The sequence below is a fragment of the Plectropomus leopardus genome, chromosome 2 (genome assembly GCF_008729295.1).
Source record: "Plectropomus leopardus isolate mb chromosome 2, YSFRI_Pleo_2.0, whole genome shotgun sequence".
In the NCBI taxonomy this organism is placed as follows: domain Eukaryota; kingdom Metazoa; phylum Chordata; class Actinopteri; order Perciformes; family Serranidae; genus Plectropomus; species Plectropomus leopardus.
In genome coordinates this window covers 16,494,222-16,555,169 of record NC_056464.1, presented here as the reverse complement: position 1 = coordinate 16,555,169, position 60,948 = coordinate 16,494,222, and the positions used below count along the sequence as shown (strand labels likewise).

Sequence of the window (60,948 nt, the reverse complement as noted above, 5' to 3'; positions counted from 1 at the left end):
CACTTCTCGGGGAAAATATGTGTACAGACTTACAGTATGTATCATCATGTCTGGTCACTACGGTTAATTATGTCCATCATTTTCTTGTGACCTCACCCTTATTTTTTCACCATTCTTGTCATCATTTTTAGCCTGTCAAAGCCAGCCCACGCTTCCTCTGCCTCTGTCACTGATGTCTGACAAGGCCATGGCAAAATTAGCTTAGCAAAAGACAAATATTTTTTTCAAATTGGTTGTATATCAGGTGAATGATAACTTTCTGCTTTCACCAACCATTCCTACATGTGTTGGGTTGAAATAGGCTTTCAAACTAATCAAACTGGAAATACATGGTTTGGTGATCTGGCACCAGTTTCAGTTTACTCCTAAAGCATCCACTTTCTGAATAAATTCTGACCGGAAACGGGCTATGTAATTGCAGAACCATTTTTCACTTTACATCTGCGGACGTTTCAATAGATGTGAATGAAGTGTAAGAGTTTCAAAGTGCGGTGGGATGCGTCTCTCTTTAAACACTTCCAACAGTTTGTTGAATGGTCATGGAGATAATTGACGAGGCTACATCAACTCTACAGCGGATGTTTTCTAGACTCAAATCTTGTAAACTGAACTCACAAGTTGTGTTTTGGCTTTGTGAAGCTACAACATTCATGTACTGATAACATTTTCTTTGGTAGCTCAGCTACTTAAATATGCAAAGACGTTTGTAGACACAGCTTTACAAGTGAGTGCACTTGGCACCATAAAATGCACCAAATGTATCTGAAACTCATCTACTTGTGTCGTGCACTGTTGCAAAGCTGTAGCTTAAAAAAATAACTTTGTCATATTTGCTGAAACTGTTTATAGTCACAAAATACTAAATGAAACAGATTATCTGTGGACAAAAAAAAATCATATTTCTCTGCCTGCTCTTTTGCCCTGTAGTCCTTCTATGCCAATCGTACATGTGAACTGTTGTCAAACTGCCAAATTAGGCAGCGCTGATCAAATATGCAAGAATCTGTTACTTCATTGCCTAATTCGTGCCTCAAATGTTTTCTGAATAATGTATCAGTGTACTGTAAAAAGTTGCTTGGGAAATAGTACCTAGTACCTAAGACCACCCACAATCTGGACCAACTGTCTCATTTTACAGTTAAACAGTACGCTAAAATGTGTTTCTGACAACATTTGTGGTGAGAAGTGGACAATGCAGAAACAGAACCTTGATGCATATTTGATCTGCACTGGCTAATTTGACAGTTTGACATTAGTTTACAGCAATGATTAAATGGATTGATTGCTGGGTTAGAGACTTCTTGCCTCTGATTGGCTGCATTTGAGCACCAAAGCAGATTTTAACAATTACATTGGAAGAAGAAGAAGGAAGACAAGTAGTGGGTATTTTTCACAGATTATCAGATTATCCTGTACTTCTTTTAGAATATGGTGACAGTTTCAGCAATGATGACACAATGTCATTTTCATAAAAGTTACTTTTCCTTTAATCAGGTGAAGTTATGGGATTTTTAAATGAGAATCAGTCAGTGGTTGGGTTAAATTACAATGAAGTCATCCCGTTTCTGTATTTCTTACATGTACATGTATATGTATATATATAATATATATATATATATATGTGTACATATGTTTAGCTACAGTAAATCTATTTTAGATTCTAGACTATTAATTGAGGATTTATGTTTCTCTCTTTTAGCAATATATATAATGAATATGTTTTATGGCTTGACCTAAGTGCCTGTTTTTTTTACAGTAGTGACATGGCACTAGTCTTTGTCTTTGTACTCAAAATATATTTAAGTTAAATGCCAGATTTTTCCAACAGTGGCCTGTTACATGACTGTCTTTTTCATTTTGTATATTTTGTAGTGATTTTCTGAATAAGTTGTATCTTTACAATTCGGTAAGCACACTTAGCTGCACTCTCTCGATTACAGAAAGCTTTTATTCAACCTTGATGAATGTCGTTTCTATAAATACCCATGAATATGCAATTACGACGCATTGTAGGCATGTCTCAGCACATACATGACATCCGTTATATGAAATGGATAAAGAGCTGGTGTTGCCGTGCATATCGCTCTCTGCTTATGACATCTTAATTAGCTGCATCTGCACTGGATCACCGCAGTAAGTGTGTGTGACAAACTCCCCAAGTCAGTGGAGTCTGCAGGGACTTGTTTCTAATGGCTGTTGACTATTTCTCATTCTGTGGCTGGTCTCACTGCAGTCCTTGGAGGTTTGGTTCCCCCACGTGCTCACTCTCAGGTCAGGCCGTGACCTTGTCAAGCCTACACACCTGGGAGATTAAACAGAGGGAGGGCCGGTAACAATGGGAATGCTCTGGCTCCTGGGAGAGAGTGTTATCATGTGTTTGGTCTTCATAAGTGTGCCTGTGTGTATATATGCATATGTGTGCAAATGGATAATTGGTTTTATTGCAGCTGCATTCATGTCTGTGTGTACCTGTATCCTGTGGCATGTGTATGACAGATCCACCTTAGCCCCCATTATACTTTGCATGAATTATGGACGCAACTCAGAGGGCTTTTACAACATAAGACACCCTCTTTACCCGCACAGACGTGTAATAGATGTTGTGTGTAAAGGAAGGACCAACATAAAAAGAATCATTAAAAAAGCAATCAAAATGTATCAGTAATATCACCTGTAAAATACAAAACTCTAGACATTCATGTATGTGAAAAAAGTATGGCAAATCAGTAAAACGTTCTCAGCCTTGATGTCTTAACACATAATTCAGAGTATGCTGCTGAGTTTATTTTATAACAGGCAATTTTCTAATGTAGGCTGAGAATGCAGTCAGACAGTGAAAGACAGGAATATGATGTACTGACGTTAAGTGACAACAGACCTGTCATTCTAGGTGCCATTCTTTTTCACAAATTCTGATTTAATACCTCTCTGTTATCAAAACTTTTTTTGTTTATTATTCATTCCAAATATGTGAAAACGAATGCATTAGAGCAGGGTGTGCACAAAAATACAGAACAAATTGTGTCCAGCATTGACTCAGTACAGCACAGTGCATTTTATTTTTAAATGTTGGACCATCTGGTACATCCTAGGTGATGAGAACTGTACCGCTGGTTTTAGGGACAATTTGTTTTCATTCTGGTTGCACGTAAAACAGAGTTTCTCAAAGATATTTTAGAAAATGCGAGAGGCAAGACTCAAACTTGTGATTTCTTTGAGTATAAAGTCTGGAGCTGCTTCATGGACAGTGAATGAGAGCCTTATTTTGTGTACCCACAGACTGTTTTTTTAAATACCCAAATAAGCTCTATTATATTGTAGAAAAGGAGCCATACACTCTCAGTGTCATCAAGAACATCTTTCACAGGTCATTTTCTATGGAGCAGCTCCACACTTTATATCCTATGACATTACAAATGTGAGTTTTAGCACCCCAGTGTTTTGATTTGGAGTTGTTGACGATTATTTTTTTATTATTTTTTTGTCTTAGACTAAAGGAATAACATCTATGTTGTTTGAAAATGGGCATGATTCTCCTTTAAATATCTGCTAAAAAAAAGCAGTATATGCTAAATTTAAGGCAAATTACTTTTGAAGAGTACTGACACTGTCTGCTAGCTACCAAAATGAGTTCCTTAGACTAAACATAGACTCAGCCAGTGGGACTAAGTCGTTTACTGCTACCTTAGCTGTTTCACCCATAATCATTTCTACAGTATCATCCTCAAGAATATGGTGGATGCATTTAATCATGTATTACATGTTTCTGTAGCTGCTTGTGTATACCTTCTGTGCACATGTGGGCACAATAACATCTGTACACACATGCTGCAAATGGGTTTAACTCCCCAGCAGCTATCTGTGATGTTTGTGATGGACATCTCTCTGGCAGAGGCGTTGAAGCTCAAAATCATCATATGCTTCTTGAAGATAGAATTTAATATGAAGCAGGGGGATTGCATCATATATATACCGATGTTTCTGTTATTATGTCTACCCTCTGGAGGGATGAGCACAATAACTAACAATATATACACCTCCCGTCCAACTTACCTGCCCAAATATAGGGCAAATCAATTTGAATTCACTGGAGGAATAAAATACTGTTTGCTTGCTGCTACTCAGTTTTTCATTCAGCATCACCTGGAGAGAGCAGGAGGTGAACTGTGTCACATTACAATGACAGCATAGACAGGGCATACCCTTATTTTATAAACCTTAATCTCCATGCTTGTGGATGTCCTATGAAATTTGACCTTTTGAGCCACAGGGAAGGCTCTTTATGTCCCCGAAAGGGGGATTGCACCACCCATTGTTCAATCCGGTGGCGCTTTGATTAAATCCCTGTCCTCATCTTTTACTCTTTTACTGCTCTGATACATCACACAATGTTCTCAGCTTCTTATAGGTTCACATTGTGTCCGAAATGTAGATTGGTTTAACCTTCACCTCTGTAAGAGAATATCCTTGTAAACACGTGTCTATTTATAATGGTGTTCAGTTATTCAGTGATAACAATAATGTAACGTTGATATTGATTAACTTCACATTAACGTCTGTGACTATGTCACAAGGCCATCTATCCAAAGTCTTCTTTAATCTGATCGCTTGATGTGGATCGCAAGTGGATTTTTGTTCCTCCCTTAGCCCCCACTTTTCATGTTTTATTAATGTCATATGCTGTCGAACTGGGCTCTCCTAACTGACTTACCAAGTCATCCCTTTCCTTGTCACAAATCAAATTAGCCCAGGCTGTGATTAATCATCAGGCGGAGCACCCAGTGAAAGGGGGCTGGCACCTTATTAATTTCCTTAATTACATCTTGTATTAGGTTTCAGAATCGTCCCGTCTAATTATGCCGCCTTTGACTCCCAACTCTTTCAACCTGGCTACACAAATTATTTGTGCAACTAGGGGTATTTAAATGGATTTCATTTAATGTAGGTGAGTATGATTAATGTAATAAAGAGGGGGTCGGTTCAGGTGGAAGGTTTTCAGTCCTTTTATTTGCTGCACGTCAAGGACAGGCTCATTTATACTCCCTTCATGGAAAAAAATAAATGTGTCAGTTGTAAACCACACTTATGTGTTTCCTTTATGATAATATAGATGTGGCCACTAGAGTGCAGAGTCAAAAATTTATGACAACCACGTCGAGATAACGTACCTCTCAACAGACGCAGCGTTTTATCAGTTTTTTTTCTGTGAAGCCATTAGATATATCACAACATGTGGATGGAGATTTTTTTTTTCAATTTATCACCTTTTCATTGTTTTTTGCCATTTTCTTTTTAAATGTCTTTGGCACACCACCCTCACGATCTGCAGTGGCACTGCTTTCATTTGTCCATTCATTTGTTCATTTGTTATGTTAGTGTCTCCATATAGTGACAAAATGTCATGTTGCATACCACGGCATACTCAGAGGGTGTAATTTCATTGTCCCCCATATGTACCATGAGTAACAGCAATATATTGCTATTTAGCATGCAGTAAAACAAATATCTGACTGCTGCAGCACAGAACTGAGCTTCCGGGTAGCGAAAAATTATGAATCAGCCAAATGATCAACACTTTTCATATGAGCTTGTGGATAGGCTCGCAGAGCTTTGCTGCCACTGTCATTATTTGTGTTTAGAAGGCAATTCTGGAGGTGCTGAAATGAAAAAGAGAGATTATGTGGCTGAGTGCACACACCCTGCCTATGAATCATAGCAGAAGGACTGTGCTGTTTAATCGATGACACAGTCCAGGCATTCATTTACTAAGTTGTTCATTTGGGGAGCGGGTTTAAATAGTTTCGCTCTGAGCAGTTCTGGAAAATGCACTGCAAGTGTTATGTGAAATGAGAGCAGTGGCAGGGGACATCCCTGTTTCGGCCTGCAGTTTGCTGTATCTGGGGAGCACAGTTTCACTCTAGTTGAACCTTTCACATTAAAGCTTTGCCATACTGAAAATTAGGCACACAGAACTGCTTTTATGTGTTCTAGATGGATTCAGTGAAGCATAGTTGTTGCTGCTGGAAGTACATTTTATATGATCATGATGCCAACTTTAAAAGGCAACTCCTAGCTTTAATGTCAGGGTTCATTTGAGGGAGCAGCCAGAGTTGAAAGGTGCTCCCTACTGACCATCACTCGCTCATAATAACATGGGACACAATATGGCAAAATATGAAAGTGTAGCATAGTGTTTTTGACTCATACTTAGTGAATGCAGCTTTGGTGACTAAACAAATAAAATGAACTTTACAACTTAGCAAAACAACATTATGTTGAACACAAGGCTGAACGCATAGAGCAAGCGCCTCTGCTTTTTATGTATCATTCTTCCTCGATATAGCATTCTGAAATAATGTATTGATATTGGCAGGTGAAAAATGAGACCGTTATATAATAAATATAATAATAGTATTATATATATAATATAATATAATGTAATTTCGCTAATATAATATATAATAATATAATACTATATATATATAATGTATCATAATAATAATATTATATTTATATTATTATTATGATACATTATATATATATAGTATTATATTATTATATATTATATTAGCGAAATTACATGTTGGTGACCTTTATTAGAATATAACTTTTTCGTGTTTACTGAAACTATCTCTATATTCACATGGCACTAAATTAGACAAATAATCTGTGAAAAAATCATACTCCTCTGTAGAGCTGGGCAATATATAAAAGTTTTCTTATCGGCACATATCGATAAAAATATACCCTGATACCGATATGCTCCAATATGTCTGTGGAAGGCTAATATCGGCTGATAATATTGTTTGACGGATACAGCAGTCGGGCTCTAATATAAATGTACAGTATAAATATATAGTATCGAAATAGGAGACTATATATATATATATATGTTATATTGTAGATGCAATAATTGTGTTTTTTTTTTCTGATTTTGAGAAATATGCAACGCACTAACAGACAACAGCTGCCTAGTTTGACAGTTGATTGCAGTTCACAAGCAGTGACTGACATGATTCACAGCTGTGTTACAGACTCCTCGACTCTATAATTGGTTGTTTTCAGTGCGCAGTTACCAACTGTAGCTTTAATATACAGTAAGTGGAGATGGTGTACGCTGACTGCCTCAGTGTTGTATAAAAAAAAAACAAAACTTGCCTTTACATTTCAGTGCCTCTGTTGAGTTTGTCAGTTTGCATTATCACAGCTTCGTGTCACTCACAGGTTTTATGTACACACAGTCCTATTTGTCTTCTAACAGCTGTCTGCTGGAGAAGGTAGGGTGGTTAACATTGTCACAGCCAACAGAAAAGCTAATAAAGAAAAAAATCTAATGCTTCATAAGTTACCTGATTGCCTCTGATGGCAGCTTTACAGAACTATAGTATATTTTGAAGAAGCTTCTCCAGCAATGTAAAGTGTCGTGGGTGAGTGAAACAGTTGTGACTGTGAAAGTCGTGCAAGTACACTTGGAATATGAAACTATTTGAGAAAATAATGAGAAGTGGACTGCATCTATCCAGAGGGCTGCCAACTATTTCTCCCTAATAGATCCATGAGGGACAAAGAGTAAACGGGGCACTCCATGTTTAGTATTCTGGATGTTTTGCATAGATTCTTATGCATCCATATGCTCAGAGATACAATTTGAATAGGCATCATTGCCATTCTAAATTGGTGATAACCATTTTTTTTTCTACAGCAGTCATGTGTTATGTTAAAACTATGACTATAATGGTTTGTCATGTTATGGTGCAATTTCAAACTGTACTTCTATTTGATATCAAACAGAACACAATGCTTATGCGCCGTCAACCTCTACTTTATTGTTCATGTAGACTAATTCAGATTTATTTTATCCCTGTAAACATATAGTTAGAAGGATCAGGTTATGTATAGAGCTGCTGCAATATAATGAAATGCAGCCCTGTCTCCTAGACATTACGTTTATATACAACTTATCTGTAACAGCAGATACATTTTACAGGAAATGTAATGCCTAGCAAATTACGATTTCTATTAACATAATGTGGGAATGTTGCTAATTAAGTTATCTGCTGGCAAGTTGCAAAAATGTTGAGACTGGTTGTATCAGCAAAATCTTCACTGAAAAGATATTTGAGTTGTTTTCCGCTTAAGTTGGCAATTTTACAAAGCATAAGTACAGTAACTTCAGCCGAAGTGCATTTGTTGCCTGAACCTAAGATAAAAGTCTTCAGAGACTGTTATTACATTTTCAATTAAAAAGTCACCAAAATCGCGATCTTTTTCTAATGTTATCAAAGTGCTTTCGTTGCCTAAAAGTAAGACAGGAAGTATGGATCTGAACCTGAAGTTCTAGTGCCAAGATCCTGCATCTTATATGTCTGCCATCCTCCCCAGCCACCTCCTTATGAAGTCTGTGCAGTACATGAATATAGTGTTTTGTTACCTGAAAGATAGAAGATAATTAAGGAAGTGATTTAGTAACATGCAAATATAATTTCTAGGAGACGGGGATGTTGAATGACATGGGTACTTCACAGTCCTTTGGACAGCATTGTGATACATAGCAGCCAGTTCTTATAAAGCCATAGAACAGGACTATTTGTATGGTCTGTCTGTGCAAGTTGCACTCATAAATGTGGCCTATGGAGTGAAATGCATTGTGCTGATGGCTTAGGCAGTAGTATCTCACTTCCAATGTGGATCAATGGTCATCGCCTTGAGACACAGACACCATTTTATTTGGGATGATAGCTCAGGGATAAACAAGGTGGGAAAGGTAATACAAAATAGAAATACCCTGGACAGTCATGCCCCTGCACTGTCATGGGAATGACATCTAAATTGATTTCTGCACCATTCTCATGTTAACATTATATTCTAGCAGCAAGGTTTGCTATACTGGCTACTTAGATAATGGAAGGTGTTCTGCCCTTTTGTCTGCTTCTGTGTCTGGATGCTTGTTGCTAGGTTATGGTGATTTGCTAAACAGCGTAGGCTGTCTGTGAGTTATACATGCATTTAGGGCCTGGATAGGACATTATGGTAATTCACATTAAATTGTGGTTTGATAGCCTCAACTAGACTTGCAAAACAACTACAGGTCACATACAAATCTCTCTATAGCTTATGCGAGGAAACGCCTGCTTGTGTTCTTGGCATCCTATGGAGTGCAAGCATGGCACTTAGATTTCACCTGCCTAAGTGAAATGATAGTGTTGAATCTAAATGAGGCATGCTTGTCCCTCCAGGGTAACTCTGTCTGCTCCTGGTCCAAAGACTGTGTCCTTCACTATCCCTGCTTGCCCTTGTGCCTCTCATTTGCATAGCAGGGAACGAAGCAGCTCATTGGCTGAGGGTTGAATTGGGAAAAGCGGGTCCATCCTGCACCCATTAAACAATCACCTTTACCATTAACTCAGACTAAATACACTACAGAGAGCTGTTTTTAAACAGTAAACCAATATGCCATTAATTAATTTCTACATAGATAAAGCAAAAATATACGCAGATAGTGAATTAAACAATGTGCAGTGTAGAGTTGGGTTGACCAGTTTGATATGCAAACTGGCTGAACCAGCTTTTGGTGTTATGACACATGCTGGGAAATTAAAAAGTAGCGTATATAAATTATACCTGATGCCATCACAACTAAATCCCGCTTATATTGTATTAGTAATAAGCAATATGAAAACGCAGATAATAAAGAATTATGGTTATCAAAGGACTCATGGAGACACAAGTGTCTGACAGGCTGTGTACAGTATACTGCTGAAACCCAGGCCAGTGTCAGCAACATGAAGGAAATCAAATGTCAGCAGAGGTGGGAGCGGGGACAGTGACACACGCCGTGGTTGTTTAGTTGAAAGTTTATGTGTTTTTTGAGGTGACGAGAGGAGACACAGCATTAAGTTTCCCAAGATAACTGCAACTGCGCCAGTTTGGCAACATGATGAAAGAGGTATCCTAACTGGCTGCAAGTGCTGTCTGGAGCTGAATTCATTGCAGGCAATGTTACTATTTATTCTTGTCGCTTGCTTGGAAATCACCTTAAAGGCATGGGGAACAGCTGATTAATAAAGTTGAAATTAGGAATTATCTGTATGATACCTACTCAATTCACCGCAAAATCTTAAAAAAGGTGGATGTTGGGTGGAGGGTGATTGCTGGGGAGATAAAAGTTTTTGGTAAGCTAAATCATCGTCACTAATACTTGCTGATGGCTATATTGTATGCCATTTCTAGGCAATGCGACATTTTCAGTTTTGAAAGTGAGTCTGCATTTCAAGGAAGATGGCAAGCAAGTTACTCACCCATCTCACGTTTTCACCAGATCTCAAGCGCACAGCTGATAGCTATGTGGGTTGTTTATATTATGAAAGAGAGGTGCATATTTAGTGGATTCAGTGTGGATAGAGAGCTCAGATGTCGCACCATACCACACAATGTAAATCGCTTGTTAGTAAAATTTGGTATACTGCTCTGGAAGAGTGTTTGGCTTATTATCAAACTGGTTTGAACGTTTTTACACTAGCCTAACACTAGTACATTGTAGGTCACTGCTGAAATCCATTTTCAGATTCAATGTACCGGCTGCATTATAGTAAATCTGGAAGCTTTTATTGCAAAGGAAATTGAGAGGGGAGCTCCAACACCACATACTGTATGTTTAGCAGCTAGTTATTGTGTCATTATAAATTATCCTTGTTGATGTCTCTCAGCCCTTTTAAGGGGTATCATTTAATTTTTTCAAATCAGTTTACCAAATTAACAATTTTAAACAATATTTTGATATTAAACAGTGTCAGTTTCTCTGTTCTGGATATTATGTACTGTATTCATTATTTTTCTGAGGAATGTGACATCTTCAATTATGTAAATCTGGGGTTTTCTATGAATTATTGTGGTATGGTTTAATGCTTGTTGCTTTGTGATATACTCAGTGACAAAGCATGGTGATTCAGTTTCAAAGGCAACAGAATGAAAAGGACTTTCAGTGAGAAGTCCTTGAGCGGTGAGGGGTAGACGAGACAGAGCTGGGTAATGAATGAACACAGACATTCATCTTAACAGTTTTTGTGTGGTAAAAGGCGGTGAGTTTAAATTCATTTAATGTTGGAGAATTATGTGAGCTGAATCATGTCTTTTTTTCTTTATTTTGTAAGTTGGTCAGAGAGTCTCAACAACGTAAACTGGCAATCATGTCGGGGTCATAGGAGTTACATGAAATAAAATGTAAACTGTTGCGACAAAATCTGTTTTATACGGTTAGGATATGACTTGAGTTTGTTACTAAACAACACTACTGGTTGAAAATGTACTCGCATGTCAGAATAAAATCTATCGAAGCGCAGGTATCTTAACAGAGCAAAAGAGTGAAAGAGATATTGCATGAACCCAGTGACATGGCAGAACTTTCAGTCAGTGTGTAGGCAAGACAAGCGCTCTAGTTTTCCTTTCCATCGTCCAAACTTTAGATAAGTTCACTGCGTGATACTGTGTGTGTGGGCAGGTTTGGACTGACGGTAGAGTGCTTTGTCTCTGGCAGGCAGCCTGAAGGCCAGGCTGCTGTTGTGAACTCACTATACAAACATGGACAGACAACATGAGATTTCATCTTGACCTCCCCTAAAAAAAGACAGTACAATCTGTCCCTGGTTATTCTTATACTTGAGCATGTCACAAAGGTACTAATACACTAATGGGAGAAAAAAAACATATTAATGTCCAAATTAAAATGATTTATGCAGCAAAACAATTGAAATATGTATACACAGTGACCAGAAAAGAATACCAAGGCTAACACTGTGATGTAATACAAGGCAATAAAAGGACACAGAAGTGTTTTTATTGTGTTGAATTACAGTGCACTGTGCCTCCTGGCTAGTCAGTACATGTAGAGAAAAAAACATATGCACTTCTGGATTTTCACTTATAAAATGGAACATTTTCTACAAGTAAATGCTTTTGAAGCATGCAGAGTATTCTGTGTGTCCTTGTCCTGTTGTGTGAGTCCCATTTTGAAGACAGCAGACTGCTCACACCTTTTGTGGTGACCAGAGAGACTTCCATATCCTCTGTGTGCCATGATGAAAAGTTATGAAACCAAATGAGTGAAAGTGAGTGTTTCTGTATATTTCTGTAATATATGAAATGTAAAGTTGGAGGGTGGAATAAGAATAGATTTATATGACTTGAAAAATACACAGCATCCCTGCATAGACCTACTACCATCTGTCTTAGTACAATGTACACAATGTACAATGTATTAATAGCTCCTTTTCTCTGTAGTATCCAGCTCTCATTCATTTAATCACAAGTGGCAAACAATGAGTTTGTTGATGTCAGTCCAGCTGTGTGGGGACACTGCTATAAAAATGCGCTCTGTTTAACAAAGATGTGTTAAGTTTGAAATCAGGGAATCAGGTCTGTGATGACATTGCTGTTCCTGGTGGCGGCCAGTTGTTGCACTTTGGGTTGAAACATTAGGGGGAGATAAGGTGAGGAAAATGGTAAAGGAGCAGAGATATAAATTGTCATTATGGCAGCTGCTGACAAATGTAGACTGGCAAGTCATTTCGCTGACAAGAGCATTGGTGGTTGGCGGTCATAGCGCAGTGTCATAGGGCTGTGACAGTGATGTATTGTGTACCCATCAGTGTGTGTTCATTAGTTACAAACAATGGCGTTGCAGCAGAGTAGTGGTGTGTTGTTTGCTGTGTAGTTGCAGTTATTAGAGGAAGGGTAACGATATTCTCCTCTGTATCAACTTAATGTTTACAATAGTCTCGTGTCCACCAAGCAGTCTGGTGCTACACATAAGAACGGTTAACGATGATAACAGCACAATGATATTGGCACGTTAACAATATATTGATTTCGATTTTGGTAGTGTTTATCAGCCAATTGTTATATATCGGCTTATCGGATATTGACAAAATCCAATAAAGTGTGTCCCTAGTAAAAAGTAGTTGATGGTACCAATAGAACTGCTCCATTTCGTCCCCTTTTTTCATCATCCCTCTGCTGAGGGTACCTGGCACACTGATCTGATACTAAAAGGTGGAGCTGGAAACACTGCAGTGCATTGATTTGTCAACAGAGATTTGAAACTCTTGCCAGTTCGGTGAACTATAATTGCTGCGGCTATGGTGGCAAGTTCACATACATTAGCAAGCTATAAATAAAAAATTAAAGGACATTTTGCTGCTTTTTCATCTTTACTAGTTAACAGCAACTAATGTCTGAGAAAAAAAAAAAAAATTACTTCAGCGGGCTCCTCAAAAACTACTGCCAGCAGCTACTGGCAACTTTTAAGGTGGAATGTTTTTTTGCATATTACTCATTGCATTTGTTGACGTGAATCAATTAAAACACTCTTTAAATGTCAGTATGAAAAGTGACAATTCCATTTTCTATCTTGGCTCTCCTGCATGACAGAGGCTTAAGTGATGATTGGATCGTCAAGCGCTTAAAAAATGTAAATTTATTTCAACCTGTTTATGTGAGCTGTGAAAATAATAATTCTGTTTTCTCATTTGGAAAAAAACAAAAAGGCAGAGATTTGTTGCTGCACTACAGCCCTGCTCTACTCCAGTCTTATGTTTTTGTTCTGAAAATGTTGCCCTGTTCTGTGGACGATCAGTGAGGTATTTGTTCAACCTATAGAGTATTCGCTGCAGCCCCTCACATGTGAATGACATATATATATATATATTTTTATATATATATATATATATATATAATTTGTATGGGTATACTCTTATTTTATTGTAGGGCTGTGCACAACGTTTTACTTCGCTTGTTGTTCATTGTCTGTGAAAATTTGTCAGGCGATGTTTAATGGCTCAGTGTTGGATGTTAGCCACTGCTGCTGTGTTAGCTTGTGTTAAGCAGGCAGACGTTGACCTGGCTGCTCAGATTGCGGCTCGGAGACAGTCCTTCAGTGCTGCGTCTAACCTGTGTAACATCAACAGCAGGAACAAAAAGTTTGGTGATTTTTTTTTCACATGTTAACTTTGAATTTATGTTTTAATAGGCTGATTAAAGCCGGTTGTTGGCCAATTTACATTAACATTATAAAGTGAGATCTTTTTGTGCATACTCAAGTCATTTAATGTGAGTACTCAAATATGGAAAATACTTAAAATGCTCATCCCTAGCGCAGACATTGTCGGTGAAGGGGACATGCAACAAGTTACTCTGCTACTATCATCTGGTAACAACTCTGCCTGCATGATAAAAGTACCGTCTGCTGAGGAAATGCAAAAGATATACAGCTGTGTACAATACATGTCAGGTTACAGGAGGGTTGGTGGAAACATGGCTTAATCATTTACTCGCTTGTTAGTTTTTTAGCTGTATCTGTGTATGATGACATGTAGTTTTCCCCTTTATTATGTCCAGTGATTAAAATGATTAATCAAGATTGTAGTCTGAAATAAGCCTGATATCATTACTTTTTATGGCAAATGGGCATCTGGTAATATAATGTCACCGAGACTGAGTTTTAACGTAATGATGATTTTGAGATGCTCTTACTTGTCCAGCTCCAGTGGATGTTAATTGTAAAGGCGACATTCGCAGTGAGTCATGCCCATAATGACTATAATTATAGACCGCAAAAGCCCCCACAGGTAAGGAGTCTGCCCTTTCCACAAATTATAGGTTGCTATGCAAAATAATTAAAGAATATGGATGTGATAAAGTGCACAGGAAGTGGTGTCAAAGAGGAGTAGAGGCTCCCACTAAAAGCTCCTAAAAGCATTTAACTTGTATGTGGGGCAAAAGTTTGTGTTTTACTTGAGATACCCTTGGAAGTTACTAATGCAAGTTTTATAAACAACACAGTCCGGCGTCTTCTGCACACGTCTTGGCTGTATGAAAAAGGTTGTCCTTGCTGTCAGGCGTTGATTAGCCGTCCAGCGTGATGTGGACATGGCTGTCTCTGTGTCTCGGTGGGAGGTCGGCAGGATTTGATGGATGTCTCTCTTCGGAGATTGCACAGCACCGTGGAGGGGGAGGAGGACCCAGCCCCTGTTATCTATTCATGCTGTGTTCCTTTATGCTCTGCCTAAAATGGAGCAGGACCTCCCTCCACAGCACGACTCCATCATTTCTGGATAGAGCTAAGGAGTGCATAAAAGAGAATAAGAAAAAGCACCTCTTCCATTTCTGATCCCCAAGCACCTTTTAAGCAAAAATCCACTTAGAACTTGCATAAGTAGAGAGGGAGAAATCCCTTGATTTTCTACACAAGCACTGAATTTGAGGATAATCTTCACAGTACGCTGTTGCGGGACGCCTGTCTCACTGAGTCTGGGTACTCTCTCTATAAATACACACCAAAGCATGGTAAAACAGACAAATGCACACACTCACATGCATCCATTTCCACCAGCAAAAAAAGCACCCAGAGACATTTTTGTACACAAACACAAACACACACACACGCGCGCACACAAACACATTCCCTGACTCATTTTCTTTTGCACAAGCTCAATAAGACTGCAGGACAGTGAATCCTATTAGGTATGAGGAAACAAAGACGGGAACGGCTCATTGAGGAGGAAAAAACACGCTCTCGCTCCCTCTCCCTTTGCATATTCCTTCATGATTCTGGCAAGACCGCTGGGAGATTGATGCATCTGTCTTTTTCATACCTTCTGTGACTGCTCAGCGAGGTGCCGGGGCTCCATGAAACTAGCCAAATTCCTAAATGATGAATGTACGCTAGTGCGTCCACTGGGAGAAGAAACGAATCTCATATCAGCCGAGAGAGAGGGTTGATATTGAAAATCATCTGGAATTTTGCCTGCCCTGATATTGGAAATCTTTATTCTAATTGCGGGAATGAATTGAATGCGCTGTTCTGATAAATCCTCTGTGCCACAAAGGGAATTGTATAAATGAAGCACCACAGATTCGTCTGTGTTTACTGCGTGTGTGTGTGTGTGTGTGTGTGTCATCTGCCCGTAAGTCATTTTCACACTCGCCTCGCGCTGTTGTTGATTGCTTGTTTACTCAAGCAAAAACTCTGTTCACAATGTTAACATATCATATAAATGAAACTCTGACAAGATCTTCCACCCACATATTACAACATATCAAATTGCCAAAAGAAGAATATTTCTCAAAGTATCAGTTACCATATGAAGGAATGGGAGACAGCATATCAGTATAGAAAACCATTTTTATTTCTCATAAGGCTGTCTTGTAATGTACTTATATCTACTGGGGGATAACTGTATGTTTCTCCATTGTGACTAATACTTTCTCACTGTCATTTTGAATAAATCATCCCTCTCTGGTGTGTGAGAGAGAGATCTACACGACAAACACAGTCAAGCAGTCGCCCATGACCACTTTCCACAGCAGAAATAGACACTAACTGTCCGATTATAGTCCGACTTTTTCCCACTGCTGCTTTATCTCCCTACTGCCCGAAGCTCAGGGGTTTTTGTTAGTGCTGCTTTCTTTTGTGAGGCAGTTCTATACAGTGTTTTCCTCAACTTTACAGAAACTACAAGCATTTTCTGGCTTTACCAAGGACATTGCTGAATGACGACAGTGACCAATACTTATTTTTATGACTCAGTTGTGGCTTTTTCCAAAGCAAGCATTTACTGCAAAGCAGTCCTATACACACACTGTATTGGGACACCAGCCTCTGGATGAACTGTACTTATATTCAGTGATCAATATCCCACAATGGTGCTCCAGCCCCTAATAGAGTCTTAAATATATTTTTCAGCTTCTTGGATCTGTCTTCTTATATGTGATGTATTTATATATGTATATATACACAAATTATCTAACATACAAAGAAAAGGAGTGCTCATGAATTTACATCGGGCATGCCCACGAATAAAAGTCAAAATGTCCGTCATGAAGGATGAAGGTGAGGCCCTGAGGACTCCCAACCCTCACAAAGATCCTTCATTAAGTCATTGGAGGGTGCTCGTGGTCCCCGTCACTGAAAATCCAGTGTTTAAGAACCTCCGTGATGTCACAGCCGGGCCGTCCTACTGGGAGTAGCGAGTCAAATACAAATTCCGTCCACACAGAAATAAAAGGTTATCAAGTTAATTTCCCTCCTTTTGCCCTCAGCTCTGTGGATCCCGTGTTCAGGTCCATGTAAGCTCCTAAATTGGTTTACCGTCAGGCAGGGCGAATGTCTTCAAATAATGTTTTAACAACCTCTAAATAACCCCTAAGCTCTTTTTTCAGTTTTTCAGGGTGAGACAGAGTGAGGGAAACAGAGACAGAGTAGGTCGGAAACTGGCCACAGTTGTGTGGAAGAGGAGAGTCACCAACATGGGGCTCATTGATCAAACAGGGGATTAGTCTGGTTTCAAATCCTTGGCACCACGCGAGCAAAGCTGTTTTATCTGGGTGGATATCCTTTCTGTGGTCCCAGGTAATCCAGTCAGTAGCCGTGGATGTAATAGTTTTAGTCCGTTCGGTGGGAAGAGAAAGGGTAGATGAAGGGAAGAGCCTGGCACGCGGCCCTGCAATGGGAGCTCTCTGTTAGGTCCTGGGATGAATCTGCAACACAGAGGAGGAAGAGGAGAGGAGAGAAAACACACATACACTTAGATAGAACAAAGGCATACAAGTGTGCGAGGATTAGACCCAGAGGAATTGCTCCGTTCGCGTTTCAAAAACAAGGGGGAGTCTTTTGAACTGTGGAGGCTTTGTATAGCCCCGTCTCACCTCCCAGTTCCCGCTGCTACAAAAAACAGACAGCTTATACGAGTGGAAGCAGCACCGAAAATGGAGGTGTGTTTGGCATTTTTAGGTATACTGGGATATATCTGGAAAACTATTTGTACAATATATCCCTGGTGTGTTTCCATGCTGTGTTTCTCTGATTCATAAATTGATATTTTTGACTTCATCTCAGACCATTTTAGCCACATCCCTAACACCCCCAGCTTGCCCATTCACCCCCTTTAGTTTGCACCTTCATACCAAGCCAGCCAATCACAGCTAAGGATTTTCCTCCAACCTGATAAAATGACTTTGGCTTTGCTAAATGGGATCAGGGCTCCTGCTGTGGAGTCTGAGCTGTCTCTCTGTGACTCTGGTTCAGGGACTCTTATTCATCCTCAGTTGCAGACCTGGACACATTTCAATGGTACATTGTGCAACCTTGAGACTGCTATTGAATGTCCTGCTTTTCAGCATCCTGCTCAACCTGAAGCTCAATAAAAACTGTGTGCATGAAGTCTACAACAGTACGTTTCTTGCCCTATTATGCCGTCTATGCAGCAAAAGCATGTAAATGTTTTCCAGAATATTTTCTTTAGCCCACTTTCATCATATTTTCCACTTACTTTACTGCTTTAAGATGCAGTAACGAAATCTGAGTTCCCTGCATGCTGTGGGGCCAATTAGAAATCCCATAATCCTGTTCAACTAAGAAATACAGCCATGACATTTCCAGCAGGCTTGGCAGGTGGTAGCCAGGTGTGTGGATTTGATTGTGGAGGTTGATGCTTTGGGACTATGTGAGCTGTAACACAAAGAGAATCTCAGATGCTCCAAAATGTTGGACATGCTGGAAAGAGAGCCAAATAAGTTTATTGATCATGTTCTATGGGTAGCATCATGTGTGCACCTGTATGTATTGTGTGTTATTTTGAGATTATGCTTCAAAGAACAGTCAGTGAAGCAGGAGACTCTTGGGCATTATAATTTGGGTTTAATTTAGCGTAACGCATAATGCAGTGTAGTTTTTTTGTTGGTAGACGGTTTGATTTGAAAAAATCATTTGTGCACTACAGAAGTCTCACTTTTAGCAAGTCATTTAAGTGGTAGACTGGTTTCTCTGCCAATGGGATGCACTTGTCTCATGGGATTTTAATTAAAATCACCTAATGTAAATAACAAAAAAAATCATCATCACCTCATCTCATTTCTAGCTCTGCATTTTCAGCTTAATCAACGCGTGTACTGTAAGTTTTCAGTTTTTTTGTTCGTGAGCAGGGCTGTAAGTATCACAAAAACCTACTAATGGATTTAAAGACTTGATGTCTTTGTTAAGGAGTTAAGTTTGGTCATAGGCAAGGAACAAAGCACAGAAAAGACATGAGTCCAGCTGCAGATCTAGAACGCAGATGCATAAAACTGTAGATTCACGACTAAAACTAACTTTGTCTACACACAAAGTTAGAAATGTATACATATTCTTTCATCAGATTTGCTGTGAGTATGCCTGATTCTGTTTTATAAATCTCAGTGATTGTGGGCTGGGTGCACATGCACAAGCCTCATGGCCGCACCCACAGTGCGACATAAATGAATGAGGAAATTCCCTTAAACATCAATTTGCATGTCAACACTTGTGCCTGCTCCTCCATTTATTAAACCTGTCAATGAGAAAAAACAGTAGAGAAGTGCAATATCACTGTTGCGTCGGAGAGGTTCTCCCCAGCGTTGCCAGAGCAGCTGTCATTATGCACAGCTGTGACAATTTGTAGTGTCTGTATCATTAATCACATTTCTGCAAATCATCATCATGGTCGAATCTCAATCATTATTAATAAATGTCAAAAGGATGATCAGTGATTCATTCACAGCGCTCGTGTTGAAACTGACTTTATAAAGTGCCTCATAAGATAAAATTAATCATAAACAGGGAGACAAATATAAATAAAAATAATCATGAAATCCATCCCATAAATAATTCAAAATCAACTTAATAAATGTGGCTTTGATTGGCATTTTACAAAATGCTGTGTAGCCTGCAAAAACACATTCAGTAAACTGAGCAATCAACCTGAAAATAATGTTATCCATCTTTCAACTTATATTCAATCTCCTTCTCATCATATCACCAGCAGCTATCCCAGATAAAACCATGTGTACGCACATTCTTCTTTTATTCGTTAATGCGTTGAAAAAGCGCACACATAGTTTTTGTTTATACACATCCTTTATTCATCTTGCCCCTGGTGTGGCTCCAGGAATTTTAGCATTTCCACTATTTTCACATGAACTTCTGCACTCATTTAAATAAAAAAAATGTCCTCTTACTGCCCTTTCTCATGTATTTTGAAGAAGATGCAGATTAATAAGTCTTTAACGTTTCCTTAATTATAATAAAAGGGCACAATTCAACACGTTTTCGTACCAACTCATCCAATAACGCTGCTTTGTCAGTGGCCCTACACGTCTAAATATGACCCTCTAGGTATCCTCCTGCTTTTTACATACATTGTATCTTTTCAATATCCACTTCCTTTTTCACAGAAATGTACAGTTTCTGCTCATTACACACATACTGTCAAAATAAATTTCCAAAATAGGTAAAACGCTTTTTTTAGGCTGTATTTCTTTAGATTTAGGCAACAAAAGCACGCGGTTAGGTTTTAGAGAAAAAAACACCACTGTTTGGTTTAAAATTTGCACAGGAAATGAACAGGGGGTTACAGATTTATTTATTTATTTTTTCATCTTCCAGGTTTATTTACACAATATATGGCCCACTCAGTATGACCAGTAGTGTTTTTCCCGCTGTCCCTGCCCACGAGTTCTCACTCAGCTCATAGACTGTGATGACGTCACAAATTTTAAAATAGTTTCTTTTGGCACGATGCAAGTTTTACAAAAATTAAACCTCATGGATCATAAATTCAGAATAGTTCCAGGTGTCCTTTCAACAGTTTTACAAATGTCTCTTTTACACTGGTTGTCTTTGGTCAAACCGCTTTTCGGGTTGCATGAGATTTTTGCAGCAATACTGCAAGTGGCCACTGGGGGGAAAAAATGGAAGCAGGGCTGACCAGTGTTCCTGGGGGCTTGGTTGCCCGCTGCCTCTAAAATAGATGCGCCTGCAGCACAGCATACCAGTGAGAAAGGTGCCTCTCTCCTGGTGTCTAACGCCAACATCACTGGCAAAGCGGCAGTATTTGATGAGTTGGGAGTGAAAACAGGCTGTACACTTAAAGTATTACACAGCGCTTGCAAAGGAATGTGCTGAATAATTTCTAGGTCTATCATGTTTGAGAATACGGGAGCTAGAAACATCAATAGAAACAAGTGGAACCCCATTGGCAGCTTTCATTCAAAGAAAAACCTTTTTTTAAGACAGACTGATTTAAAACAGATGTCAGAATGAGCTGTCTGTCAGCCGCATGTTAAGGAAACCCTTAGTAGCACAGACGTACTCCCTTGATGTCTGCATCATGCCTATTTAGTTAGTTTTACCACAGCTGCTCCCCTGCGTGCTCTAAATGGCTTCAGAGTGTCAGATTCTTTCTGTACAGATTTGGTCCCTTTTTCCCAATGATCCTTAAACACAGCGATCCTGCGGGCTCATCTGTCCGGCATTTGCATCTGTGTCATCTACTGTACGGCGACGTATCAAAATGTTATAGCAGAGAATGACCTCTGTCAGAACAAGAGCAGTAACAGGTTACACATTACGGCTCGCTCTCTATCTCAGAAACAATCCACCAGAGGTTTGTTAGTGGGAGAAGAGGGGTTGTATGCAAATGCTGTCATTTCAACCCACATTCGTGTGTGTGTGTGTGTGTGTGTGTGCGTGTGTGACTAAAAGTGTCCTCTGTTCTTTTTTGTCCTTTGTCTCTTCAAATGAACAGTGCAGCAGGTAGTGGCGGATTGCTCAAGGATTTCCTGCCTATCCCATCCTTGCTGGCAACTAAGCCGTCTGCATTCTAATTTTCTGGCTGCATTAAATTGCAATTTACTCAGTCTTCAGTTAGTAAAAGGAGCCAAGGACAATTGCCTTAGCAAAAGAATTTAGTGCAAACACAGCCTACCCTTTCCCCCCTTTCTTGTTTAGTGCTGAACAAATCAATCATGCCAGCTGAGAAACCTCTTCAAACAGCACTAAACAGCACCCTCTAAAAACAGAAGACTCCAGACAACAAAATACATCAAGATCCATTTAATGTGACATTGACAATGGAAAAAGAGAATGGGTATAAACTAATCAGTAGCACTGCTCCTCCCCCTAAACCAAAATGTCAGTAGGGCCATTTTTAGCATCTCTGTCTGCATCTCTTAATTTCATACTTTAAAAAAAAAGTATGTTATTGTTCACCTCAAACGACACACTGTTTACAATTTGTGTATAATTTAAAGTGAACCATCATGATGACATTATACAGGACTGAAGGAGGAGGAGGAGAGGTGTTGTCAAGCACAGTGATGGAACAGATGATTTCTCGGTGAACTGTATGTAGCACGGCCGCTCGGAGTTCATTTTTGATCAACTGCAGAGTGCCGTCTCCCGATGTGACAAATTATAGATGGTGATGCGTCTGCTGGCAGGTCACTTTTGCTCTGAAACTGTCTCACAGATGGGCTACATCCTGTCACAGTGTGTTACTTTGTTTGAAAAAGTGCCCCTCTGCTCCTTTTAATAGGGGACATGTGGGTCTCTGAACAGCAAGTATATCATGTCCAACTAGTTGAACGGGACACACACTGCAAAGTGTGAGAGATGCCGGTGAGTTCGATGCTCAGCACTCACTAATTTGAACAATTACATACTCCAAAATAGAAATGCTGTGGCCTTATACAATTAAAACAACTGCTGTACATGAGTTGCAGTATGAAACGGTGGGAAAAAAAAGCCATTAAAATTCATTAAAAGCCTGATGAAGGTTGTATTACGTATGTATGCCTTGATGACAAATTCATATCCAATCTAGCACACTAACGGCGAGGTTATTAAATGAACATAATTCTTCTCGCTATCATGAAAAGCAGGGGAGAAGAACGAATGGGAGAAGAGATGTTTTCATTACTGCCCCGCTCATTCTGCCTGTATAATTGTTCGGAGGGAGCAGAAATGGATTGATCTATTCAGTGAGCGGAGCGGGTAATGCAGATCTATGGTGGGCGAGTGTTTTTTGGAAGATGCTCCCCGAGTCTCGCTCTCACTGTGACTTCCACAAACAAAAGGGCCTGCCTTGTCTGCTGCTACAGAACAGGCAATGAAGGGTTCCCTCTCTGAAAGACATAAAGAAAGAAAAAGAAGAAACATGGGCGTCAGGCACTGGTTTTGCTTTGGCTTCTTACTATTCATGCCAATTTTTATTTTTATTTTTTTTAATTTATTATGAGAGGTGGAGATAAAGTCTTTTTGCTGGTGAACATGTGTGCATGTGCCTAATTGTGCTTCACTGACACTTTTCAGAGCAAATGAAAAACCTGCAGGTGAAATAAAAATGGCTAAGAATAAAAAAAAAAAATAGCAAAAAAACAAAAACAATGCTGTGTTGTGGGCTTGCTGGTTTGTGACAGCACAAATACAAATGAGGCAATTTGGCCTGAGAGGCAGGTGAATGAGGAATGTTGATTAAAAAAGAGAGCAGAGTGCAGGATAAAAAGGCCTTTTATGTAGCCTGTGGGCTATGCTGTGTGCTGATAGCTGCTTCAACAAGACCCTCAGAGGAAGGGATCAGGATATCAAGTGGCCTCTGATAAGAAGCCACACAACGAAAAAGAGAAGAGGCCTGCCCGGGGGTCTCGCACACACATGTGTGAAGGTACACAAACACAGTCATATCAAACACATCAGACACGTGCGTTCATACACAAACACACACACAGAGGAGCAAGTAGCATGTCACAGATTAGCGACTAATGGGATTGGCAGACCAGTGTAAGGCACTGTAATCAAGCCCACACAGTGGCTGATAGCAAAAACAGGACATGGAACAAAGGAGGCAATGAATGGAAGTGTGACTGATCCTGCCATTACACTCTTCACAGAAAGCAGGGCTCTGCTAAGGGGTGGACCTGGCTCTGTGTGTGTGTTTCTGCGGTACTCCACGAGCAGGCTGCTACAGCACATGCATGTTTACCCATCGACGTACCGTTTGTATGAAAATTCCTACTTTTTATTTATGCGCGTGCTGCCTGCGCCGGGTGATAAATATTTACAGTGGGTGGTGGTGCGTTGAGTATTTGTGTCACGCCTGCCTAATCATGCACAGCATGTAAACACACACTTGATTATTTTGCACAGAGTATTTGGGTTAATGAGATATCATTGAACATGAGTTGGTCCCACTTCTAAAGGCCTGACACTCAAGTGCAGTAAAGTGATGCGTGTGAGAGAGAGAGAGAGACGGGAAAACAAAAACAAAGAACAGCTTGAGAAAAAGACTAACCTTTACAGAAGCAAGAATGCAGCTCAATTTCTGTTGACCCATCCTCTGCATTTTGCTTCCGGAAGCTAAAAAGGGGAGTATGGCTGGGTGTTCTGCAAAGAGAGGGTCAAGAAAAAAGGACACGTGTGTATTGGGTAGAAAAGCAGCTTCCGGCCTGACCTTTTGGCCCTCTTCTCTTAAAGTTTAGATAAGACCAAAGCCATTTTACTCATAGATACGTATTAAAGCTCCTCCTCTATTTGTGCGCAGAAATGTACAGTCTTGATTAATATATCGTAAGAAGAGATTATCTGTTATATGAAGACAATTTTTACTTATTTCAAATTGTGCAAAGGACTGAATTGAGAATTAGAGATGCATTCTTTAGAGTGAACCAAGTACCGCACCTTACCTTGGCAGGATGGAGAGACCCCATTCGATCAACTTCTTTCTGTAATTTTGGGCCAGTGGTGGCTGTGAAGGGTCCAGTGAAAGCTTTATGTCTATCTGCTGACATATAAATCTGCAGAACAACCTTGGGAAGCCCCGTGTGGTCTAACCTTCACTGGCTGTTCCCTCATTGCCTACCATCACATTAGTCTCTGCTTCTATTCAAAGTCATTGTCACCAAGCACTAAGAGAAGGCAGGAGGTTTGCTGATCGCGAGCAGGTGTGGAGGGGGGCGAGTCAATTAAATGAATACAAATCGGGTGATCAACCTGTCACAGAGTGCTGGACCGCTGGCTTCGAGGACTTAACTCCCTTCATTATTTTTGCATGCGGCATTCGGAGTCAGTTTACAGAGCCGAAAGGCGGTGGAGGAGCAGAGTGGCAGTTAACTTTATCTCTGAGAGGAGTGTGGCCTGAGGCAGAGCCCACCTGTTTGTTTACTGCCTGCTTTATGTTTGTTCTTTACTACTATGGGCCCTTAGATTAGGTTGCTTACACTGAACAGAGTCCACCTTGTTATACAGAGGGCACTGATATGTTTTGTAAGAATTCTCTATACACTGTGACACATCCTTTTAACCTGCAGGTTTGACCATGTGCATGTTTGATCGTTGAATGGCAGAGGATGAATTAAAAATTAAGCAGGCAGAGAAGCTTTGTTAAAGCATTTAATCAAAGTAATTGAACACAATGTTGTGTTATTTTTAGTGATTTCATGTCCAAGAAGAAAAGCTGAATAGCAAAGTGAAATCTGTCTGACATCTGGGCACACGCTGTGTGAAAATGTGTGCTGCTGTGCACATGTGCATATGTGTGTGTATGCCTGGGTTATGGCTGCACAATTCATCAAATTATTATCGAAATGCATTATGGCCAAGTGCAATATCCAAGTCGCAGGAGCTGAAATATTTCGATAAAGGTAAAATATGTTATAACATACCATTATAAATGAAGCACTGTGGTGCTACAGAGATGCCCCGGCCTACAAAACACATTCCAGGCGTAAGGGAATGTGCTTGTTTGGTACAGACCCCAGCAAAAATCACATCATTGTTAATTTTTTTTTTTTTGTAATTGTCAGAATAATTTCAATATGATTTTTTTTTTTGCATACTGTGCAGTGCTGGGGTTAAACGCACATGTACAATACATACAGAACAGGCATACTGTATACATGTATTGCACATGTACGTGTGCATCTGTGCATTCGAGTGTAGGTCTGTTCATGCAGGCATAAGTGTGCGTGAGGTCTCACTCTTGTAGTCTTGATTTTGTTCCCAGAGGAGCACATCCATCCAGAGTTGTCAGGCAGAGTCTTGCACTCTTCTCCCTCCAGACACGGTTCCATCTCACACCACCATTTCCCAATTACAATGGACGCTGGGGAAGGTGAGCACAGACACACAACAAAGCAGGTTAGTTTATCACACAGACATATGTGTAGACACACTCTCAATTTCAAAATCAGATGTATTGGCCAAGTATGTGAGCACATGTAAGGACATTTACTCTGGTTTATTGTTGTTCTCTGTGTACACACAATAAAGACACAGCTGAAAACAAGGACAGCAAAGCTGTTACTATCATAAACGTTGACCACTTGATAAAAATACAACTATACACGCAAACAGTATGTATAAATATAGAAACATGTACTGTATATACATATACAAGCAACACAATGAAGTTGCCTAGCGGTTTATATACTTGAGGTAGATGAATTTGAAAGTGTAGTGTGCATGTCAACTATAAAAAATGATGGTGTTGTTTTATGTATGTACACACATATTCCAATACAAATACTGATAGTAGTAACAAAATAACCAAAGGCAAAGTATTTGTTAAAAATGAACTTTAATTAATATTAATAATTGTATTTATGTAGTACTTTTAAAAACACATAAAGAACTTTACATAGGGGATAAAATACAAACATACAAATACAAGTATACATACCTAATTTACGAAGATATGGAGATTATTTTTAAGGCTGTTTAAAGTTTAGTAGCTATAGCCACACAAGAGCAGTCAACAATGGATTTAAAGATATAATATGCAGAATTTTCTTCAAAAACAATGTTAAGGCTTGTGAAATTCCTCTCAGGAATCACTCATAACCCACTTGAAGTGTGTGTGGTTGTGTATTTATCTGCAGAGACTCTGTTCTCTGCCTGTTTTTCTGATCTTACTCTTATTTTCTGTTTCCAGAATATTTATGAGCATGTGCCCCCACATCGCTCAGGTCAGGTCGAGGCTCTATAAAAGGGGAGCGACTATGTGCCAGACTGTAAGCAGGTGGCATCTCAGAGACACAGCGCCAAAAAAAAAGGAAAATAAAAGCCAAATAAGAGTGAATCTGTGGTTGGCTTTTACTGTCACTTTTGCTGGCAGGCCTGTTTACAAACAGTGACCGACAATCCTGCATAGTATACCTTTAAAAAAGAAAAAAAAAACAGGAAACAGATAAAAGGTGTTGATCAGAGTAGCTGATTGCTATGAAAAGGTGCCCAACAACATTGCTGTATATGCAGGGTCCAGGCCAGGTAAGGCTGTGTAAGTAATAAGTGAATTTAAAATCAAGTCTGTGTTTTTACTGGCAGCCAAAGAATGGAGGCAAGAATCAGGGAGATGTAACAGCCTAGCTGCTGCTAATGAGCATTGAAAGTAAGATAAACAATAATAAAGCACAATTAAAAACATAAAGAGTAACCAGAGTTTAAAATGTAGGCGGAATCATCACAAAAATGTTGAACACATACCGTAAGCCTCCTACGCAAATATATTTTGTGTACATATTTTACAAGTGCACACTTGTATATGTGCACACATACACAAAAAAAAATCCTCTCGCGCTATATTATGAGCAACTCCAGAGGAACACCGAGTGGAGTCTCTAAATGGATGTTTTTCCTCCTTCTTCGGCCTCAGAGCAATTGTACCGTTGCTGCATGGGTACTTTTTGCTGTCGACAATAATGTCTTATACCAACAGAAATTAATCATTATTTTGTTTTGATATAGCTACATTGCATGTAGGGGAGCAATCTCATTTTTAATCAAAACTAATTGCCTCTCATTAACATCGACTAAATTCTTCCTCCAGCTATCTGACAAAAACAAATATGTTCTCATCTTCTCGTCAAGATCTCCCTCCCTCCTTTCCTCTCTCTCCACGCATGTCTCTGGGCGTACAGTATATGTGTGTGCATGTGTGTGTGCTTGTGGAAAAAGTGAATCTTAAAGTAAGTTACAGGTGTTAGATGATAGCAAAAAAAACACCTTTCATTTCAGTTGTCCCTCAAGAGATCTTTTAAACATCACACAGGTGTGTTTTTCTAATTAACTTACAACCATCCATATGTTCAATAATCACATGAGGAAATGCATGATGTGTTTGTAATAAACTGCATTACTTGCAACAGAATCAAGCAAGCTAAAAAGCACTGTTGCAAAAATGCATTTTATAGTTTTCTTGTTTTTTTTCTTTTTGTAAACACCAGGTGTCTTGCAGTGGAAACCTCTTTTTGAATTAGATCATAGCACACAAATCCATATTATTTTTGAAAGTCATGAATCATTTATTAAAGATGGTGTTTGAAGAACTTTATTTGTCTTTCACATTCCTCCATATGAGCTTCCTGACAGCAAAGGTTCAAAGCTTTTTCAGATGCTGATTTTTTCTTTTGCAGCGTGTAGTATGTTTTCTTAAAATTTCCTTTTATCATGTTAACATAAAGAAGATTTGAAGGTCAAATGACTGAATGCAATGAGTTTAGCTGGCACCATTTCATTTTCCAAATCCATTTTTTGAACCATTTGGAAAAATATCTTTTCCCCTCCAGCCTGTGTTGCCAAGGTTACAGGCCAACCACCAATCAATTGTGAGTATGAGCAACATGCCGTCTCCAACTGATGAAAGGAGACGGTTAAAGTGCAGTCCCTCACAGCACAGAGCGTGCTGCAGCTCTGTGTGTTAACATAAAGAAGATTTGAAGGTCAAATGACTGAATGCAATGAGTTTAGCTGGCACCATTTCATTTTCCAAATCCATTTTTTGAACCATTTGGAAAAATATCTTTTCCCCTCCAGCCTGTGTTGCCAAGGTTACAGGCCAACCACCAATCAATTGTGAGTATGAGCAACATGCCGTCTCCAACTGATGAAAGGAGACGGTTAAAGTGCAGTCCCTCACAGCACAGAGCGTGCTGCAGCTCTGTGTGAACACGCACACACACACACACACACACACACACACACACACACACACACACACACACACACAGACTGGACACATAGCAACACCCCACTGCTGCTCAGTGAACTTGCAGCATTTCCTGACTTCCTCCTTCGTTTTTCCCTCCATGAGCCCTGAGGATACTTAACGCCAGAACGAGAGCATCCACTAACAGGCTGTGAACCCGCCCTTTGGCTCCCCCCATGGCTGTTTACCTTATCCGCTAATTACCACATGTTGGTCCATCATCCACTGCGCTCTCTCTCTCTTGCCTCCTCTCCCTTTGCCTTCAACCATGGGCTAAATATGCGTTTCACATCATTAATCATGTTTACATTCAGCTGTGGTTTAGGTGCAACGCCATCACTGTAGGTTGCCACTTAACAGGAAGTCCTAGCTAAGTGGCAAATTATGAGTCGGCTTGAGGAGATGTTTTTAATCATTTCCAGCAAGTGATGATGATGTGCTGCGACACAGATACTCTGTTTAGCCCCTTTTTTAGAGTGAGGAGGGGTTGGAGAAGTTGTTTTTCATCATGCCACCAACTGAAAAGGATTTATATTCAACAATGTGAATACAGAATCCACTTGAAATTTAAAAATGGTAAAGTAATACCTGAAAAGCAAAAATCAATTCCATAAATAAGAAGCAGGGAGAAAGCAGGAAGAGAGGGAGGGAGCAGAAACGATGCAGGAGACGCCTCACATGAGGTGCTGAGACATGAGAACAACTTTGCATGAAAGTTAAATGATATTTACTGTACTTCACAAAATTGATTTCGGTGCACTGGAATATGCGCATACAGTATGAAGCCTTGATAATTTATGCAAGGGGAGTCAGAAGTAGGAAATGGCTTCATTACATTACAATGCTCAGTTTTTCATAACATTTTTTATTGTGTCCATTATTTATTTCTATGATGGCCAATATTAAATCCTGGTAAAATGTTTTTTTTTTTAATTAGAAAAGAGTCACTCCACAACCTAGATTATTGATTTTTATCTCTGCCAGGCATCAACCTGGAGGGGATCATGTGTTATTTTATTTGTGTGCTCTTTTAACTGTCTGCTCGAGAAATTGTCTTGGCTAACAACAAAGCCTAACATCTGTTACAGGATATATTTTGGCTTTTGTCACGGGTCATAAATTGATATCCATAGAAAGGTTTGGTCTAATTTTGAAGCTGCAGCTTTATTACATACTCTATATGTTGTGATCAACAAATTGGGCATATTACAAGATGAATGAATACCCATTTCTTATCTTCGCTGCTTTCTTGACTATAAGGATGTTGCGAGGGGGGGCAGGTCCTCCAGGTGAATCTCTCCATGGTCTTACTGGGACCTGGTTTTGTTCTGTCTGCTGCACGGAGTCACACCACACCAGAGGTGCAGAATGGTTTGCCTGTCTGATTTTGTAGACTTTTTTTAGATTTTGTTGATTTTGTCATTTTTCCTTTGTATTTGTTAGGGCAGGGTAAAAAAATGATTCATTAGTGCATTGCAATATGTTTTTTGCCTATTCAATATCGATTCATAAAATCCTGAAATCGATTATTTCCGTTGTAATGACGCCCCACTCCTGTGGGGGCAGTGTGAATGCTGCCAGAGTGTGATTGACGTTGTTCAGAGGCCCTACTTGACTCCAAAATAACGACTGTTGTTTATTCATAAAAATGGCAACAGTGGCTCGAGATAACCGTGTGTAAAAATCAGCGCAGACAGCATTGAAAGCCGACGTTTGGATACACGAAGTTGATAGTAGTTACGACGTGTGAGGTTAATCATCATCACCACGTAATCATTTCAGCTGACACCACACAGATGTTTTGCAACCTGTTGCTGCCGCAAAAATTGTGGATCACAACCAAATGCAGGTTGACAATTTCTGCATAAATGTTTATTCCATTTGTTAAGTGCGGCTCAGGTAAAAATGTGGACTTTTCTGTAAATTTATTTTAGTTTTAATTTTTATTTAATAAAGAATAATGTAATGGTAAAATAAGTTTTGGTGTCAGTTTGTTCTAAATCAATACAGATAATGCACACTTTATTGAACACATATCAGAAGGTATTAATGAATTATGTAGGTATTTCTGACATCAACACACATAGCTGAATCGATATCTGAGCAATTGGGTCAATATCGAATCGAATTGAAATCGAATTGAATCATGACCCCAAAAAAATCAAAATTGGATTGAATTGTGAGGTTTTTGACAATAACCAGTTTCTAACGTAAGTAAGTGAGCAGGCAGTGAAATATTTTTCTTTTTTTTTGTATGCTTTAATTGTGTTGATTGTTGTTCTGTAGCCTACAGATAACAAATGTGAAAAATGTTAAAGTCCAGTTGTGAATGACATGTATCTTAGCCTGGGCGGCTACCAGTCAGAGATCTGTACTTTACTGAGTGCACTTTCTCGTTCAGTCAGACAACAAACATTTAAAATGTTTATTACAGCAGTAGAAAATAGTTAATTTGGTGTTTAGACTCTGGCCTCATCACTCCCTGCAGATATTTTTACATGAGATATTAGGGAGTGATGATTAAATATCTTGCCCCGTAGCTGGATGCTGGTGTGGAGATGGGGCTGAAGGAGCAGGCAGCAAAGCTGATGCAGAGCAGCAGCGGCATGGACAAGGCAGAGGGAGAGTTAGGACATTTCTGCAGCTTAAGAAAACCACCAAACTGAGAGAGTGTGTTTTGTAGATGATATATGGTGAGTGAGGTATGATGCATGTATATGGAGTTGCCTGCCTGAACAAGCTTGCAGACTTTGCTGCTTTTACTGGTAACATGTTTCTGTGGTTTGTTTTGGTCATTAAAATATGTTAGTGAATTTTCCATGTTGTTAGCAGTGTTTTAATGTCTATGATTTTAGCTCAAGATATCAGCATGGTTGCTCTGCGGTCAGTGCTAATAACTGTGTTATTGAATTAAATCATGGTGATATGCAATTTTTTTTAAGAAGAATTTATACTTGATAATTTTTTGGGAAAAAAAAATCAAATAGCAAATTATGTTTCTTAGCACTGTATTTTTTATATGCCTGCAATTATGTCTGGGGTGAACTTAAAAATCTCAGCATGCATCACCGCATGATAGTGTAACATCAGTGAAGTTTCCTGATTCCCAAATTTTAAAAGTTGTAAACACTGTATTTATAAGGCTGTGCTTAAGTACCTGTCACGACTCTTTGGTTTAAAGATAAACTATCCAACTACAGAGAGCGCTGCCTCCTTATTGTCTGCATATCATGCCCACAAGATTAAAGACAGATTACCAGAGATTATACAAATTGCAAATTATCAGTTATAAAATACTTTGCTGTCCAGAAATTATAAATTAGAGCAAGGCTGCAGGGTTGTGTTTAAAAAAAAAAACAACCCAAAAACTTCACGTTATTCCACTGCACAGACCAGATGATGTTGCTAATGCACCATCTTTAAAACATGCAGTTTTGCACAGCCCTAATTAATACCTTGACAGCTTCCCATCTTGTAGTAAAAGGAGAGTTAAACTTTATTGAGCTGTGGCTATGAAATACATCTTATAAATATTCATGTTGGAATTTAATCTTTGCCTTAAATATCTATTTCAGTCAGACAGTGTGGAATACAGCAGGTCCATTTCACAAGACTTAACAAAATGCTGTTAATGACATGTCTGGTTTGATGGCCAGGAGGTATAAAAAAAAAAGTACAGAGGAGCCTAATGTGAACACACATGCTTCATGTCCGTGGCTGAGGCCAGGACATCTGGCTCTGACCTTGACCATTGGAGACGAGCCATCTCTGGGCCGAAATCCATGCATCACTCTCTGGTGACCACTGACCTCCAACAGTCATTTTACTTTAACTACTCCCGGTGCAACTGTCAGCATAGAGGGTATAACCTTTGTTCCAACATCAGCAAACTTTACTCCTCCTCTGTGTCTGCTGCGGAGTACAGGAGGAGGAGGAGGGGATGGGTAGGGGGGTGACAATTGACTACCGCTCCAACTACCCCTTTTGGGCCGATTTTTAATTTTCAGATCCATCTGTTTACAAGCTGAAAGCCTTTCAATGTGATTTAAAGCACCAACACCAATTAACACGATCCTCACATGCTACCATAAAGTAGCTGCTGTATTCTGTCAAAGATGACAGATGGGCTCAGAATAATCAGCAAACAAGGACTGCAGGAACGTTTGATTCAAGATGTTAGCCATGTAGCGGGCTGGAGTATTTAGCTTTGATGGACAAACAACCGAGAGTGGGACTTGAATTGATTGAAAAACATGAAGCGATGGACCTTTTACAAGTGCATCTGTCAGATCACTGGTGAGCGCACACTGTGATGGATTGAACCCGCTGACACGTCCCTGCCAGGTAGCAGAATGTTTGAACACCTTGACGGATGAGGAAGTGAATTGATTTCTGTCTGTGTCAAAATGCGAAAACGTGTCTGTGGGCTCAATGAATAGTTAATGTTTTTTAACTTGGAGCGGCCCGCACAGCGCTCTGCGGACGTAAATTAATCATAGCAAAAACGATGGCTTTCCAATGGTGTCAGCCGTAGTGTCTTTTTTTTGGTGAGTCGCTTAAATTGGTTGCCTTCAGCCAAAATCTGGAGCAGGAAGCAATTAGGCTTTAAATTCTCGTGCCGTTTCGTTGGGTTAAATTTACAGATTGGGGCACAGGATCGATGCTTCCCACAAGATCACTGTAAACAACCAACTTCACTTTTTTCTTTACCTTTCCTTCATACTGAGGTCACTTCCCTTTACCTGTTTATGTCAGTGCTTTGTGAGTGCCCTGATTACCCAGTTGTTAATCAATCAATCAATCAATCAATCATGCAAGTAAGAAAAAGGAGTTTCAGTGAACTGGTTGATTAATTCCACAAACTTGACGATTGATTTTTATCTCCATCAGGCTTAAACCTGGCAGGGATCACATGTTTGGTTGTCTGTGCGTGTGTGTGTGTTGTGTGTGGTGTGTGTGTGTGTGTGTGCGTGTGTGTGTGTGTGTGTGTGTGTTTGTCTTTCTGTCACCAATTTATCTCACAAACTACAGGGCTAGTCAGCCTAATATATTTTCTGCACTTTTATGACTGTATGCTCAAGGCCATCTCACGGTTTGCTGTGATTTATAAATGTTAAAAAACCTGTTTCATTGACTGTTTTATGCCGTGATTGACTCGTGATTTATCACTCCTCCTAACTTGCTGGTAGGTGGCATACGTTTTCCCAAAGTCTTCTTGGCTGAACACAACAAAAGCCTTGCCTTGTCTACTGCAGGCCACATTTTGGCCTTTGATATAGCTCAGACATGAAAACCATAGAAATGTTGTCATATTTTGAGCTGGAGTATCTGGAGTTAATTCCATACCCTATACGTTATGATCCACTAAAGTTAGGCATGATATCTTCACTACCATCTTGACTGTAATGGAGCCAATAGGAGCAATTCTACAGGGCACAGCTGTGTGTTAATGTTTTTTAACAAATGCTGCCTATGTAGTGCTCGGTGGACTTAAATTAATTGTAGCAAAAATGATGGCTTTCCAATGGTGTCAGCCGTAGTGTGTGTTCTTTGTGGAGTTACTTAAATCGGTCGCCAAGATCTGGAGCCGAAAGCAGTTAGGCTTTAAATTCTCGTGCCACTTTGTTGGGTTAAATTTACAGATTGGGGCGGAGGATCGATGCCTCCCACAAGCTCACGGTAAACAACCAGCTTCACTTCTTTCTCTGTCTCTTATTCAGGTCACTTTCGAACAAAGGGTTCTTTGTCTCTTTCCTCTCTTTATTTGTTTGCATCAGTGCTCTACATGTGCCCTGATTACCCATTATTAACCAAACATTCAGCCAATCAATCACTCATTCATTCACATAATCATGCAAGTAAGCAAAAAGAGGCACAGTGGATTGCTTAATTAAAAAAACACAAAAAACCCAGACATTTCCATCCTAATGAGACAGAGGTATGAGTGCAGCATGGTGCAACAGCGGTAAAGTATTGAAAGGGTCACGGGAGCATGAAGCAAATGAAGCAAGTGTGTAATTACAGCAGGACTGAGACGTGGACCCCTGAACCTGAGGTCAGCTTCAGAGCGTCATTATTCTGCGTTAATCTTTGCCCCACTCGGAAAAAGTGAGAGCCGAGGTTTGATTAGCTATTCAGAAAACATCTTTTGGCTTTCTAATCACACGGCTTTTCTGAATTTCTGAATTTGTAATGGACACCCAAGAACTTGCAGACTTGGAGGAAAATAAAGTTTTCATTGTAATAATTTTTGGCATATTTTTCATTGTATTTTTATTTATTTATTTTTTAAATTTCAAATGAATTCTCAGAAATGCCATAGTTTTCTACTTTGCATGGCCTCAGATTCATTCAGACAAAACTGGAATTTTACAGTTACATATAAAAAATACTGTCAGTCATGAAACAAACACGGCATACGAAGTATTTTAGGGTCAAAATAACTGCGACTTCAATATGTTGTATAGTGGTATTTGCTAGTAATGTATTAAGAATGGTACAGTATAAAATATAATATAGCAGATGTTATGAGTCCTTTTTGAGTGTGTGCATGTGTGTGTGCATTTTGAGCAACAGTGAGTGAGGCTAACTTCGTGCCTGTGCTCTTGGTTGGTGTGTGTGTGTTTTTGAGTAGGTGTGTGCCTATTAATGTTTGAACAATGACTCCTTTTGTTGTGTGGTTATTTCCTTTCCTTTATGTGGGTACAAAAGCGATTTATGAAAATGTATCTCCTACACAGCTGACATCTGTTTCTTTACTTCTCTCTCAGCACAACCACAGACTTTGTTACTCCAGTAGTGAGAGCAGGAAGGAAATATGTTGCTTAAAAAAATAGAGATGGGGAGAAGGAGAGGAAAACTAAACTAAGGAGACCTTTTGACTCCAGCTGAGGGTTGGATCCTCTTCTGGCAGGTTAAAGGTTGAGAGTCTAATCACATCGTCGATGCTGTGAGAGCTCGGTGGGATGTGACAAAATGGAGGAGAAAACCTGTTTCAAAATCATTATTTTCAACTTCTCCAAAGACAAAAAACATATTTTTTGACCCAGGAGGATTTCACTGTTTGCTAGTCTCTCCTTATGTCTGCCTGTGAGTGTTTGTCAGTAAGAGAAAGGAGTTATTGTTTTCTATTGTATGGTATAATGTGCTCCTTCTGTCCATCCCCTCAGGCAGTATCTGCAGCAGGTCTGTGTCTTGCCAACCGCATACAGTAGCAGGGGGGCTGTAGAACAATGAGAGGCGAACTGTTGGGGGGCAGGGATTTTAATATAGGAGGATGAGATGTTTTCATGGCTGTTTTTGAGTGTCTGTAGTTTGGACTTTGCTATCCATGCAGTCAAGTGCAGCAATGAATAATGTTTTACATGTGAAGATAGTGAAAACCACACGTGCCTTGGGATGTTTTGCATGTTCAACATCTAAAAACCACACCTACCTCTGTATGCATCACATGCAAAATGTCAAAAACCGCATTTGCCTCTGAATGCATCACATGTGAAACATCAGAAAACATTGTGCCTCCGAATGCACCATGTGAGACGTAGGGAAACCACACCAAGGTCTGAATGCATCACATGTTGAATGTCGGAAAAAAACACACGTGCCTCTGAATGCATCACATTTGAAACGTCCAAAAACCACAAATGCATAAGTATGTTTCACATGTGAAATGTCAGAAAGCCACGAGTGCCTCCGAATGTTCAGCCCGTTTTCATTCCAGGGAATCAAATACTGCTGCTTTGCCACGGCCCTCAGTGTGTGATATTTAGCAGCTTTTAGATGCACTGAGTGTTTAACCTACACCAATTCAGACCCAACACATTTTGCAAAAGAGCAAGAAAAGCCATGTAGATTGGAAGGGAGAGGTGCTGGATGGGTCAAACAAAACCAGACTTTAATCCAGGAGACCACAGTCCATGTCCTGTGGGAAACCAAAAGCCAATCTTGTTTTCGGTAATGTTTTGCAATTTACACACAGTCGTGGCACACTTAACCTAACCATTTTAACCCCAACAAATAATCTTTTTTCTAAACCTAACCCAGACCGTTTGACCTTAACCACATTACAGCGTGTTTAAGCTGTGCATAACATTGATACACTAAAGGTATGAGATGGAGAGGGACGTGACAAAGCATCAGCGTCTGATGACCTGGGAACGAGTTGGAATGTTTCAGATGTGAAATGTCCAAAAAACACATGATTATTTCCTATCAGTTGTCACATGTGAAATTCACAAATGTTAAATTGTGTTTCTTTTTTTCGTAAGTTTTTCGGTAAGGAACCTTTGTGTGATAAACTACATAACATCTGATAACAATGGTGGCCGCCTTTGTGATGAAGCTGTTATCTTTTAAAGACTGCGTCAAACTGTGCATCTTATTCTGGCATGCTCATGATATTCTGATTGCATCTGTTGGACCAGTAATGTATGTGGAAAAACTGCAGCACTTCTTGTCCCTCCCCTCAAGTAGCGTCCATGTGTGTCTGCCCCCCTGGATGTATCTCAAATGTACCATGACAACCTGTCATGCTCGGCTATACGTGCCCGCAGCCAAACAGAAGGGTTCATTCCCCATCAGTGATCAGCAGCGAGCGGGCATCTGCGTGCATCCCTTGTTGAAAGAGTTTACTGCTACAGCAGCTACATGACAACACAAAGTGGTAGCATGTGTGCGTATTAGGGCATCTGCATGCACATGTTGAGTAAAATGAGTGCATATGTGTGTGTGTGTGTGTGTGTGTGTGTGTTTGTCCATCCTGTGGCTGAGGGCTTACATGTCTCATACACTGGGATAAAGGCAGTGGTGCAGTGATGAGCGCCTAATCTGAGTGCATGTGATCAGCCCGGCGAGGCTGGAGAGATATGAGCGTTTGACTTGTTAAAAGGGATGTTCTTCACTAAGAGCCTCGTTGGCCCTGACATAACTGGGACATAGTTCTCCTTGTCAAAGCTAATAATCAATTCCCACTACAGGGATAATCTGACAGCAGACCCCCACTGAGCATGACACCTCCCAACGCAAGCTGTCGTCACATCCCCATATTTTTAATAACAGCCCAAACAGTTACCAATAGCAACTGCAATAAGCCCACGAGGCCTGCATTCACAAGGTAGTAAACACTCGACAATGGGTCTGATCCTCGCTGTGCGCTTTGATGTTGAGTTTGATGCTAATGACCGAAAATGCAGCACATCAGTGAGACTGCCTGCTCCTGCAAATTTGGCCAAAGATAAAGGAGTGTTCGCTCCTCCAGGCTCTGTATGTGTGTCCAAACCAAATGACCTCTGAAGATATACTTTTGATTTGTTCTATCAAAGCACTGGCAATTCGTTATAATCTTTTATTTTTTTTTGTGGAAACATAACCAGTGTATGGTACAGGGACGGCAGGTGTCCCCCAGGGAGGTGGCGAGATGAGCCGGGCTGCGGCATCGTTCCTCATCTGGACGGAACATTAATAACGCCGGGACCTGGGGAGAAAGCTCCATCTGGGCCAGGCCGGTGCGCTGCGGAGGGGACAGACCACTGACTCCACAAGTCTATAATCCCTCACAGTGCAACGGCAGCCTGCAGGGCCCAGTTGACAAACACATGCAACTTTCTGCTACACCTTTCCTGGATAATCAAAACCCTTGAATGGAGTGCTTCCCGTCCTGTGTCAATTTATTTTCACACCTTCAAAAAAAGATCCTTTAATTAAATGCTGTGTTTGCAAAGCATGGCACTTTTGACTACAGATGAGCTCTTATGAATAATCACATAATTATTTTGCCTGCCCTTCAGCCCTTATCCCGTGGTGGTTTCAGTGTTAAATAAATAACATTCTGATTCACTTTCAAGCAGGTGGAAATTATCCAAAAGAGGAGGCTAAAGCCCAGACTAACGGAGTTAAAATGATTATTAAGGTCAGGTCCTCTTGACTCTTTCATTGTGGTGCAATAATGCTCACTACTGTAACTTGCTGCTCAGTGACTTGTCATTTCCATTTTTATCACCACTCCCTCTATAAGTGCTTGTTAATCAATACAGCAAAGCAGGGACTGTCTGTTGCAGTAGCCTGAAGCATAGAGGCATGAAGTGTTAACATCTCCTACATCTGCACCTCCATTCCTCTGTCCATGTCATTTAGTTTTTTTATTTATATGTCTTTTAGAAACTTCTACTGGCAATATTTACATTGTTTTCATCTCAAAGTCCCACTTACTTTAATACTTAAAGTTACTTTGGTTAGGTTTAGGAAAATAAACATGGTTGGACATCTTTAGGTTTAGGCTAATAAAGTTATGTAGGTTAGATTTAGAAAAAGACACGTGGCGACGACGTACCATGAAATGAGGCAAAGTTGACTTAGTTTCACACGGTTCTGAACACCGGTTTCTTGGGGGAAAGTTTGGTGTTTTATGACCCATCCACCACCCCAGCCCACCTCCTCATGGGGATAACTTTGGTCTTTACACCCCTTAGTGCATTGGTCACTTGATCACAGCCTTTCCAAATATGTGTTAAATGTTTGGCCTTGACGATACTGCACTGTATCTGCGCAATGTTTGTCACTGTAGAGGTGTTTTCACATTCCTCTACTAAAGGGGGCTGTGTGTCTGCACTTCACTAATATCAGAGATTCAAATGTACACCAGGCAAGCTAGATTAGGCATGCCACTGATATAAAAGCCAGCAACTGTGTAATACAGGAAACATATGGACGGAAGAACAGACTTCATCACAACACTGGCAAATAAATCTGAAATCCTCAGGACAAAGCAGACTTGTCACAGGTCTTCCAAAAACCCTATTGGATCAGATATCACTGTATGTTGTACAACCATTAATGATGTGTCAACCACTACAAGTTAGCCGTAAAAGCTAACAAACTACTAAACAATATTAACAGAATAAAGATGCAAACTAAACTTACCATTCTGATACGTCTCTTAGGTGCTGATTTTGGTAAACAACAGACTCCTCATCTGAATCTGACTGAAGCTCAAACATGTACGGCTTAATCTCTCCAATGTGTCCTCTAATGATAATGCTAGCCGTCTTGGTGCGCCATTCTTTTTTCATCCGTCGACTGAACCCAAGCGTACCTAATGCAAGCGACCCTGATGAGCAGGATGAGCTCCCATCCACACCTTTTCAGGTTTTAATGTAGGAAAACCATGTTAAACAATATATTAGTATTAGTATAATGAATTTTAAAACGTGTCTGAAAGGGGAATTTAAGAATGGAGGTGCAATTTTCTGTTGTGAGCAACAAAGTGCCTGAGATTAATTTTAAGGTTTTCAGATATTTCAATAAGTTTGTCATAAGATTTTGAAAAAGACACGATCTGAGTAAATGTTGAATAAAAGGAGTCCAAAGTCCCTCGTCCTCGGGTGCTGTGGAAGTGTGGACAGTGTCTGGTCGTCTGCCTGTCTGTGCAAGGACAACAAAGTCTGCATCTCAAGGTCAGAGCTCTGTAAATGTTTCATTCAGGAGATGTGTCCAACCACAGGGCAAACACAACATCCTTTTCTTGAACAGAATGTCTCAAGGACTACAAACTTAGCTGTTTGCCGAAAAAGTTTTAGAGGGTTTGAGGTAATTTTTCATCAAACAGAGAGAAAGTTTTTCGCGTGTCATCCTTGGCTCATGTCTAATTTATATTCTAGGATTTTCTTGAGTGTCAGCTGTGGCTAACCAACCCTGTGAAGCCCACTGAGCAGGCCTGTCTGGCCCTTCATGTAACATCCCTCATAATGAAGATATTTTGGTGTCACTTCTTGGCGAGAGGGCAGTCAGTGAGATGACTTTGATCTCTGCTGAAGGTGGGGGTGTAAAGATCGAGACTGAGGAGCAATAAATGAGCTCCGTGGAGTGATAGGGGCATTGCAGTTCTGTCTCAGTAGACTTGTGACTTCCTGTCGGCTTCTTTTTTTTTTTCCCATGGAGCTGCCTCTGCCTGATTGTTTTTCTCAGCTGAGGTAATTCAGGTGCACTAGCCTGGAGCTTCCCTGACTTGTGTTTATTAGTTATTCATTTCCATCAGCCTGAACTGCCTTAGGCGATGTGATCTGCAACGTGCTCCCTGCTCAGGTGTTCAACAGCCCAACTGGATCATCCTTTATCTCCCATGATGCCAAGCAGCACAGCGCCACTGGGTTTCTAATGGTTAAATGTATGTTTATTATTAGAAAAATCACCGAGAGGCAGCAGAGAAAGTTATATTAAAATTAAGCTGCAGGTCTTTTTCTGAGTGTTTATTAAAGCAGGTGAAGAATAAGTATTTTTAAGTATACAGAAATCTCACCTTAGACTCATCCTCTGTCTCTATAGGCTCCATAGGGTACTGCACATATCACACTGATAACTGCAGTTTGACAGAATGAGTCAATGATAAATATCTTATGCAGTTGTTCAATATTGGATGTATTGTCAAGGTAATACAGTAATAAAGGTATGCTATGCAGGAATTGCCAGTTATGGTTTGAAAAACAAGCCAGACAAGCCAAACCTGCTAAGTTCTTTATCCTCTCTATTGGTGCTCGCCATACATTTATTTTTAGAATAATCCATCCATCCAAATGCATTAACCTCCAATATGGATACATAGTAAAACTTAACTGTTTTTTTCTTTGATGCCGTGTAAAAGCATTTCTTACAATATTCTCAGAACTATAGCCTAATTCATTGGAGTTAAATTATAAATGATTGAGATGGTCTTCTACTGCAATAGAATTTTGTAATTCCTTTATTTAGTTTGATGCGTATGTCCTATTGTCATTTTAAGTTATTAATTACATTTATTCGTTTGAAATGAATACCACTTTTTATATCAGAAATATATGAAGTTCCCCTTTATAGAAACTGAAGCATTGTAGAATTGCTAACAATTGGAAACTTAGCTTTATCGGCACAAAAGAATGTCAGTATTAAAGAATACTGCAAAACCCTGAATTACATAAATCTACAATTATTATTATGATTTTTTTTTTACATCCAATGCAAATCTCTTGAAAATACTGGCTATATCTGTGAATGACAGCTATGGTATGCTTTAAGAAAGGGTAATAATGTAGTTGTGGCAGATAATCAGGTTACCGTTACAGCTAATAAAAAGGTGAATTGCAGATCAGTGTCAGGAAACAAATTCCAGCTCCTTCCATTTTAATACCCATATACCACCTCAATACTGTTGCTTTCTGCCTCTCTACAGGGCACACTACTTCCTGTGTTGGCAGGAAATGTTGGCATGTTGGATGTAATTTGTACATAATTCCCAGGGATGCTTGGCAGGGTACAACAGGTATCAAATGTACAAGTACTTTTTCCCCTCATAAGAGCCTTCAGTTGTAAACAGTGTTGTAAACAGCAGCACAGTGTTTAAACACACAAGACTTTCTTACCATCCACACAGGAGGGTTTGTTGCGTGTCGTCCCGGCGACTTTCCCTGGTAAACAGGAGCACTTGACTGTCTGTGAACGCTCCTCGATGCGATTCTTGTTACAGCATCGGTGGGCGGCAATCACCTCACACGTACCTCCCTCTGCAGACAGACGGACACAGAGATACACGGTCAGCACATGGGAGAAAGATTAATGTGAGAGGAAACATATGATTGGAAATTAATTGAAGCAAAAAATGATTAGTGTTTATATCAACATCAAAGATTTGAATAAACCAACAATAATGTGAATGAAAGATGGGCTTAGGGAAACTAGACTACCTCTGCACGCCGCAGTACAATCATTGGGCACTTACACTGTAAGTATGTGTAACAAATTGGCCCTCGAGGCATCTCAATTATGTCATCTAATTGCCTCTCACTCAGTGCTGGCTGTCCTCACTCCATACCAATCAGCTTATGATGAAGATCACATCATGCACTTGCTGTGTAATAACTTGCCTGCATTTGCACCCTTGATATCTTTGGTATGATGTCAATATGTGTTTGTAGCACTTGTCTACAGTTCTCCAGGGAAATCCTGGCAGGCACGGGCTTCAGTTGCAGACCGAGATGGGTGACACCTTTGAGTCCCATGACTGAAACAATACAGTCCAAGGCTATACTACACAAAAGCATTAACTCCAAAGCATAGGTGACACCAGTCAGAGCAAATGCTGCACAATAGGTCCCAGTCTGACAAAGGAGGATGTCAAAAAAATTCTGTGAAAAGAGGAGGCATATGTGCCGACGGCGGTACTGGGTCAAAATAACAATAGGAAGGATTGCCCAGGGGAGGGAGAGGGGGTGATGGAGCGGAGGGACATCCTGAAATGAGTGAGCCAGGAAGAGAGGGAGAGCTAGAGGACAAGGTGTGTCTAGCTGCCAGGTACTGGCCATGCCAGTGAGTAATGAGGGAGCCACTGGAAGTGCCCCCTTCACACAATTATAAAGCGTGGGGCTAATGCAGCCAGCGGAGCTGCAGGAGAGAGGCCCTCCATCACCGCTCTCCCCTTTCCTTACGCCCCAGGAAAAACTCTTTATCTTCCCTTGACAGCCACCGCAACAGACACCATCGTCCAACAATTAAACTGGAGCTCATCCCTGGACAGAAGAGAGGAGAAGAGAGGAGAGGAGGAGGGCTGAACTTATCCTTTCCAATCCACAGAACAGATAGAGGATAGAGTGCAAAAAGAAGGGGAGACAACCAAATGCCACGTTCCATCTTGTTTGTGCCTTATTTCTCTCTGCTGTACCAAGTTTTAAAGAGGACATCCTTCTGTGCTGAGACGATGCGTTTGCTTCCACTGGCATGACAACAACCGGTGTGTGTTTCTCTGGTTGTGCAAATGTTTGAAATGGCTCGGGTCATGAATTACGGAACTGAGCTCCCAGCAGTCTGGACAAGTTTGGCAACAGTTTTCTTCTCCCATTCCCGTCAATGTCTGCTGTGGCCAGACCAAAGGCCGCCGAGTTCTGGATTAAAAAGGCAAACATTTGCAGTCCTGCTGGACCACACTGTCGTGCAGTATTAATGTCACTCTCTCAGCGCTTGTTGTTAGATATTTCTGGGCAGGAGGACGCAGAACACAGACTATGAAAGTGAGGAGAAATATCCCCTGAGTGTGCTAAAACCCCAAACCCCACAATGAATTGGCTTGTTGAATATTTTACCGACAGCTTCCTGACCTGAAGACTGGCTTTCAAGTCAAAGATCTCTGAATAAGTGAGGACTTTACGTTGCATCACAGAATACGTAATTTGGTCGAATCCCCTCAGCTGGCTTCAAAGCCTAAATTTGCTGGTTAACACTACAGATGTGTAACCAGCAACCATCTGCCAAGGGTCAATAAAAGGAAATGTAATTTGTCCTGATCTGTAACTTTAGGATTCTGACTGTAGTTTAAAAGGAAACACACTGCAAAAGAAAGGCCGGAGGATTCACCTCGACAGCAGTTTCTGCATGAGGTGAAAATTTGCCGCGACGGAATTTAGGAAAAAAAGGGGAACTAATCTTTTGAGGTTAGAATAATAACATATAACAAGGCCATGATAGTCTACAGTAGATCAAGCAAGTATAGACATATAGTCATTTAATTTTGCACACTGTCATAAAATCAGGCAGTGTGGTCACAGGAATAAAAAAAAAACCAAAAACCTTAAATCTACTATATATATATATATATATATATATATATAATATATATATATATATATATATATATATATATATATATATATATATATATACAAAGCTACAATTCCCAGATAATATGTGGCTTTGTGGGGTTTAAGCTTGTAAAAATATCACAAGTGATCTTTCAGTGAATTTCGATTGTGTTTGTTGATTTTTTTTTTTTTTTTTACAATTGGACGTTGACTTAATACAAGTAAGTTGGATAGAACTTATTTTGATTATCATGATCATTGTGATGATTATTTAATTATTGCAATCAGACACATGCACACACACACGCACACCAACACACGCACGCACACACATGCACACAAAAGCACATGCTTGTGAGTGTATCAGCCAGGGGGTGAGGTCCAGCCATCAGCCAGGTGGACATTAGGCATGATCACTATGAACCATCTGGAATGTGGAGGAGAGAGCAGTGTAAATGGCTCCACGATGACTCTACTGGGCCAGTCACGAGAGCCACTTAGACGACAAATGGCCACTTGGACGAGGCATAATTTCATTCAGGTAGCTGGGAGCTCAGGGTGGAGTAAATGACCATCCATTATCTCTGTCTGAGTATGTGTCTGAGTTTGTTTTTGTGTGTCTTTACGCATACTGTGTTTGTGACATTCCATTATATATACACTGTGTATATTCTCCTAAAATGCTCAGGTGCACAACAGTAACTGTGCATGCATTATGGTGAAATTTGGGATCACAACAACTTAAGACGCAGCTGCAGGTTGTGATGGATGTAGTGCTTAGAGCTTGTCAGGCGGCTAAAGGGGTTAAACCAACCTGCTAAGATGGAGTGGGTGGCTGTGCACTCTAGCCTTTGGTGAGGGGAGGTGAAGGGCATCGATGGGACCACTGACTGGTCATTTTTCTCTTGGCGGCCCACAGTGACAGCAGCCATTAAATGACTGGATGAGGTGATTATGTTTAAGGAAATCAATGCTTCATTGTTTTCAGCTTAGCCCAACGGCCAATTAAGAGCTGTTAATGAGGTAAGGCTGTTAAATGTGGAGATAGGGGAGAAGGAATGGGAGCTCGGGATAAAAAGCCATACTTCATATTCGAGTGTTTTATGCAGAGCACTCAAAGATTGAGATTTGTGACTGGGAACATTCACAGAAAGCAAAAATGCAAAGTTCCACATAATGTTTTACACTTGCATAAATGCACCAAATTGGCCCAAATGTAAGATGATATATTTAAAATAAAAAGTGGAGGTTATCTTCAAGGACTAGACAATTATGTGTTCATATCATCAGATATTCTTTTTGAACAGAGACAGCGCCGCTGTTACACCAACTCCTACAGAGTGTTGCATTACGAGTAGTTTGTAGCCTTGATCTTGCAAGCCCTAGGGTGTTCCAGTCCATTCATGGTTTGACTTTTAGAGTTAGTCAAGCCTAAAAATGTGATGTGAGCCCAGTTTAACCTAAAGAGTTTCTTGAAGCGTATATTTTGCTGCCACGGAGGAAATAAATTCATGACGAGGAAAATCGAGTCCAAAGCGTCTTCAGACGGCTTTACTGCAGAAAGCAGACCATGGACCAAATCATCTGTCAAACAGGAGAAAATTACAGCTGTCACAGCTGATGAGGAGCTCAGAAAGACTGCTGCAGAGAATAATTGTGACCACTTCCATGAGCCTGACAGAAGAGTGTGTGAGTGTGTAGACTGATAGGTGAGCTACACAAATGTGAGATTTTTACATTATGCTTTAAAGCTATAGTGTGTAATTTTTATTAAAAAAAACCCAAAAAACAAACTTTTGTTGTATTTGCTGAAACTGTCACTATATTCACACAGCACTAACTGAGACTGATAGTCTTTTAAAAAAATTCTCAACAACCAATCAGAGACGTTTCTAACATAGCTGTCAATCATGTCAATCACTGCACATGAACTCAGCACTCAGCAACTGATCAAATATGAATCAAGATTATGTCACTGTATTTTCTTTGTCTTGCCTCAAATGCTTTTAGAAAAAATATTTTAGTTTAGCTGAAAATGAGAAAATAGGTCCGGCGGGTGGGCGATGCTTGGTGCTGTGGTTGACCTTGTCCAATATGGCAGCCAGATCACAAACTGACTCATTTTACAGCTAAACTGTACACCAAAATTCTCCAAAAGAAGATGAGAGGCCCACCAGCCAGACCCATTTTCTCATTTAACAGCCTCTTTTACACGAAAACATTTTTCTGAAAACATTTGAAGTGAGAAATAGAAAATACAGTAACATAATCTTGATTCTTATTTGATCAATACTGCCTAGTTCAGCTGCGGCTTCTTCAGTTCTAACCATTTGAACTGAAGAAGGCACTTGGATGACAGGCGAGACGTCTTCAAGAAACTCAAGCAAATCCAGTTGCCTATGATGTAGCACCGAGAATTACCATGACATGGATGACTAAGAATCTTCACCAACATAGTACTTTATTTTTTTTTCTCAAAACATTTGAGGCAAGAAATGGGCAATGCAGTAACAAAATCTTGATTCATATTTGATCAGCGCTGTCGAGTTTGTCATTTTGACTGCAGTTCACATCAATGATTGACATGATTGACAGCTACGTTCTGATCGGTTGTTTTCTGTGCATCTTAGTAGATTCTGGTGATTGGCATTAGAGGTTGTAGGAAGAGGAGGTGGGGCATTTTCCCCCCAACTATCTGTCTTATGTATTTCTTTCAAAATATAGTGACAATCTCAGCAAATATTACATAAAAGTGACCAACAGTAGCTTTAATGATATTATTTTGTGTTTCACTTTAATTAAGAAAAGCTTTCAGGGATGAGAACTACTGTGAAAGTGTTTATCGTCAAGAACTATTATTCCAAAAAGTATTAATCCAAAAAGTAAAAAAAAAAAAAAAATCTTAATAATCAGGATCGTCTTATATTTTGGCCAATATGATAAACCTAAGATGCTAAAAATCCACACGGATCATTGAGAGAAGAACAAGAACCACAAACCAAACCATGATAGTCTGTATTATTTCTGCGCATAAACTCAAGGTCACAACAAACCCATGACAGTATATTCACCCAAAGACTCCACACTCACAGGAATGAAAGTGACAGTTTCGTTTTATCTTCTGAGTGACGAAGAACGTACTCTGCCGCCTTCTGATCTCACTGCATCTGGCAATTTCTGACACATAGATAAACGCAGGTGCTCGTGACAATGTCACCACAATAAATAAATAAACAAATAAATAAAAACCCAAACAAACAACATTTTCCCACCACATCATGGCTCCGTTTCAGCGTCAACAACTATAATCTATGCAAAGTGGCCAAGAGCAGTAATCACTGGCTCACCATCAGCAAGCATTTCTGCCACCTCCTCTCTCTCCACCTCTCTTTAGCTCTCTCTCTCACACACTGCTTCTCTCACTGCTACACTTATTAAGTAATGACATATGGCCGAGGGAAGGAACACAGCAGCCGGGAAAACTTAAGCCTCTCAAGGACTCGTCATAACAACTTAATCAGTGCACACTCAGGTGAAAATGAGCCGTGTCCGCCTGCGCGCTGGAGTGCCCGTTTTGTTTTGCCAGACTGGCAGCTGCTGCATCAACCACAGTCCATCTTTCCACTCGATTCCTCCTTTTCTGTGGGCTTGTTGTTGTCCCACAGTTTGTCTGTGTTAGCTGTCTTAGCACTTCTAATTGTCAATTTAAATCTGAGATGGCAACAGGAATTATGGTTTCCATTGTCGGTAAATAAATGTAGGCATGTGTAGAGCTAAGAAATGTAAATTCGACATTGTTCTTATTCCAGAAGCGTAGCCAGAGCTGCATTTCAAATCATCGGTGAAAATGATGCACATTTGAAAGACAAATTGAGACTCTTGCGGTAGTGAGTGAACAAAGTTACTTTGTACCGTGCACCAGAAAAGTCACTTCAAACTCCTGTAAAGTTTTGTTAAGCATCAGAATGTTTATTTGAGTTTTTCTGGTCAACTTTTCTCCCTGTGAAATCATGCATAATGGAAAATGACCCCTTTTTTAATCACTTGTGATGCACAGTTTTAAACAAAAAAAGAGCATGTTATTGAAAAGATGTCAGATATGTCCAAAATGAAAAAAAGCTCTATTCTGTTTGTTCCGATTAGTTTTATGTCGTTCAGATTTGAGGGAAGGGAGGAAAAAAAAAGCAGGGGAATATTAATGATCTGTTTCAAGAAGCAAAAGCATCAAAGTGGCTGTGGGGCAGCTGTCCCACTGCATATATGTTTAATGACGCTCATCAGAATTTAGCTTTTCATTACTTAAACATCAAGTTAGAACTTCATGAACACTCCCCCTGATTACTTAGGATAATGTTTAAACACGCTACAAAGCACCGTTGAGTGGATTCCAAATGGAGGCCTCAGAGGCAGTGCCAGGGAACAACTTTTCATGTCCTTCCTCTTGGCAACTGATACAGTTTATATATTTTATATTCAGAAATTACACAACCCTCATTTACTGCTCAAAATCCCCTACTTCTGTGGCAGCACCAGTTAATAAAATGAAGAGTATGCAAAGAGAAATCTCACTGAAAGCTTCACTGCTATATTTTCATGAAGGAGTATATCACATCTGCGGTGCTAATACTCTCTGAATCACACCTCGTGCAGTATGGAGACGTGTGAAGTAGCAAGAATGAGAGAGCGTCTGCATGCATAGTGCATGTATCTGTGTATGTGCCACATTAGAATGATGCTGTTTGGCATGTCACCAGCTGGAGGTGTTAACATGGACACTGACTATGCACTCCACGTAAGGAAGAGTCCTTTGTTGGTAAAAAAAACCCCAAAAAAACATGAAGAGACAGCGATCCTCTTATGGGTTGGACTTGGAGTGCTTGTTTTTGCCGCACTGAAGTTCTCCTGGCCTTTGAGAGTAAATCGTCCACAAAGTCTTGAGCCCCAGCCACTTGTTCTCACTCTGAAGCCCTTTCCCAGAGGGCTGACTTCCACCAATGAATAATAAAAGGTAAAGCCTCAAGGAGGAAGGTCCACCAGAGAAGCTTGCACAATTCACCACATATAAAGACGCAGAAGAAGTGGGAGGAAAGCAAGCTGCAGGATGTTTTGCTGTGCAGACTGTCTCAGAGAATAACAAACAAATTAGTCTCAGCTCTTGTTAACCATTGTTTATCCAATCTAAAACTCTTTTTTGACCCATGTGTCACTGATGCATCAGGAACTGAAGTGGATCCTCCATTTATCAAGTGCCCATAAGCACCCTGTTGCAGTGATCCGTATGGTTTTTCTGACCTCAGCCAGTGTGAAGGCTTCAGGCTGGTTTCTCACTGACCCCTCTGTGGCCTGGATTTCACTTTCCTCCTGAGGCAGCATCACCCACAGTAATGGGAGTAGACAAACAAGTGGACATAGCAGCTATAGTAGCGCCTGGAGCTACCGCAAACCTGAGGGAGGGAGGGGGAGAGTGGGGGAGAAAGACACTCCAGAGCTCAAGCTGACTGACAGGAACCACTGACCCAGCTATACTGGAGTCACACGAATCAATGTTGTTTTTCTCCCCCTCTGCTGGTATGGCTTACCTCTGAATCTAGCTATCGTCTTACAGAATACTAAATACTGCTTGACTACAGTGGCTCCAACTTACAGTTTGATGTCTGATGAATGATGAGGAAAATGGAAAATCCTAATATGTTTCTTGTTTTAAACAGATATTCTTCATGCATAGGGACATGCTCCAGTTTACTGAATAGGAAAAGTATAGTGCAGCAATTGCACCATTGGTGGTAATAGTCTTGACATCTTTAACAGGTAATTCCATTAGTATGAATAAGAGATGCGAGGTGCTGCTGGCCACGGCCCTGGTCGATTCTTAATCACCTGTATGGGTTTCCTCTCGTGGGCCTGTATGACTCCAATGCTCACATCTTTATGGTTATTAAAGTTAACGATTGCTGCGTGCCTCATTTACCAAGGCTCTATCAATACCAGTTCAGCACCATGAAATTACCCCAGTCCAGAGGGAGCAGCGTGACAAACCGGATTAAGAAGGGCTCTGTAATGCCCTGGCATATATAACTCGCCGTGTCATGGACTCAGCCCCGCTGCAAGAGGACCCACTGCCAAGCTCAAGCCCAGTGAAGGGAGGGGTACCAAGGGGCTGCTGACAACCATTATCGTTTAAATGTCAATTCAGGCTTTTATTACCCACATGGTTGTTCAGAAAAAGCAATGAAAAACTAATAGCTGGCAGGTTAAAAAAAAAAAAAAAGACATCTTTGGAGAAAACACATTAAAAGTTCTCAGAAGTTACCTCACAGATGAATGGAAAAAAGGAGGTGATTATGGTAAATATATGCAGGATGTAACCTACTTCTGTGGTCTTTCAGGTGTAAGGATAACTTTGTTGGATACTCTTTTATATGCATGACAGTTAGATTTGTATGGAGAAGAGCTTCATTGCATTTTAAATGTGGTATCAAAATAAAAACCTGCAGTAAAGAGGGGAGAGATGGCTCGTGTCCCTTCGCTTACATGCCGCTTATCTTATTTCCATGACAGGAGGGTGAAGCCAGAAATAGTGTAGTGCAGTGGCGGGAACACTCTTGTACAGAATTTACTACACGCTGTCACAGTCACATAAAAAGATGCATTAGATAAAGTCAGCAAACTTCCATTCATCACTTCTTGTTTCTTGCTTGCCCTCGCTTCTGGTGTGTGTTTGTGCGCTTTTGTGTCATTACAGAACAGCATACAGGTGTGGCCGCACCTCTCTGTGTTTTACTGCACCCCGCAGTACAGTTGGCGGTGCCTGACCTCCATCCAATGTCCATATGACACAGGTCACTGCGCACTCTAAATGAGAGTTGGCTGGCGAAATGAGAAACTAAATTGTCCATTCAAAATCGCAAAACTGACTTTTTGAACGGCACCATAGAGCAGCCTTCAAAAAAGTGACACTCCTTGGTGGGAAACAATTGGATGCTGTGAGCCCTGGAAAATGGCTTGAATAGAGACTATGAGTTTCAGTTCACCTCTTCTGAAGAGGAAAAAGAAAGGGAAAAGTTCTGGAAATGGCTAATAATAAAGTTATAAAACGCTATATAGCATTGTTGAGTACGGCACATCAGAGCTTCTTTCTGGCCGAAGTTCTATTTTGAATCTGACACAGAACGACACGGTGGAGGAGGTGTGATGCAGAGAACACGGCGGCTGTCTCAGCCAACAGTCATGCCACACTGGGGCTTCTGCTTGTGGGGTCTGGGACGATATGTCGCTCCAGGTTCAGGCGAGGACTGCCTGGATTACACACAATGCATTATCTAATATGCATAATGCATCAGCAGGCACTTAACATCAAATTATGGATGCATGCAAAAAATATCCACAGAAGTGTACATAGAGAAAGGGCACTTCACCGTGCAAATCATCTACTTTCTGTAAAGCCGAGCAATCAGGGACTTGCATGACTTTGCAAAGCTAGGATCCATGTGCAGTAGTTGTTAATCATCCCTCTCACTGGCATTTAGTTGGCTACAGCTCACCCTCTGTCTGTTAATGTTCTCTCTTATTAATACATCTACTCATTTCATTGTAAACTCTTGCAGGAACAATCATGCTAGCACTTGTGGTGTACAAACACAAAAGTCCAGGCATCAAATGTGACTAGAAAGTTGTGAAAAGCTTTGCCAAGAAGCTGGTTGAGGCCCATCTGAGCAAGAGCAGTCTGGTCTCAAGCATGTACAGTATGTGCTGTGTCGCTAACTACATATTTCAAATGTGTCAGATGCCAAAGTTCTGTGAGCAGAAAGCTTATAGCCCTTGTGGATTTTTTGCAATTCACTGTGTTTATTTTCTGTTTAGGTCCAGTGTCATGTGCTTGACATGTACATGACCGGCAGTTTTCCACTAAGCGCCTCATTAAAACGGATATTGGCTTTTAAATGATGCATTTGTGAGATGATAATTGTATGGCAGGGCATTGATCAGTTTCACAAAGACCGAATTTCCACATGATGATCAATCTGAGGAAGAGCAAAGGGAGAAAAATCGATGTGCTAAACACTTAGCTCCTGTTTGACAATGCAGAGTAACGATGTCAGATGTTGCATTAAGCGGCTGACCTTGCTCTCGTCAAGGACGAGAGTGTGTTGTGTACAAGATGGGAGCATGAAGCTGTCATGAAGAGCTACGACTCATCATGGATGAACACATTTTATTGAATTTGATCATGTAACAGCCATTTTTCATACCTGCTTTTTAAATAATCTGCCATAAACTTAAAAAAAATCAATTAATCTATGAATCATTGAACACATTCTTACTACAGACTAGTCAAATAGTGACTCTTGGTCATTGGCCCAACACGTCATACTATCACATCCCAGCACCCCTCTATGGACAGTTTTGGAAACTCAGTTAGGGTGCATCAAATTATGCTCGGGACTGCCCGGGAAAGCAGTTTTTTTGTATCTTATTTGAATAACTTGATTGATTTTGGTTCCACTTGGGAAACTAACAGCTGTCTTCCATGTGTAAGTCTGTCTTTGTTTGACTACTACAAGTGTGATTATCTTGACTGACAATTTTGGTAACTTTTCGAAACAAACAATCAACAAACAGTCTTATGTTTCCAGAAAAAGAGGTGTCACAATGAAGGGACACTTTCCATAGACTCCCAACACATGATGAAATGTAACTGCAGCCAGCGATTGTGTGGAAAATGATATGACAAGACAGTAGTCTTCACTGTTAATTCTCACCATCCTCACTGGTGTTTCTTTACTGCAGAAGCTAATTATCCTCCTCATAAAGCATTTCAGATACCTTTAGAGACGGCTTCTCAATCCTATCAGAGAGCAGAATGGAGACCATTGAAAATTCAGCACAGTACACAATGTGCAACAGATTAACTAGGGGCAAAATAGACATCGGACAATGATAATCTATTTTTGTGTCACAGAGCACTAAAATGGGTTTTCAACCCATTTCTCCACCTGTGGGAAAGAATCACAGCTATGACAAATGACTAAAGGCGAGACTAGAGACGGGTGGGGGAGGGTGAAGGGGGTTAGGTCGGTGGGGGTGAGACTGAAAGGAGAAGGGGAGTGTAGTTATTTGCAGACGGAAAAATCGGAACAATATGAGACCTGGAACACAATTTGGCATCAGATTACTCACAGCGATATCCATCAAAACACACAATTCAGTCACTCAATATCATTACTGTCGCCTTGATAAGCTTTTAAGCAGGAGATAACATCTTGATGTGGTAACCCAAGTGGGAGAAGAGTCTCGGGCTCATCTGTTTCTATTGTTGAGGCCATAACAATGAAAAATGAACCACGTACCAGCGCAGTGAGTGAGATGATTCATTACAAAAATGATTGACGAGTTTATTGTTAACAAGCCTCTGTCTCACATCCCCACAGAGATGAAGACAACAACAAACTTATGACGTCTCTTTGAACCAGTGCTTTTATATTGTCAAAGTGTTTATTAAGAACATTTTTATATGAATCGCGTGTTTCTCTGTGTGCTGAAATAATATTTCATTCAAACATTTCGAACCTTCCTGTGGCTTCTTATCAAATGTAACATTGGGAACACACTGAATTGACTCGCTGAATGCTGGAGCTCTGTGAAAAGAAAAAAAAGCCCCAACTTTTCACTCTTTTCTTTTCTGACTGAGAGTGATTACTTCATCTTCCATAGCAATCCTCTGCGGAGAGGAATCAATCATGAATTGAAATATGCCATCATTCAGTCACAGAAACTATCCCCCCCATCTACGAGATTAAATATCAGCCGTAATGAATGACACCAGCTCTTGTACCCATTAATTATAAAGATTAGAATCATGACTTTGTTTTGAACTCGTGCCCACGCTGATTCTCAAGGTCACTCTCTCACATAAGAGGACTTACTTGCAAAGAAACGCAGCAACAGAATGGATTAAATAGTTCTCTGTGAATTTTCCCGTACCCTCATAATTTGTGTAAGCAAAGTTATGCTTACAAAACAGCCAAAGTGATTGAATTCTTAGAGTCTTGCGTGAGCTTTGTTCACAAACAGCGCATGCACCTTGGGTGTTACATTGTCTGGTAACTGTGAAACCCTTAAGTAGAACTGAAATGAAAACCTGAATCTCGTCATCAGTCTTGCCTCTACATACCTGTAAATTTGATCTGTGCCACCAGGGTGGACTGTGAAATCATGTGGCTTCACATCAAAGTGTGACTGAACTCAGTGTGCATACTAATGCCAGAGCAATGCATGCACTGAGCTTTGTGATGGAGAGAGAGAGAGAGATAGAGAGAGAGAAAAGGAGGAGGAGGAGGGTGAGAGCAAGAAAGCAACCAGAGAAAATCTCCCTTCAAAGAAAAATAAATATATTGAAAAAACTGAATTGTGTTGACATTTAGTGAATATTTTATCGAGGGGAAAAATAAGGTTAAACACAATTTTCAGGTACATAAAGGTCCACCGTAACTACTTTTCCATGCCGCTATCTACCTTTTATGCATATATTCTACCCCCCATCCCTTAACACATCAACTTGGGAAGAGATATGGCTGGTATGGTGCCAAAAGCAGCAGTCACCGTGTGTATCCTCTTTATCCATCACATCCGCTGCATCATTTTCCTGGTCATTGCCTGTTTACTGGTGGTGCTCCATGTCGTGACTGTGGGATCAGAGCTATAGGAGATAAGTGATTGTCTCTAGGCAGACAGGAGAGCTGCCTTGACAAAGTGATGAAGAAAGCAGCCTGTGCATAACACTTCAGTAGATCCTCTCTCTATTTCTCTCTGTTAGCCATCCATCCATCCATCCATGCATCCATCCATGCAACCATCCATCCATCCATCCATCCATCCATCCATCCATCCATCCATTGCTCTCCAAGGTAGGTCAAAAGAAAGATCCCACTTGGCAGCTCATTCCTCACTCTGATGAAGCCGCTTGTTAGAGACTCATCAACTCCTCTCTGTGTCTCTCACACTCACACACATGCACACACACACTCACTGCGATGCTATCTTTCACTCTAATACTTGTCGTAGAATGTCTCCATTTCACTTTTCTCGCCGCCTGCCTTCCCTTCTCAAGTCTCAGGTCTCTCCCTCATTAAAGACATCTCTCCAACAGTGGAGTGTAGGAGAGAGGTATAGCATGAGCGGACTGAACTGTGACGTGTTCAAAGAGGGCAGATCGCACTGTGCGAGGGCTCTAATTAGCCCAGTGGCCCTCAGTGGCTGGCAGCAGTTGCAAAAAAAATGCACCTTTGCCTTAGAGGCCAGGCATAAGGATGTGAGGCATGCATACCAAATTGGCAGGCTGTTGTCATGCACTATTTGTGTGTATACCAACAAAAGAAATGCACCACAATTCATTTATATAACCCATGTAATCTGGACGGCTGTGATCATGTGACCAATGCGCTGATGGGAGTAAAGTACTGTAGTGACGGAGTGTCCAGGTTTGGGTGGTGGAAGTGTCAAACAACACAGGATTTTCTCCCAGGGGAGTGGTGTTCTGGACTTTGTGAAACCAAATGATCTTTTAGTTATTCTAAGGTACATCCTACTTATTTATTTGTGGCGGCCCACCATGATGAAAACATCTGCTGCCACAAATGAGCACTGTTGAACTATACCATTCGGAGTGCAGAGAGTACTCTGGGCACAGATGGAGCAGCAGAATGCCAGGCGCATTGAAAGTAAAACTTAACTATTCATTACATTGGGTTTAAAAGTTTGCATTCACTCGCAGCAGCTGCTCGTCTCATTTGTTGAGCTGATCTGATCAGCTCTGAGCACATTGACAGATCAGTTATTATTATTATCACCTCTACCAAGGGAAAAAAAGAACTGACTGAGAGCTTCACTTGCATCCATAAATGTGCAAAAACCTCTGAATTTCTGTGGGAAACACTGTATTGTTATCATGTTTTTTTTCCTAAACCTAATCTGCAAAATATTAAATAAAGTAACTTTAAGCACATAATGTCATTCGATGGGCGCCAACTCGTAAGATGTCATGCAAACTGTTGTATGAGAATATGTTGAAAATGGTAAACATGCAGGAGCACAGAAAATAAGGATTTATTGGGGATGTGCGCACACAAATACACACACACACACACTCACACAAATTAGACTTTCAAATGACTCTCGTGTGTTATTATATACAATTATTGCAATTAAGTCTGTCATGGAAAGGAGGTATTCAGCACGACACAAGAAAATGTTCCTAAATGGAAACTAATGGAATTGTACTGGATGTCTTTTGCTTGACACTGCTGCAAAGAAGTATGTTTTTGATTAATTCCATCATGGGGTAATTTGTACATTAATTTTCACATTATTGCTCTGATCCGTCAACACCTATGCACTCTAAACGGAGGAAAATGCAATAACGATATTTGCCAGCTGTTTCCTGCACACAAATCAAATTAGAGTGCCGCTCTCAAGACTCAGCAACAGATGGTTGATCACAACAAGAGGAGAGTAAATCCCCAGTAGTTACTGTACTATGACACCCCTATGTTTGTCTCTGTGGACCTTTTTGGAAGAGCTCCATTATTTGTCCATTTTCACAACTGATGGCATTTTGTAACAGTAAACCGCTGTGTGTTTTAAAGCATTCATTGACTCATTCAGCTGCAGACAATGGCAGCTTGTTTAAATGTGTTTGAAAGGTCTCCTATCTTTAATTTCCAGAGCTGCTGTGGCTGAGGCAGATGCCAACTCTATACAAAATAGAAATGTCTTCAGACCCGCCTGTTCTCTTTGGAATTTAATTTATCACCTTCAAATTTGGCATGTGGCCTTCTGAGAATAGAGCAGATTTTTGTTGCTGTCACAGTAGAGCTGGGCATGTCCTCTCTGGCCTACGTGCCACTGTAGGCACAGATAAGACGGAACCGGATTGTTGACACAGATTGTAGTATATTCGTGGATCAAGTTTGTAACCTGTGAATTCTAGACGATGTACATGCCTGATGTACGTGAAATGAGGGTAACGAACATTCCTATTTAAATCAATGGAGAAGGGAGAGCAGGGGCCATTGTTATATACACCATTGCCATTGCAACCATTTTAGCAGGTGCACTTCCATGAAAACATACCAACTTGTTGCAAAGTCAATGAGGTGACGTTTTGTAGTAATGACCAAACAAGCTGTGGAATAGTGTGTTTTCAAATAAGCAATCTGTAAGGAATCTATTTTTGACTGTATTTCCCTGTTTCTTTAGTTGCCATCCATTGCATGTTTGTTGAAAAATGATGTAATGGTAATGTAGCTGCCTTCTAAAAATGAGCATGAGCCACTGCAAAGCTGACAGCTGAGAGGAATTGAGAAATGGTGGAGATGAGCACCTTATAGATCATAATGTTTTCCAGATCTTAAGGGTTTATTTCGAGAAACTTAGGGTGAGTGATTATTGGAATAGTGGAACCAATGAACCTTACCAAAATGATTTAGGTGTCTTTTTTTGTCAACTTTTAATGAAGGGTCTTATGTTGCGTTAACAAGGCAAGGTCAGTCTTAATTCGGTGTGAGGAAGTAACTTGGATTGGTGTCCGGTTGTATTTTTCTGTTTTATAAGGAAAAGGGGTGTAAGAACAGGCTGAAATAGAGTTCTTAAACTAGTGAGTGTGACACAGTGAACGCCCTATTGACGTGTGTTGTTTGACCATGGCAAACAGTTCAGTGTCCTTTCTATTCACTCTATTTTTATGGTGCCTACTCTCGATGCATTTCAACATTTCTTTTTGTCTTTTTTTTTTTTTTTTACAGAGAAACAAATAGAGGGAGGAACAAGGATGACAAATTTTGATATTCATTAAGCACTTGAATGGTTTCATATAATCTGGGTATATTTTGTCATTGTTTTTTAAATTTCTGTTGGTTTTGGTAATGTAATGTTGTAGTAGGCTAATGTCATGTCTTCTCAGATTTTGACAATCATTTTAGTTGATACACCGTAGTCATAGCCAATACATGGAGCAATTACACATGTTAATTATTTACATGCAATATACCCACAAACACCTTTATATATCAGTCTTTTATAACCTGGTATTTGTGCTTATGTGGGAGATGTCAGATTATGGGCACTCATCAATTCTTACTCCTTTCCACTTTTCTTTAACAAAGATAGTATATTATTTTTTATTCTTAAAATGCATAAAGGTGCGCACATTGTTGTGTTACATTGTGTCAGATAGTGTTGGATTGATGTGATCATTCAACGACTTCATCAACATTTTTATTACTTGTTTCTGTCATCATTGTACAAATTAAATAAAGAAAGTTCACCATCTGCCTATGGCTGCAGATTTGTGGCCCTGTGTGATCACATCACGCCGCTCGCTCTGCACCATCCAGACACAATATGATTCCCCAAAGAAGCGTCTATTCATTTGTTGAGGTATTGTTGTCATGCTTCCCTGTGATTGGCGCAGCTGTTCCAGAGCGATGAGACCACTGATGTCTCTGGCTAAGAGCCAGCACTTTTGCACTTTACGCTGGTGCACATGCATAAACCAAACTTGTGGGTGCGCTTGGAGAAGCCCACACTGTCCATGCTAATTAGCACTACAAACAGAGTACCATAGAGGCTAAAGGAAAAGTCATCAGTGTCATCATGTTTTTTTTTTTTGTAAAAGAGTTGGGCAAATTCCTGATGTGTGATACATAAAAAGTTAAGGGGTCACCAAAGTTATAGCAATTCATCCTATGGACATCATGAATGTCTGAGCGGAAATTCAGGCTTTATCAAAATGTTGAAACAGTTGCCTGACTGAAATTTGCTTGTTGGAGCAATTAAAATATGAAAAAGGATTTTTTTTTTCTCACCATGTTAAGCGAGTTAGAAAATGTTGATTTTTGTAGGATTATGGAACCTGGACCACTCATTATTTTTTTGCAGTTTTTTTGCATTTAATCGATTCAGTAGTGAAGTAGCTAATCCTAAAAATAATCAATTGATAATTCTCTGATAAAAAAAAAAATCCTCAGTTGCAGCCCTATGAGAACAGCAGATGAAAAGAGACGGAGGAACAGGAAGTCGAATAAAAAGACAGATGGAACAGGTTGCCAGCCAGCAAGCTTGCCATACTGTTGTGTCTCCTCATATAACTCATCACAAGGCACATCCCTTTTTTCTCCTTTCTTCATCAAGACTAGGTCTCTCACTGACCTTGTCACAACATGCAACTGAAACTTTTCTTAGAGGAGACAACAAAACTTTCCCACTGTATCTGTGTGCTCCTCTTTCAGGAGATAAACAGTGCTGTGAATATGGGTCAGCCACGCACAGAGAACCTGAGGACTTGTAATTGCAAAGCTGTTGATGCCCAATCTGGCAGCTTAGAGGGCACCTGAAAAAACTCTTGAAAATCACTGCCTCAAATCAAAACTTGAGGAAACCATAAGGTTTTTCTTAGTAGTGCGATTAAACAAGCTCCCTCCAACACTGACATAGCAGACACTCCAAAAGAGGCATAACCCTATTCATAAGTGACAACCTGCTCACTAAGTAGATATAAACGACCCATTCTAAGGTAAGAAAAACACAACGACCGACACTATAGAAAACATACGTATGTTATATTCCATTTCTGCCCATATATCCCCCTAAATCCTACAGACTGAACCTTTCAGAACACTGCAACCTTGGAAATGACACAGTTTTCATATTATAAAACATGCATATCCCTTGAAGGACACTAAGTTGAACATATAGGAATTTCTCAGCTCGCTCAAGCAAAGCTTCTTGCTATTGATTGTTTCATATACTGTACTGTAAAGGGCATTCATAACTGTCATATATGATTCAGTGCAGGTCTCGCATCAGTCATACTACCAGAAGTAATTCGGCCCTGTGCACTTTGCAGTGACTCTGAGCAAAAGCTCTGTTAAATCAGAACACCATGTTATATTGTAAGACATTCTCCATTATGTTAGAAGGCATACGGATGAACTAATTAGGAACGCTCTGTTCTTTGCCACAAAGTGCTTGCTCCAATCTCCGGGCCTCTGAGTACACTGGCCAGGTAATGAGCTGAGCCGGCCACACAGGAGCCCCTGTATGCTGCTAGAGGGAAGGTTCTGGCTAAGACCTCCATGCTGAAGATGTGTTCCTTCAACACGTACAGTGGCATGCGGCAAGGTATACGCCATGCTGCCCCCACAGCAAAGCACTGTTCACTCAGTGTTAATGAATCAATCAATTTCTCCCAGATAAATCACAGTGAACGCCTCGCAACGGCCGACTGTCACCATGATGAATTCCTTCATTTCATGTAATAAGCTGGCTGGGAAGTGATTTATCCGTGGTGCACAGGCGGCTATATACAGCGGTGGACAGAGGCGAGAGATACAAAATGAAGTGTAATATGTCATTGAAATATTTCCCATGCAGTCGGTGAGTAAGTTCGAGCCGCAGGAAAAACACTTAAGTCCAAAATCCAGTCGATATCAAAAGATTTCACTCAATCTCTGAAGCAGCCAGTTGGGATA

At 40.3% G+C, this 60,948-nt stretch overlaps 1 protein-coding gene across 1 annotated transcript; it reads right to left on the bottom strand.

The window, feature by feature from the left end:
* Positions 1-16,714: 16,714 nt before the first annotated feature.
* Positions 16,715-45,354, bottom strand: LOC121954209 (chemokine-like protein TAFA-1). The gene is made up of 4 exons (XM_042501553.1): positions 45,237-45,354; positions 42,215-42,355; positions 25,822-25,946; positions 16,715-17,532 (listed from the first exon to the last, which is right to left on the bottom strand). The coding sequence occupies exons 1-4, from the start codon at positions 45,352-45,354 to the stop codon at positions 17,515-17,517; spliced, it is 402 nt and encodes a 133-aa protein (XP_042357487.1). The 3' UTR covers positions 16,715-17,514.
* Between the last annotated feature and the right edge of the window lie 15,594 nt (positions 45,355-60,948).

Bases quoted from the DNA above. Each gene is read 5' to 3' on its own strand.
- LOC121954209 (XM_042501553.1), bottom strand. From the start codon at position 45,354: ATGGCTGCTGTCACTGTGGGCCGCCAAGAGAAAAATGACCAGTCAGTG. The intron at 42,356-45,236 runs GTTGGTTTAACC...GTCTGTCTGCAG, and splicing joins CACCCACTCCATCTTAGCAG to AGGGAGGTACGTGTGAGGTG. The intron at 25,947-42,214 runs GTAAGAAAGTCT...CACCTTCCCCAG, and splicing joins CAAACCCTCCTGTGTGGATG to CGTCCATTGTAATTGGGAAA.